Source organism: Zingiber officinale, chromosome 3B, assembly GCF_018446385.1.
Source record: "Zingiber officinale cultivar Zhangliang chromosome 3B, Zo_v1.1, whole genome shotgun sequence".
In the NCBI taxonomy this organism is placed as follows: Eukaryota; Viridiplantae; Streptophyta; class Magnoliopsida; order Zingiberales; family Zingiberaceae; genus Zingiber; species Zingiber officinale.
This window is the reverse complement of record NC_055991.1, coordinates 132,987,367-133,058,761: the sequence shown is the minus strand read 5'-3', so window position 1 is coordinate 133,058,761 and position 71,395 is coordinate 132,987,367. Positions and strand designations below refer to the sequence as shown.

General features: G+C 41.5%; 6 protein-coding genes and 1 long non-coding RNA gene across 7 annotated transcripts in view; 3 read left to right on the top strand and 4 right to left on the bottom strand.

The window, feature by feature from the left end:
• The first annotated feature begins 1,005 nt into the window (after positions 1–1,005).
• Positions 1,006–2,145, top strand: LOC122055265. Its single transcript, XM_042616632.1, has 2 exons — positions 1,006–1,247; positions 1,389–2,145. Exons 1-2 carry the CDS (start codon positions 1,006–1,008, stop codon positions 2,143–2,145), a joined length of 999 nt encoding a protein of 332 aa, XP_042472566.1.
• A 28,012-nt stretch (positions 2,146–30,157) lies between these two features.
• Positions 30,158–32,318, bottom strand: LOC122055264 (cationic amino acid transporter 1-like). Its single transcript, XM_042616631.1, has 2 exons — positions 31,580–32,318; positions 30,158–31,482 (listed from the first exon to the last, which is right to left on the bottom strand). Exons 1-2 carry the CDS (start codon positions 31,995–31,997, stop codon positions 30,158–30,160), a joined length of 1,743 nt encoding a protein of 580 aa, XP_042472565.1. The 5' UTR covers positions 31,998–32,318.
• An 11,707-nt stretch (positions 32,319–44,025) lies between these two features.
• On the bottom strand, positions 44,026–44,436 carry LOC122055263 (verprolin-like). Its single transcript, XM_042616630.1, has one exon. It carries the CDS (start codon positions 44,434–44,436, stop codon positions 44,026–44,028), a length of 411 nt encoding a protein of 136 aa, XP_042472564.1.
• An 18,211-nt stretch (positions 44,437–62,647) lies between these two features.
• On the bottom strand, positions 62,648–63,385 carry LOC121968647. The gene is made up of 2 exons (XR_006108253.1): positions 63,126–63,385; positions 62,648–62,999 (listed from the first exon to the last, which is right to left on the bottom strand). It is a non-coding gene; the product is annotated as an uncharacterized LOC121968647 (long non-coding RNA).
• A 395-nt stretch (positions 63,386–63,780) lies between these two features.
• On the top strand, positions 63,781–68,634 carry LOC121967865. The gene is made up of 5 exons (XM_042518357.1): positions 63,781–64,320; positions 65,141–65,849; positions 65,961–66,207; positions 67,088–67,150; positions 68,425–68,634. The coding sequence occupies exons 1-5, from the start codon at positions 63,888–63,890 to the stop codon at positions 68,485–68,487; spliced, it is 1,515 nt and encodes a 504-aa protein (XP_042374291.1). The 5' UTR covers positions 63,781–63,887; the 3' UTR covers positions 68,488–68,634.
• A 168-nt stretch (positions 68,635–68,802) lies between these two features.
• Positions 68,803–71,127, bottom strand: LOC121967866 (CRS2-associated factor 2, mitochondrial-like). Its single transcript, XM_042518358.1, has 5 exons — positions 70,585–71,127; positions 70,269–70,396; positions 69,958–70,183; positions 69,705–69,832; positions 68,803–69,249 (listed from the first exon to the last, which is right to left on the bottom strand). The coding sequence occupies exons 1-5, from the start codon at positions 71,084–71,086 to the stop codon at positions 69,160–69,162; spliced, it is 1,074 nt and encodes a 357-aa protein (XP_042374292.1). The 5' UTR covers positions 71,087–71,127; the 3' UTR covers positions 68,803–69,159.
• LOC121967867 (tobamovirus multiplication protein 1-like) overlaps positions 71,099–71,395 on the top strand; it is a 2,289-nt gene continuing 1,992 nt past the window's right edge. The window contains exon 1 of the mRNA XM_042518359.1: positions 71,099–71,395. This exon is cut by the window's right edge and continues 81 nt beyond it. Coding sequence (XP_042374293.1) covers positions 71,339–71,395 — 57 coding nt within the window. The 5' untranslated portion in view covers positions 71,099–71,338.

Below are 71,395 nucleotides of genomic sequence, written 5' to 3'. Positions count from 1 at the left end.
GGCCATCCGGTGTATATAGCCAGGACATGATCTACCGATTGAGAAAATAGATATGAGGCAGGGGACGCGGTCAGGATCAAACCCGTTCTGGATTTACCGAGCAGGAGTTGTCAGACTGACATACATGGCAGAGGACGCGGTCAGGACCAAAACCGACCTGGATTTATCTGTCAGGAGTTGTCAGGTTGACGTATATGGCAGAGGACGCGGTCAGGATCAACACCGACTTGGATTTACCGATCAGGAATTGTCAAGCTGACATACATGAGCAAACTTATCACTCTCGGTGGGATTGGAAGCATAAAGTCCGGCAAAAGTGGACAAACTAGTCTGTTCATCAACACTCAACAGGCTAACCAGGGTTATTTCCATCACACTCGAGCAGGATAAAAGGCACTACATGACAACAGGTCATGGAATCGTAACTACCTATCAGAGAATATCTACTGTATGCCAGGGAATATTCTAACGGTTGGGATCATATGTGAGGAAGAACCTTCCTCCAGTCTATAGAGGATTGCCACATGTCCTCCACCACTCGACAAACCCTGACACCCGACAACCTCTGACAAGGGTCAGTCTCCAGAAGGTATGTATTGCCATATAAAAAGGCGTGTTCTCTCCCTTACGTAGGTACGTTCACTCATCTTTTTGTACTTGACTTCTACTTTCTTTCCAGTTTTCTTTCATTTCCTCTGGGGAAAAAGTACCTAACTTGAGCGTCGGAGGGCCTGCTCCGGGGGCTTTTTCCCTAGTTCTGGGTCTCTAACGTACGTGTGCCTATCAGAGTGTGCGCAGGGAATTCCCGCTTCGGCATCCTCGTTATCACCCGCTTATTAGCAGCCCGTGTGAACCCTCCCCCGAAGTACTGTACTAGCCAAGGGTCTCAGTCACCTTCCGTCAACGCCCGTGATAGCACAGCCAATCTTCGTCTGACTCAGCTTCCGGATGGGATCAATTTGGCGTCGTCTGTGGGAACACACTTACCTGTTCCGGATCGTGAAGATGGAGGATACTGGCAAAATCAACGTCACCATGACAACCGGAGAGTACAAGCTCTTCAAGGAAGCTAAGAGGCGGGTAGCCTCATCAAAACAAACTACCGTTTCCCAACTGCACAAGTTGCCTGAAGTTTTCAATGACCCAACGAATATTTCTAACAAGGGATCGAAGAGGAAGCAGCCTGAGGAGTTTCCCCCGGCCTTTTATAGGGAGCCAGGCCTGGGTTATTATCCGCGGGACCCTAGGTGATATAACAATAAGAAGGAACAACCGCAGGCTTCTATGGCGGAGAGTTCCCCGCCCAGGGACTCTAAGAAAGGAAAAGCTATTGTCCTCAGGGAAGAGCCCAGGATAGAACCTGAAGAGTAAGTGCCCTTCTCCCTAAGGGTACTAGAAGAGAAGCTGTCTAAAGGGTGCAAGCCCCCTGCTATCGGGGAATATGACGGTAGCAAGGACCCGGAAGATCATCTTCGTAAATTTAGGAACGCGGCGTTGTTGCATCAATATAGTGATGTCGTCAAGTGCCGGGTATTCCTGAACACTTTATTTGGCTCAGTGCAGAAATGGTTTGATGGATTGCCACACGGGTCCATCACTTGTTTCCTAGACTTCGAGACTGCTTTTCTGCGCCACTTCGCTAGTAGCAGGAAATATCAAAAGACCGACTATTGTCTCTTCACCCTCAATCAGGGGCCCACCGAACCCTTAAGGAGTTATATTAAGTGCTTTAACCAAGTAGCTCAGGATGTTCCATCTGCCACTTCAGAGATATTGATGAGTGTCTTCTCCCATGGATTGGTAGAAGGGGAATTCTTCAGAGACCTCATCAAAAGTCCCGTGAAGAATTTTGATGAAATGTTAGAAAAAGTTGCCAGTTATATCAATATGGAGGAAGCGCAGGAGGCACGAAGGAAGGCTGATAAAACACCTTCTTCCGTCAACAAGCCGAAGAAAAGAACACCCCAGCCACCGACTCAACCTCTCCCGCACGCCCGAGAAATCCGACCTCCCTTTCCGCCTGGTCAGGATTCCCAGTCGACCCCACGAGTAGCCACGGTCCACGCTCCCAGACCTGGTCCATGGGGTCCACGTTATTGTACCTACCATCGGTCACATACGCATGCCACCAATGATTGTTTTTAATTCACTCGTGACTCTCGACGCGCTGCTGAGTTGGGTCTGCCACCACCCAAGTTGGCTCCCCAAGCGCAGAAGATGATGGATGACCAACGTATCGCGGCGGGTCAAGCAAGCAAGCCCAGATCAGATTAGGCGGGGCCAAATGTGCAGCAGCATGGACGTGCCCGAGAGCAAGGAGAAGTCCGAGAGGAGGAGAATAGAGGTAATGTGGTCATTCGAGAGATAGGCATGATCTCTGGAGGGCCTACAGACGGAGATTCTGGCAGGGCGAGGAAATCTCATGAACAACGTTTGGAAATTCATGCCATTGGATGCAACCAAGAGCAAGCTACTGGCCATGTCATCAGCTTCGGGCCACAAGATCTAGAAGGATTGGAGCTTCCCCATAATGATGCCCTCATTATCAAAGCTGTCATAGCCAACAGTCGTGTGGCTAGGGTTTTCGTCGACATTGGAAGCTCTGTCAACGTGCTGTTTAGAGTTGCTTTTCAAGGAATGCAGATAGACATCAACGAACTTCAACTAGTGGCTACTTCTTTGTACGGTTTCACAGGCAATGAAGTAAAGCCCATGGGCCAAATCAAGCTGGCCATATCCCTGGGCAGTGAGCCCCTGGTGCGAATAAGGAGGAGCACTTTCAGCTTGGTGGATTCGCCCTCGTCTTACAACGTCATCCTTGGGAGATCGGCATTACATGAGTTCCGGGCTGCGGTCTCCACCTTTCATCAGAAAATTAAATTCCCCGTGGAAGACTAGGTCGGGGAGGTCAAAGGGGAGCAGCGGGTCTCCCGTCGGTGCTATATCGATATGGTTAGAGTGGAGGTTCGTAAAGCATAGAAAACTCAGGATGGTGGCGTCCACGCCATCCAAGAAGAGCCTCTCTCTGTAGTAGAAGAGCTCATTCCTTGGGAGGAGGTTCAGCTTCATCCTGAGCATCCAGAAAACCTCACCCGCATAGCGAGTGACCTACCCGTCGAGCTTAAGGCGAATCTGATCCAGTGTTTGACGCGCAACAGAGATGTATTCGCTTGGTCCCCAGAGGAGCTGCCAGGAGTTAAACCTGAACTGCTACAAGTTACATCTCTTGCCTGATTCTCGGCCGGTCAAGCAGAAGAAGAGGAATTTTCGATCGAACAGAATAAAATCATCCGAGCTGAGGTGGATCAGCTCAAGAAAGCTGGGCATATTAGAGAAGTACAATTCCCGTCCTGGCTTTCTAACGTAGTTCTTGTGGCTAAACGCAACAATAAGTGGAGAGTTTGCATTGACTTTCGAGATCTCAATCGTGCCAGCCCCAAAGACTGTTACTCACTGCCGAGGATCGACCAGATGGTGGATTCAACGGCCGATTGTGAAAGGATCTGCATGCTGGATGCTTACCAAGGATATCACCAGATTCCCTTGGCCTTAGAAGATCAAGAAAAGGTTAGCTTCATCACGGCGGATGGTACGTTCTATTATATGGGCATGCCTTTTGGGCTAAGAAATGCGGGAGCTACATATCAAAGGATGATGAACAAGATCTTTCGAGAGCATATCGGGAGAAATGTGGAGGTCTACGTGGACGATATTCTCATCAAGTCCAGTTTGGCCATAAATTTGATTATTGATGTGGAAGAAACATGCCGCACTCTCAGACAATATGGATTGAAGTTAAATCCATTAAAATGCTTGTTCGGAGCTCGAGGAGGGAAATTCCTAGGGTACCTTGTGATCGAGCGGGGAATTGAAGCTAATCCTGAGAAAGTTCAAGCACTTCGAAACATGAAGGTTCCTCAAAATCTGAAAGAGGCTAAAAAATTAGTAGGCAGAATAACAGCTCTATCCAGGTTTATTTCTCGGTCTGCGGATTGAGCGACACCATTCTTTAAAGTGCTCATAAAAGCTGCCAAGTTTCAATGGGACGAGGAGTGCACTCAAGCCTTCGAAGAACTAATGAAGTATCTAGAGACCCTGCCTTCCTTGTTCAAGCCTGTGGCAGGGGAGACACTCTGGGTATACCTTTCAACCACCCTTGAGGTCGTGGGGGCGGTGTTAGTGAAAGAGCAAGACAATGTACAACGACCGGTGTACTTTTTCAGTCACTTATTGAAGGGGGCTGAGTCTCGGTACACAACCCTAGAAAAGTTAGTTTGCGGATTGGTGCTCATGGCTTGTCACTTGAGGCCTTATTTTCTAGCGCATCCCATCATAGTCTTAACTAACAGCACCATGGGTAAAGCCCTTGCTAATGTGGAGGTTGTTGGTCGTCTCATCAAATGGACGATCGAATTGGGAGAATATGACATACAATACCATCCTCGTATTGCAATTAAAGCGCAGGACCTGACCAATTTCTTGACAGAAGTTCATTAGGATGGCTCTGAGGAAACTTGGAAGATTTATGTGGATGGGTCAGCCACTCAACAAGGCAGCGGTGTAGGGATTCTTCTAATATCCCCTTAAGAGGATGTTTTACAGTTAGCAGTCCGATTGAAATTCCGAGCAACCAATAATGAAGCATAGTATGAGGCTTTGCTGGCAGGGCTACAGGTAGCTAGGCATATAAGAGCTACTCGGGTAATCATTTACTCAGATTCTCAATTGGTAGCTCAGCAAGTAGCAGGCAATTTCGAGGTTAATAGCGACAAGCTGCAAGTATACCGAGAGGCATATGAGAAAATGAAGAAAGAATTCAAAGAGGTTACGGTAGCTAAGATCCCCAGAGCAGAAAATAGTCGGGTTGATGAGTTAGCTAAGATGGCTTGTTCTCTGACCACTTAGGTGTTGGATAGGTCGATAGTGTTGGTGCAATCGGCCTCCAAGGTTTTAATGTCAGACAAATATATTTAAGTATGTTTAAGTATGGAGCTTGATTTAGGGAAGTCCTAGTTGTAGGCTAGGCAAGGGAAATCTCGGTATATCATGGAAGCCAGGTGGATAGGTCTGGAGGACCTGATCCCTACGTAGCCGAATACTGAGGCAAGGGAAATCTCGGTATATCGTGGAAGCCAGGTGGATAGGTTTGGAGGACCTGATCCCTGGGTAGCCGAATACTGAGTCTTGGTGAGTGAAGCTAGGTGGAGAAACCCCTAGGGGGTGGTAACCTTAGGTAACGAGAAGTCTTGGAGGAGTGAACTCTAAGCAAGGTTGATCTGATGATTTTCGGTCGACCGCGAATGGTCGACCGGACCAGCGAATCTCGGTAAATCTAGGATTAAGTTTACCATTATATTCTGTATTACTATTATTGTTGTTGGCTAATATAGTATTGCAGGAAAGGTCTTAGTGGATCAGGTGATCAGACACTGAGCAGGCAAAGTCCAAAACATGTCTGGAGAACCATGTTTGGCAGGTAGGTTGAGGTAAACAACTGGATAAGCGATAGTGAGGTCGGATTCCTGCAGGGAACAACCTTAGGTCGCTAGTCTAACTGAAGAAACCGGGAAGATTTCAAATTTGAGATCAAGAGAGACTACTATTTTTTATATTACTCATGTATTATAATATTATTACTGTGCTAACATCTATTTTGCAGGATTCTTTTCTGTCTAACACTGTGTTGTAGGTCCAGCTGGATCGGTCGACCGAACCGGAGGATCGGTCGATCGAACAAGAAGAGATCAAAGTAGTGTTCAGATCAGACCAGAACATACCGAGTCCGATCAAGCCATGATCGATCGACCGAATAGTAATATCGGTCGACCGAACCCTGATGACTCAGCACAGTTTCAGCACCGATCAGAAGCAGAAGGAAATTGAGCTGATCGTTCGACCGAACCGTAAGATCGGTAAATGCCGAAGATAGAATCTTCACCCATTAATTCACAGTAAATGCATATCTCAGCAAATCTTGACGAATAGGGAAAGAGTCTGTTCGGTTGATTGAAAAATGGGATCGGTCGACCGAACCCTTAATGGACAGTTAATGCCGAAGATCGAATCAGCAATTGGATATCATCCAGGAAAGAATGGAGCTAGTTCGGTTGACCGAACACAGGGATCGGTCGACCGAAGATCGACGATCTTATAAATTGAAGCTCGAGGTCTGAGGCTGGTTAAGCAATCTGTTGTGGTTCAATTCTGTGCTAGTGCTGCTCGTGCGACTGCTCTACAATTCTTCTACACGTAAACAAGTGTCGACCAAGCTTCAACTCCTACACATAGTCGGTATATTTTATTGTTTTTTTATTGCACTTAATCTTATATAAGATAGTAGGTTGTTACTATCTTATATCATTGTATTTTGTACGCATTACTTCTTTTCGAGGTTTTCGGGAAGAAGAATCTTAGTGGATTGTTCATCGGTACGGTCAAGGACCGCGAGCCTTCGAGTAGGAGTCGACCTAGACTCCGAACGAAGTAAACAAACGTGTCTATTTACTTTCCGCTGTGCACAACTCTAATTTTAAAGGAAAAGAAAAGTTTTTAAAAAAAAAGGCGCGATATTCACCCCCCCTCTATCGGACCCATTCGATCTATCAATTGGTATCAAATCCTCGTTAGCTCTGAAATTACTTAACCGTTTTTCAAAGCACTTTTAAAACTTTTCTTTCATTTATTTATTTTTTTAATTTTCTTTCATTCTCTTTTTTCCCGCGCTACTAATCCCAAGACAAAAGTCTTGGAAATATTTTTCTTTTAATTCTTTAATTGCAAGAATATCGATGTCATATCAAGAAGGGCGAAGTATCTACGACCCTCCACCGTACGATCAAGTCTACTTCAATTCCTGGAGGCAAATGATGAAATGCTTCGTTGGAAGTAACAATTTCGACAACTGAATCGCACTGAGACAACCTTCTCAAAACTTAGAAGCAAACACAAAGGTAATAGACATTTTAATTAGTAGTTTGCCTAATAAAGTTTTGTGTCAATTAGAAGATTACAAGAATTCATTCGAGATGTGGACCAAATTGATCAAGCTTCACGAGACTCCATCGAGGCTAGAAGATCAAGGCGAAAGTGAGTTCGAATCCGAGTTTGAATCCGGAGAGCTATCCTCAGAGCTAGATCTAGAAGAACAAGACCAAATCAACTTCATCGCACTAGTGGTTGAGGAAGAGGCTGATGGATCCGAACTCGAGTCAAAACATGTGTCCAAACCCGAACCTAAGTTCGACCAAATTCTCGAGCCTGAATCTGAAATTGCAATGGTCATGGGGGAGAATCCTAATGAGGATTCAGAAGGTAAAATTGTCAATTCTAAATTTAAGGTTCAAATAACATGTTTTAAATGCAGTGAAAAATGACACTATAAAAGTAAATGCCCAATGAATCGATCTGCACGATCGGAGGTAAAGGAGGAACTCATGCCTAAAGTCCGAAAAACGAAAGACCACATCGAATGTTTCAAGTGCAAAAAGATGAGATACTACAAATCTCAATGCCCAAAAACAAGATCCAGGGATTCGGGGGAGCAATTAAGGTAAAACAATTTATGTTACATGAAAAATTGTATGCTTTAGATCCTTCTTGTTTGAATTGTACTATAAAATTAAAAATGGATGAAAATCCCACATTAACATTACTTAACAAAAATAATATAATTAATAAAAACTTAATTAATACAAATAAAACTAAAATTGATCAAATCAACCTAAACCTTAATCAAGACCTAGATCTAGTTAATCAAAATTTATTTATTCAAGATAATTTGAATTTAAATCAAAATAATAATAATCTAAAATTAACTAACAATAAACAAAATTTAACTAAAAATTTAAAAAATAAAAAACTAAACTATAAATTAAATACAAAATCAAATTTTAGAAAACTAGAAAAACTAAATAATGTTTTAAAAAATAAAATTGATAAATTAGAACACATTATTAATAATTTTATCAACTCACAAAATCTAGATTTAAGTTATAAATCAAAACCAAATCTAAAACAAAATTTTCACAAAACTAATTATAATCATCTACCCTTTAATTATGAAACTAATTAATATTAATAATAATAATAATAATAACAATAACAATAAACAATAATAATAAACAATAATAATAACAACAATAACAATAAATAATAATAACAAAACAACAACAACTATAACAAAACAATAAGAATAACAACAATAACAAAACAATAATAAACAATAATAATAACAACAAAAACGATGATGATGATGATGATAATAAAAATAATAATAATAACAATAATAAATAAAAATAATAATGATAACAACAATAATAATATGACTTATTTGAATTGATTGACTTGTCATGATCATGCATATTTATCTGTTATATAACATGTCATGCATCTTCTCTTTATGTTGTTAATTTAGAACGATTAGTTAAAAAAGATTTACCAAACCCTACAACATAGCATCGGAATGGATTGGGATGATAGTACGTCAAGGAAGCTTTGTCGAAGGCATGTCTAGGCTGAATCTTGCGTATTCTACCTAGTGCACTAGACTTAGTGGATCTGACCGAAGCTACCCCAGTCAAACATGAGCTAGTTAGACTAAAATTTAGTATTAAGTTTTTTGGGCAGGAACAGTTTGGAAAGTCTTTAGCAAGTGGTCCACCGTTGATACACAAGAAGGTTATATGTCTCGTCACTGAACTGAAAACTTATCCTTAGGAAGCTTGCTTGATTAACTCAAAGCTAAGTTTGAATCTAACATGAGTTTAATAACCTTTTTCAAATTTAACTAAAAACTTCATTAAAATTATTTCAAAACGTTAAGTCAAATATTAAACCTAATTATGAAAACCAAATTTAATTTAAATGTAAAATAAAGTGTAAAAACTTTACTTAAAATCTAAAATTAATTACAACTTTAAATTAATCAAAATTTAATTCAAACTAAACTTAAACTTAAATTAACTCAAGTGTACTTTAAGCAAACTAAAACAACTTTAAAATAAAACTAAATTAATTAACCCTAATCAATAACTAATTTTCCTTAATAGATATAATCTTTAATGACTATAATCAATAAATAAATTAATTTAACTTTAACCAATGTTAAATCAATAATTAATAACTTTAACTTAATTAAATTAATCATTAACTTAACTTAATACACTTAATTAATTCTTAATGAATTTCAACTATAAATCTTTACCTTAATCATCAAATAAAGTACTTTAAACTTAAACAAAATTAAAATTTCAAAATTAATTAAAACTAATTCTAAAATCTTTACCTAAATAATTCCAAAGAAACTAATTAAATTAATAATAATTAATAATCAATTAATCCATAAATATTAATTATGAAACTTATAATCAACCTTAATTGAAATAAGCAATAATTAATCTAACAATTATAATCAAATTTTTAATCCTTAATTAATAATCATACTTAATTAAACTCAATTGAAACTAACTTTGAATTATTACAAATTAAGTTTAAATGGATCATTAATCTAAAAATTCAACCTATAACAATTACGATTAATTCTTAATCTAATTAATAATCATTAAATCAACTTAATTGACCCTAAATTAAATCTTTTATTAATTAGCTAATTATCTATAGCAAATAACTTTACAATTTATAAATTCAATTAATTCACAAAATAAAAATAAATGTTATCATTAATATCAAATTAATTAATAATTCATTTTAACCCAAAATTAATTTAACATAATCAAAGTTCAACTAAAACTCAATTTTAACTTAATTACAATTAAACTCACAATCAATAAAGTTATCTCATGGAACTATAGGATTACCATACTTGAAAATTTAGAATGAGTGAGATGCTAAGAAAATTAAAATTTAAAATATTTTTAAACATGTTTTGAAAACTTATATATCTATTTTCTTAAGAAATATTTTCAAATTTTGATTGATGATTGATTGGGTGTATTATAAATTATTGTAATTCACCACCTAAGTTTTTAGATCTTTAAGTCAACCATGACCCTTAGACACATCTAGGAATATCTTCCTTATGGGTAACAAGGATATCTAAAAAGAGTGTTTAGTTAAGGGGAAGCGACTTTATTGAAGGACATATTTTTAAATCTTTTTCATCGATTATTCAAAATCTTACTTTTGAAAACATATTTTAAAAAATGTTTCAAAACACTCTTTGAAAAATGCTTGATAAAACTTCTTTACAAATCTTTTTGAAAATTATCTTAAAGTCTCTTAATCAAATACTTTTTAAAAAAATTACTTTTACAAAATTATTTTTCAAGCATTATCTTTTCAAAATCATATTTTTCAAACTCATACTTTTTGAAAAATCATAGTTTAAAAAATACTTTGAAAATTCTTTTAAAACTTTATGTTTCATTCTTTGAAAAATTCTTTGCAAATATTTTTGAAAATTATTTTTATAACATTCTTATTCCTTAATAAATATTTTTTGAATGCATTCATATCTTGGTTTTGCAAAAAATATTTTAAGCCTTGAAATATTCTATCTTTATTTTGAAAATGATATTGAAAACTTCTTCAAAAGAATTTTTGACACTAAGAATCAATATTTTTCAAAATATAATTGATGCATGTTCATTTTGAAAATCCAATTACATCTTATTATCTTTCAAAAGAGTGAGGGAAAAACTTAGGGATATCTTGAGAATGTTTAAGGTACTACATCATTGTTGGTGCAAAACTTAGGAAATGCCTTAGACATAAGGGGTTCTTTCTGAAGGGTTCTTTTTGTTATATGACAAAAGAGGGAGAAGAAGGGTTTAAGTTAGAAATCTAAATATTTTGAATTAACCTAACTTAAATATATTTGCCAAAAATCAAAAAGGGGAAGATTGTTGGTGCAATCGACCTCCAAGGTTTTAATGCCAGACAAATATGTTTAAAGTATGGAGCTTGATCTAGGGAAGTCCTAGTTATAGGCTAGGCAAGGGAAATCTCGGTATATCGTGGAAGCCAGGTGGATAGGTCTGGAGGACCTGATCCCTGGGTAGCCAAATACGAGCGGTCGACCGGACCAGCGAATCTCGGTAAATCTAGGATTAAGTTTACCATTATATTCTGTATTACTATTATTGTTGTTGGCTAATATAGTATTGCAGGAAAGGTCTTAGTGGATCAGGTGATCAGACACTGAGCAGGTAAAGTCCAAACATGTCTGGAGAACCATGTTTGGCAGGTAGGTTGAGATAAACAACTGGAGGAGCGACAGTGAGGTCAGGTTCCTGTAGGGAACAACCTTAGGTCGTTGATCCAACTGAAGAAACCGGGAAGGTTTCAAAGTTGAGATCAAGATAGTCCTACTGTCTTTTATATTACTCATGCATTATAATATTATTACTGTACTAACATCTATTTTACAGGATTCTTTTCTGTCTAACACTGTGTTGTAGGTTCGGCTGGATCGGTCGACCAAACCGGAGGATCGGTCGACCGAACAAGAAGAGATCAAAGCAGTATTCAGATCAGACCAGAACAAACTAAGTCCGATCAAGCCATGATCAGTCGACCGAATAGTAAGATTGGTCGACCGAACCCTGATGACTCAGCACAGTATCAACACCGATCAGAAGCAGAAGAAAATTGAGTTGATCGGTCGACCGAACTGTAAGATCAGTCGACTGAACCAACCAACCATTAATGCACAGTAAATGCAGATCTCAACAAATCTTGACGAACAGGGAAGGAGCCTGTTCGGTCGACTGAAAAATGGGATCGGTCGACCGAACCCTTAATGGACAGTTAATGCCGAAGATCGAATCAGCAATCGGATCTCAGCCAGGAAGGAAGGGAGCTGGTTCGGCTAACCGAACACAGAGATCGGTCGACCAAACATCAACAATCTTATAAATTGAAGCTCGAGATCTGAGGTTGGTTAAGTAATCTGTTATGGTTTAATTCTGTGCTAGTACTGCTCGTGTGACTGCTCTACAATTCTTCTACACGCAAACAAGTGCCGACCAAGCTTCAACTCCTACACATAGTCGGTATATTTTATTGTTTCTGTATTGCACTTAATCTTATATAAGATAGTTGGTTGTTATTATCTTATATCTTTGTATTTTGTACGCATTACTTCTTTCCGAGGTTTTCGGGAAGAAGAATCTTAGTGGATTGCTCATCGGTGCGATCAAGGACCGCGAGCCTTCGAGCAGGAGTCGACCTAGACTCCGAACGAAGTAAACAAACTTGTCTATTTACTTTCCGCTGTGCACAACTCTGATTTCAAAGGAAAAGAAAAGTTTTTTTAAAAAAGACGTGATATTCCCCCCCCCCCCCCCCCCTCTATCGCACCCATTTGATCTATCAGATAGTGCAAACCTTCCTTGTAGCTCGAATAGATCTGCAAAATAACGCTGAGGAGCTCCTTGATTGGAGGACATCCATGATTAGTTATCTGCAGCGAGGCATCTTACCATCGGATCTTGAGGAAGCGTGATTGGTCAGGAAAAGAGTTTATGCCTATATTATGATCGGAGACCAATTATATAAGCAAGCCTTCTCTAGGCCTTTACTCAGATGCTTAGGGATGGAGGAGGCAGAGCACGCTTTACAAGAAATACATCTGTGCTGCTGTGGAAATCATGCTGGAGGTAGGACGCTGGCCCTAAAAGTATTGTTAGCCAAGTATTTTTGGCCCACCCTGCAGAAAGATGCTCAACGGTTGGTAAATACTTGTCTGTCTTGCCAGAAATATCAAAAGCTGACACACAGACCAACAACAGTGTTGAAAACATCCGTAGTCTCTTGTCCTTTTGACCAATGGGGTATGTATATAGTTGGACCATTCCCCATGACATTCAGCCAAAAGTGATTCTTACTTGTAGCTGTGGATTACTTTTCTAAGTGGGTGGAGGCAGAAGCCCTGGCCAGAATTACCGAAGGAGTTGTCATTCAGTTTTTATGGAGGAATATTCTTTGCAGATTTGGCATCCGCACAAATTAGTTTCTGACAATGGGAGGCAATTTCAAGACCGCAGAATCTAGGCTTGGTGTTAAGGGTTTGGCATAAGTCAAGCCTTTACATCTGTGGCACGCCCTCAAAGCAATGGCCAAACAGAAGTTATCAACCGGGAGATAGTGCAGGGATTGAAGGTTAAGCTGGATCATGTGGGGGGGGGGGTGATTGGGTGGGAGAGTTGCCTAGTATCCTCGGGCATACCGTACGACTCCTCGAAAAAGCACTAGGCTCACACCATTTCACTTGGTCTATGGCAATGAGGTAGTGGTGCCTATAGAGATCGGGATACCCTCCACTAGACGAATGTTATATGACAAGTGAAATAATGAGCGTCGACTAATAGAGTTGGATTTTATTAGTGAAATTCGCGAGCGGACGGTAGCCATATTAGAAGCTTACCGACAAAGGATGCGTTAAAATTATGATAGAAGGGTGATCCCTCGGTTTTTTGGGGAAGGAGACCTGGTATGGAAGAGAGCCAAGCCCGTAGGGAAAGTAACCAAGCTGGCACGTCAGTGGGAAGGATCTTACAAAATCATTAAAAAATTAACATCTGGAGCTTACTACTTGCAGGACGTCCGATGTAGGAAGCTAGACCGACCCTGGAGTGTTAACTACTTGCAGCCTTATCGTACTTAGTTAACTCACCTCTTTGTAAGAGTTGAAGATTAAGAGACAGGACCGGTCGAGCCTATCACGCCCGGTCAGGGGTATTTAATCTTAGCTACTCATGCACCGTAAGATTCGATTGGATTTTGAGCTCAAAGTAATTCATGTATGATATGTTAGGCTCAAATCTGCGACATAGACAACAATAACCATAACAAACACTAATGGGATACAGTTAGAAAATGTTCAAATACATAGGTCTGAATTACTTGAACTCCGCAAAAACCTCATCGGGTAACTTCCGCAGAATCCGGTGGTGGTCTAAAAAGTCCTCAAGAGGAGCAGCTGACAGGTATCCTTGTTCATATAATTGCCTGAGCGCTCTTGTTGCCCCGTAGGCTATGGATATAACAAAACAATCTCCTACTTGGACACCAAAGCCCGGGGAGCGCAAATATTCCTCTCGGCTCACCCTTAAACGTTCCTGCTCACCGGCCTTGTAAGTCTCTTAAGCGCCAACATTAGCCGATAGAGCAAATTGAGCTTTAGATAACTCGGCCTGCATATTTCGAAGTTCAGTGGCTTGGAATTCTAAATCCCTACTCTGGTCCATGAGAAGCAAGTCTTTATATTGCAATTCTTGGGTTCGTTGGTCCAGTTCTTACTTATAGAAAGCATCTAGCTTGCTCTTTTCATCACGGAGGCGGATGATTTATAGTTGAGCTTCCTTCAGGGCTCGATCTTGGACTGCGTTAGATCTCTTCAAACTTTGTATTACGGCCCTTAGCAGATACCCGACCGAGGCAGGGTCAGATTGTTGGGACTCCAGCTCCTCCACTCGGTCTTTTAGGTCTTTATTGAGTCGGTACAAAAGAAAGGTCGTTTGATTTAATACCATAGATTCAGCAAAAGCCTAGGCCAGAAAGTAAGTATTCAGGAAGAGTAATAGGAAAACTGTAGAAAATGATTAGGGCTCACCTTAACGTACACCTCAGAAAACCTATCTGCTTGAGCAAGCACAGGGAGATCTTGCATTTGTTGGATATTTTCTTCCCAACAGGTCGACAACTAACCTCTCATAGTAAGCTAACTAGTAGGAGCACTGGACTGATCCCTCAAGTCTAGCTCTGAGGGTTTTGTGGTTCGATAATAGTAATAGAAGGGGTGCTGAGACTGCAAGGGACCAGCAACCGTTGTGTTGGGGTTGGAGGGTTGTGAATGAGATGGCTCGGCCGGGGTTTCGTTCGTGGAAGGGTGAGTGGCTGGGTCCGTAGATACATCAGGGGGATTGGGGAGAGAGGAAGTAGACGGTTGTGATAGGGAAGGTTGGGACGGAGTTGCAGATGTGGTGGGGGTACATGCGCCGAAGGACCCACGGGAGTCAAGGAGGGGCCTGTGAGAATTTCTTCTCTAATAACCGGAGCTTTTCCTCCAGAGACCTGAATAGGACCGGCAGATCTGCGTTGAGGCCTGTGAGACAAGGGTTGGTCGTCCGAATCCGAATCCTTTTATGGGGTTCGGGGCTTGCGAGTAGGGAATGAGGGGGCGCTCTGGTTAGCAGGACCAGGAGCAAAACACACGCGTGGAGCTGATCGAGGAACTGAACGAGGAGCTGATCGAGGAGTTGTTGCAGTTGTTGGCCCCGAGCGAGAAGGAACAGAGTGGGGAAGGCTCCTTTTGGACAATATGATGCGGCCCCTGCGGTTTATTTCCTAGTCGCTCAAAGGAAGGGGCTGGATCTTAGACACATAATTCAAAGTATTGGCTGCGTAAGGAATGCCAGAATTAAAACCGCACAACAAAAAGTAAAGTAAAACAAGGTGAAGCCCAGTGAGACTTACCCAAGGAGTGGGGCATTTATGAGGAGATGCAGCTCAACCTGAATAGGAATAGCACGTCCTCTGCCAGTAGTCTAAGTAAGTCTAGTCGCCAACCTGCTAATTGCACAGAAACCTCCATGAAGAGGGGATCAGTCTGAAACTCCCCCAAGTAGGGGGTTGCGGAAAGGGATGCTTGCCACCTGGTTGGCCATTCCACGGTAGAGGGAAAACGCAAGAAGAAGTATTTATCCTTCCAGTCAGCATCGGAGGAGGGGAGATAAGAGAAGAAAGTGGTGCGAAGGCGGGCTTGCAGGCGGAAAATACCCTCACTGTGTCGATGAGGGGTAAAAAAGTAGTGAAATAAGCGAGGGGACCAAGTTATGTCACATACTTCACAGAGCACCACAAACTATCATAGGATCCGTACAGAATTGGGGGTTAATTGACCTTAGGGGATTCAGAAATAGCGGCTCACCGCTGAGAAAAGGGGATGGATTAGAAAGCGGAGGCCAACAACAAATTGCTCTTTATAGAAGGTAGCATAGCTCGCTGGAGGGGATGAGGCTCGGTGAATCTCGGAACGAATAACAATATGCATAGCTTCAGGGACTTCGTATGTATAGCGAAGATCGTCTAGGTCTACACCTGTGAAAGTAGAAACTCCTGGGGCATAGACGGGTGTTGGGGAGGTCATTGAGAGATCGAGGGAAGAATGCAAGGAATTAAGCAGGGTTGAAGGCGGAAACAAGAAGAAGGAGACGGTTGAAGGCTAGAAAAGTTTAGCGGCATGGAGAAAGGAGGGCATTTATAGCTGTTAGGATCGATGGACGCGGCTAGAGAGGGGGGGTGTGAATAGCCGACCTCAAATTCTTTTGTTTCTTCCTACGATTAGGGTTAGTGCAGCGGAAATAACAAATAGAAACGAAAAAGGAGAAGCAAACCTCAACACGAAGATGTAACGAGGTTCGGAGATGATACTCCTACTCCTCGGCGTGTCCGTAAGGTGGACGAAGCCTATCAATCCGTCGGTGGATGAGTCCCCGGAAAATCGGCTAATATAAACTCCTTATGGGTGGAGAAACCTCGCCACAAAAACTTAAACAACAAGAAGGAGTACAAGTACAGCAAGAAGCAAAGTACAATACAACTGTAAAACCTTCTCTTACTTGCCTTCTCTTCGACTGGATGAAGCAGCAGCTTCAAGCGACGCCAACAACAGCAGGAACCCAGCCGAAAGAAAGCTCACACGAAGCTTAGACGAGAGCTCAGCAAAGCTCGCAAAAGAACTTGCAGCAGCAAGAAGAAGAGGCAGGAACAAGAAGAAGCAGAAGCTTCGGAGAAGAAGAAGAAATAAGAGGGAGTCCACTGTAGAAGCTCTCAGCCCTTTTATAGCCTGCATCCACCTGCGAGAAGAACAGAGGCCAAAGACAGCAGAAGAATCTAGCCGTTGTCTCTCAACGGCTAGGGCCAGACCGATCAGGCATCACCCTGATCGGTCTGGGGCTGATCTGATTGGTCGTGGGGACCGATCAGGCTCTATGCTGATCGGTCCCCAGACCGATCAGAATGCTTTCACAGAGAGTTGCCCAACTCTCTGTGCGTACCCTGATCGGTCCCGGGGACCGATCAGGCTTCCTGCTAATCGGTCCCCAGACCGATCAGTAAGCTCACAGAGGCACACTGATCGCTTTCTGATCGGTCTCCAGACCGATCCAGGTCTTGGTTTTTGCCCAAACCAAGTCCAAACCAATATCCGGTCAACCTTGACCTCTTGGTACATCATGCTTAGCATCCGGTCACTCCCTTGACCTGCTAAGACTCCCCACCAAGTGTCCGGTCACTCCCTTTGACCCACTTGGACTTTTCTCTTCGTGTCAAGTATCCGGTCACTCCCTTTGACCCACTTGGACTTTTCTCTTCGTGTCAAGTATCCGGTCACTCCCTTGACCTACTTGACCTTCTCAACACCAGATGTCCGATCACCCTTGATCCATCTGGATTTTCTCTTGCCCGGCTTCACTCACCAGGACTTTCACCTAACTTCACTGACTAGGGTTTTCACCTGGCTTCACTCACCAGGATTTCCAATCTGCCCGGCTTCACTCACCAGGACTTTCCAACTGCCTGGCTTCACTCACCAGGACTTTCCCACTGCCTGGCTTCACTCACCAGGACTTTCACCTAGCTTCACTCACTAGGGTTTTCACAACTGCCTGGCTTCACTCACCAGGACTTTCCCACTGCCTGGCTTCACTCACCAGGACTTATCCGTCTGCTTGGCTTCACTCACCAGGACTTTCCACATCCGGTCCAGAGAACGAGCTACCGAGCCCTCTCTGACCACAGTTCGGAGAACGAGCTACCGAGCCCTCTCCGACTTCCATCCGGTCCAGAGAACGAGCTCCCGAGCCCTCTCTGACCACAGTCCGGAGAACGAGCTACCGAGCCCTCTCCGACTTCCCATGTGCCAAGCTTCCATACTTGGACTTCTCCGTGCCAAGTCTCCATACTTGGACTTTTCCCGTGCCAAGCTCCCTGCTTGGACTTTTCACCATGCCAAACTCCCTGCTTGGACTTTTCCCATGCCAAGCTTCCTTGCATCCCGTACGGAGCTCGTTTGGAGATCGGTCAACTCACCTCGGGTCAACCAGGTCAACCTTGACCACGGGTTGCACCCACAATCTCCCAAGCTTGTATCCTTGTAAAACATCAAGATACAACTTTTCTGTTCACGTCAAACATTGTCAAACATAACTCGTCAAATATCAAAACACAACTCGAGTCAAGTCAACTCGAGTCTGGTCAACCAGGTCAATCTTGACCTAAGGTTGCACCAACAATCTCCCCCTTTTTGATGTTTGACAAAGCCCATAATCAAACCCATAATCAAGTTAGGTTAACCCGATAACCTAACTTAGGTTTTCCAATGTTCTTCCCTGAACATTCTCTATTCTCCTCAAACCTACACTCTCCCCCTTTTTGACACACATCAAAAAGAGTGAATCAAAGTCAAGAGTTTCTTTCTAATGAAGGTCACATACCTTTCATTGAAACCCTTAATTTCCCCCTTGATACTAAGGTCAACAATTAACTTAGTGATAATCCCATATCACTCAAGTCTTTAGGAGTAAAAACTCCCCCTAAAAGTCAACTCCCCCTTGACTAATAGGTAAAACTCCCCCTAAAGGTCAACTCCCCCTTGACCATTGCACCAACAATGTTTTGGAGAGTTTCAAACCTTCAAAATACCAACTCCCGAGTTGAAATTTCAGACAACCAGTCGAATTTCAACAATTTGGCACGCCCTGATCGGTCACCAGACCGATCAGGCTCCCTCTGGATCGGTCCAGTGACCGATCCACACAGACCTGGACCGATCAGGGAACCTCCTGATCGGTCCACAACCTCTGATTTCTGATTTCTGATTTCTTCTCTCGAAATTCAGAAACCTCTAGAAAATCACAGAAAATTCTAAAAACTGTAAAATTTTGAGGATACACTCCTCATAACATATACTATCATGGAAAAATAGTTTTCTATGAAAATAAGTTCCATTTTCAAATCTTGATACAAAGTTCAAAAGTCTTTGAAATATCTCAAAGTTAACTCATCTTTGTATCGCTTTGCTCAATGATGAATGCTATCACTAGAAAAGCTTCATTAAGGTTTTTCAAATCAATTTTGAAATGATTTTAAACCATTTAATTTAGGACCACAATCTCTGGGCTAAATGTACATGACTTGTACATAAGCTTTCCCTATGATCCCCAATTTTGAATTAGGCTCATCTAGGTACAAGAACTATGCACCTTGTTCCTAACTCATCATCCTAATATCTCACACACATCTAAGGTGTATCAAACACATCCAAGTCAATTTTGATGTGAGATATGGGTTTAGGTTATCTTAGGCTAAGGTCTCATGCATTTTCTAAACATCAATTTGATCTCCATATCAAATTGTGTTTTTAACCTTAAATCAATTTCATTGATTATAAATGCAAGAAATGATGACATGGCATAAAATGATATCATACATAATAACATGTGCCAATGTCATGATGTCATGGCATAAAGTATGAAACTTAAATAAAGCATGACATATAAATAACCTAAGCATTATCATGATATTTCAAATGATCATAGATTAAATATGATGTCATGACATGGCATATGGCAAACAATATATGGCAAATAATATGTCAAGGTATAGAAAATACCTAATTCTAGCCTTAGTTGCCATTTTTGATAATTTTGATCATTTTGCCATAAATTCTATATTCCTAAGTGTAATAGACCTAAAATCATATCCTCAAGACTTTTAGATCACTATGTGCCAACTAGATTGACTCTAGAAAATTTCTCAAATGTGGTTGGCACATCCTAATTATCTTAGGAATAATTTTCACTTTCATTTTCAAGGCTTGATTAGACCTTGAAAAATCCTAAAGTGCCACCTTTTGCCATGATTAGGTTAACTACCTATTCAAGTAAGGTTGGCACACCCTAAACCATCTAGCGTGATGGAATCACGCTCCTAGGAACCCAATACCTATTTGAGCTCATTGGGTTCACTAAATATTCACTAGGGATGACTTCCCTAGCAACCCTCCTAATGACCCTCCTAGGCTTTAAAGCTTGGTCATTTGGGACTCATCAAGATCAACTCTAGGGGTGACTCCCCTTGTGACCTTGGTGATGGTCTTCCTAGCCCTAGGTCTTGTTCCATAATCGAATGGAACATTATGGTAAGTGGGCTTGACCATTTGAGACTTAGGTTTGTGACTCAAACCTCTCATGTCCTTGGGCTTTTGCTTTTGACCCTTAGACCCTAGAGTTGACTTCTCCAAATTCTTAAGGGTCTTTTCTAAGGTGTCAAGTCTTGACCTCAAGACTTGATTTTCCTTTTCTAATACCTCAAGTTTTAATTTGTCATTTTTCTTTGAGGTATTCCTAGGCATATGTCTAGTTGTTTTGGGATTTCTACCTAGGTTCTCCTTAGCCTTAGATGAGTTAGTCCTAGGGTTGGCATTTCTAGTATTGTCCTTACCTAGGCTAACATGTTTAGCACCTAAGTACATATATTGGTTCCTAAAGTTAACATGCTTATCATTATTAACAATTGCAACAAAACTACTAGCATGTGTCTTATTGCAAGAGTGAAACTTAAATGTTACCTTAGGGTTTGCCTTCGCTCCCCCTATTGACGTGCTCGGTCTCTTGTCCTTGTGAGGTTGCCTCCCCCTCGGACATTGACTCCTATAGTGTCCCCTTCGCTTGCATTGGAAGCACACCACGTGCTCCTTGCCCTTGCGTGTTGGGACTCCGGCTTCCTTGACCTTTGGCACCGGTGGAGTCTTTCTAACCCTCTTTGGACACTTACTCTTGTAATGTCCATACTCCCTACACTCAAAGCACATTATGTGTAATTTATTTGAAATTGAAATGCTTGAGTTACCTAGGGTTGAGGATGGATGAAGACTTTCTTCTTCATCCCTTCCGGAGGTAGAAGCTTCTTCCTCTTGCTCCATTCTTGAAGAAGAACTCTCCTCCTCTTCTTCCTTAGATGTTGAGTAGCCCTCAACTTCTAATTCCTCTCCTCCATGATGTGAGCTACTTGACTCACTTGACTCCTCTTCATGACTTGAAATGGAGCTTCCCTCATGGAGCTTGGCCAAGTTGTTCCACAACTCCTTGGCATTGTTATATCCACCTACCTTACACAAAATATCATTAGGTAATGAAAATTCAAGAATTTTCGTTACCTCATCGTTGATTGTGGATTGGTGGATTTGCTCCTTCGTCCACATTTTCTTCTCTAAGGTTTTTCCGTCTTTATCCACCGGATGGGTAAACCCTACTTGCACACAACTCCAATGAACTAGGTTAGTCATAAGAAAGTACATCATCCTTACCTTCCAATACGCGAAGTCGTCGCGATCGTAGAAGGGTGGAATCGTGATATCCTCTCCGAATTGATCCATCTCTAGCTTATGCTCCCTCGGATGTTAATCCGGCGAAGAGCGACCTTGCTCTGATACCACTTGTTAGGATCGATGGACGCGGCTAGAGAGGGGGGGTGTGAATAGCCGACCTCAAATTCTTTCGTTTCTTCCTACGATTAGGGTTAGTGCAGCGGAAATAACAAATAGAAACGAAAAAGGAGAAGCAAACCTCAACACGAAGATGTAACGAGGTTCGGAGATGATACTCCTACTCCTCGGCGTGTCCGTAAGGTGGACGAAGCCTATCAATCCGTCGGTGGATGAGTCCCCGGAAAACCGGCTAATATAAACTCCTTATAGGTGGAGAAACCTCGCCACAAAAACTTACAACAGCAAGAAGGAGTACAAGTACAACAAGAAGCAAAATACAATACAACTGTAAAACCTTCGCTTACTTGCCTTCTCTTCGACTGGATAAAGCAGCAGCTTCAAGCGACGCCTACAACAGCAGGAACCCGCTTCAGGAACGAAGAGCTCAGCAAAGCTCGCAGAAGAACTTGTAGCAGCAAGAAGAAGAAGCAGGAACAAGAAGAAGCAGAAGCTTCGGAGAAGAAGAAGAGTAAGAGAGAGACTCCACTGTAGAAGCCCTCAGCCCTTTTATAGCCTGCATCCACCTGCGAGAAGAACAGAGGCCAAAGACAGCAGAAGAATCTAGCCGTTGTCTCTCAACGGCTAGGGCCAGACCGATCAGGCATCACCCTGATCGGTCTGGGGCTGATCTGATCGGTCGTGGGGACCGATCAGGCTCTATGCTGATCGGTCCCCAGACCGATCAGAATGCTTTCACAGAGAGTTGCCCAACTCTCTGTGCGTACCCTGATCGGTCCCGGGGACCGATCAGGCTTCCTGCTGATCGGTCCCCAGACCGATCAGTAAGCTCACAGAGGCACACTGATCGCTTTCTGATCGGTCTCCAGACCGATCCAGGTCTTGGTTTTTGCCCAAACCAAGTCCAAACCAATATTCGGTCAACCTTGACCTCTTGGTACATCATGCTTAGCATCCGGTCACTCCCTTGACCTGCTAAGACTCCCCACCAAGTGTCCGGTCAATCCCTTTGACCCACTTGGACTTTTCTCTTCGTGTCAAGTATCCGGTCACTCCCTTGACCTACTTGACCTTCTCAACACCAGATGTCCGATCACCCTTGATCCATCTGGATTTTCTCTGCGGCTTCACTCACGGGACTTTCACCTAGCTTCACCGACTAGGGTTTCACCGCTTCACTCACCGGGATTTCCAATCTGCCTACTCACCGGGACTTTCCAACTGCCTCACCAGGACTTTCCCTTGGCTTCACTCACCGGGACTTTCACCTAGCTTCACTCACTAGGGTTTTCTGGCTTCACTCACGGGACTTTCCCTGGCTTCACTCACGGGACTTTTCGTCTGGCTTCACTCACCGGGACTTTCCACATCCGGTCCAGAGAGCTCCGAGCCTCTCGTCCGGTCGAGAGCACGAGCTACCGAGCCCTCTCGACTTCCATCCGGTCCGAGCGAGCTCCGAGCCCTCTCGACCACGGCCGGGAGGCGAGCTCACAGGCCCTCTCGACTTCCCATGTGCCAAGCTTCCATACTTGGACTTCTCCGTGCCAAGTCTCTATACTTGGACTTTTCCCGTGCCAAGCTCCCTGCTTGGACTTTTCACCATGCCAAACTCTCTGCTTGGACTTTTCCCATGCCAAGCTCCCTGCTTGGACTTTTCTCGTGCCAAGCTCCCTGCTTGGACTTTTCCGAGTCAGATCAACTCACCTCGGGTCAACCAGGTCAACCTTGACTACGGGTTGCACCCACAATCTCCCAAGCTTGTATCCTTGTAAAACATCAAGATACAACTTTTCTGTTCACGTCAAACATTGTCAAACATAACTCGTCAAACATCAAAACACAACTCGAGTCAAGTCAACTCGAGTCTGGTCAACCAGGTCAACCTTGACCTAAGGTTGCACCAACAATAGCCGCCGTCCCCAGGGGCATCGCTTTCAAGGATCATCCAATGACCCCCAACAAAAGTAGCTGGCGTCATTAAATCAAGAGTGGTCGTTGAATCGTCACAAAAAGCGGAGCATTGGGAATGTGCCAGAAAAAATAGCCGCGAGGAACACGAGGAGAGGAAGGAGTAATAGGGGTCTCGTGAACATAAATCGTCACAGTGATAGATTTCTCAAAATCTTCTAAAAGCAGGATAAAAGAACAGGCCAAGGGAAATGAGGAATCAGAAGCCTCAGGCTGAAATCTTGGTTGGAACTTCAGCAAAATCCTGGTCGGGGACTTCAGGAAAGTCAAGGCTGAGGCATGGCCAAGAAGCAAGCCAACTTTGCTTAAACGCTTTAGCAAGCGAGGGGGAGTTAAGGAAGGGGGGGGGGGAATACTCATCGTAGAGGTACCCTTTCAATAAACCTTTTTGAGCATACCAAGATGAAAACCAACACAAATACAAAAGAGCCAATAACAGGTATACGTTAAAGGTCAAATGTTTGCACCCAGGCCTAATTCAGTGTGAAGTTATGGAAGGAAGTACAGGTTCATCATCATCATCATCAAAAGTAGGGAAGACCTCAGCAGGAAGCTCTTCTAGGACGTGGGTCCTATTCAAGAAATTCTGACACAGCTGATCGAAGGAGACCTTGGTCGTATAGTTGACGCACAGCACCCACAGCATCATAACAGATCATCTCGTCGATCAGAGGACCTATTTTCTTCCCAAAGGCAGGAGAAGTGACAAAAGCGATTCTATACGCCTTCAAACGGCCAGTCTCCCCTGCCCGGTAGTCAGCTAGCTCTCCCTTAGCCTTATCCCCATCAGCCCGGGCCAGCATCATCTCTTGTGCAACGTTAGAAGCCTCCTCCTTAGCCTTGAGGAGATCTGATTGCAGGAACTGGATGGTATCCTTCCCGACCTCCCATTGACTTTTAAGGGTCGCCTCTCGGTCGCTGTTAGCGGCTAAGTTTGCCTTAGTGGTCGCCAGGTCTTTCTCCAAGGCGGCATAAGACTCTTGCAGAGTCTTCAGTTGCTCAGAAAGAGTGGGCACCTCTGATTCTTTCTCATCCAGGTCGGCCAGGATCTGGATACGGCGTTGCCCCTCCGATTTCAATTGGGATTTACTAGTTTTCAGGGCACTCTCCAGAGTTTTTATTTTTTCGGACGCTACATGAGCTAAGTTTCGAGCAGATTGAGTAGACTCCCCGACAGCATGGAGGTAGGATTACACAGGATCGTCAGGAGCTGCGGGATCAAGCACGTTCCGCGGGGTTACAGTAGCTCCAATTCCCGTATGCGAGCCTTCAGGAACTCGTTCTCTCGTTGCAGCCCGACCATTACGAGGGCAAGGCTCAGGCCCATAGAGAAGGCCTATACAAAATCAGGATGACTCATAATTAATCCCAGACCTCCTAATCGGAAAAGAGGAACTCACTGATAATATGCATTAGGAAAACAGATCGGTCCCTTCCGATAATGAGCCCTCCCAAAATTGCTCATTGGTCGTTTGCCACGAGGCAGTCAACGCGCCATGTAGTTGAATTTGACCTCGAAGCGAAGGGGGTGCCACTTGAAGGCAGGGAGCCCAACCCAGATATGGATGCCAGGTGAAAGGAGGAGGAAAAGACGTATTTGCTCTTGGAACACTCCTTAGTGCGAGAGGGAGCAGAGGCGGAAGTGGTGGCTGGGATCGGGATAGTGGGGTTTGGAGAACTCCTGAGTTGGTCTCCAGGCGGGGGGCTAGTCTGCTCAGGGGATGCAACTGGGAGGATAGCAGAAGGGGTGACCTTTATGGAAGGGGGAGGAGACATTCGGGTGGGAGTTTTGGTCCACACCTTTGAAGGGACTCGTCCTGTAGTAGGCAAGGAGGGGGATGCTTGTACTGAGGGAGTCACGCGTTTTCTCTTGCGTTGGAGGCATAGACGCTTGTCCGGGGGAGGAGAGGAGGCTGGTTCCTCTTCGACTAGCTCCACAGATAGAGAGCCAGCCTCGGAGGAAACAGGGTTTGCGGAGGAAGGAGCTGAAGTACCGGCTAGTTCAGGGACGGGAGTCGCTGAAGAAGTCGGTAAACCTCTAGTAATCTCCTCTCCCACCTTCTTCAAAATGCTACTGGGCAGCTGAGAGGAGTCAACAGAATAGGCGCGAAACATGGCGGCTTCTGCAAAACAGGAAGAAGATATCTCAGTTAGTGAAGACAAGGAAAAGCATGCAGAAAGCCCCTCCCTCATTATCACAGATAGTCGGAGATGCACTCCTTTTAGTTTTTCTGAAGTTGTAAAATAGTCCGACTGATGATGGTGTGTTCTCATAGCTCAGGAGTAGAGGGCAGGGAATGGCGCCACTGAGTGGGCCAAGATACAGATTCAAGCAACTGAACAAAAAAGAAACAGGACTTCCAACCTTTATTGGAAGAGGGCATATCATCAAAAAACTTATACCCGACCTGAGATTGTACCATAAACACACCAGGCTCGGCTCGTTTAAAGGAGTAAAAGTGAATAAAGAGTTGTGGCGTCAGAGAAATTTGGTATAAACGACAAAGGATTACCATTCCGCACATAGCACGAAAAACGTTGGGAGCAAATTACGAAAGAGAAATACCAAGGTACTGGCTTAGGGAGGAAAAGAAAGAATGAATAGGGAATCGAAGGCCGCTGAGGAGCTAATCCTTAAAGAAAGTCACGAATCCAGTTGGGGGAGAAGATGGAGGTTCATGGGGTTTTGGAGGTAGAAGCTTGTGATCAGAGGGTAGGTGCAAGCTATGTTGGATGACCTTAAGGTCACTTCTATCCAAGTCGGAGATGAAGAACAAATACCAGGACCTCTCCATCTCTTCAGCCATAAACGAAATGAAAAGGAAGAGGGAGAATTGGGAAGCACTTACAGAGGATGGACACAAGAGGGAAGGAGCAACGACAAGAGCAAAAGGACAGCAAAGGGTCGGAGGCAGGTAAGGCAGTAAGAAGGCGACGACGGACAACCTTTAGGGTTTATAAAGCAAAGCCCTTAGGAGGCATCAAAAGTGGGGTACGATAACTCAAGTGTTAAAATGCATGATCGTTGTCTGATCAAAAGGTGAAAGTTATCTTGGGTCGTGTGCAAAAAGTGCTTATCAAGCACGGCAATGGGAAATGTTCGTGGGACACGTGTCACTCCTCGATGAAAGGTATTAATGATAGACGTGACAAGAAAATCATGAAGGGATATTTGTGTACGGTAGAAGTTCGCCGCAGGAAGACCATAAGTCAAGTATCGGGACAGCCATGCGATTACCTTGGGAAATGGACAGGAAGACCATGCGTCAGGTATCAAGACGGTCATGCGGTTACCTTGGGAAATGGAAAGGAAGACGAAAGGAAGAATTAATTTGAATTTGGTGCCCTCACCTTGTTCTTCTACCTCTAGAGCAGAGTAAGACTTAAAAATATTGCTTATTTAATTAAAGCTTACGTAAGGTATTTTGAGATTGCAGAGGACATTGCGATTAAGCACAGTCGGCTCGATCTCTGATGCAACATCAAAGCAGAAGCTTCTGGACCAATTCCTGGGCAAGCCTCCATATCATGCACTAATCACGCCTCCAGACTCTCACCCCAGTGCGAGTTATAAGTGAGATTGCTCTCATGCCCAAACGACCTCTCGGTCAGGTCCCAGACTCTCGCCTCAGTGTGAGTTATAAGTGAGCATGCTCTCACGTCCAACAACCTCTCGGTTGGATCCCAGACTCTCGCCTCAGTACGAGTTATAAGTGAGCATGCTCTCACGCCCAACGACCTCTCGGTCAGGTCCCAAACTCTCGCCCTAGTGTGAATTATAAGTGAGCTTGCTCTCACACCTAACGACTTCTCGGTCGGGTCCCAAACTCTCGTCCTAGTGCCAGTTATAAGTGAACTTGCTCTCATGCCAAACAACCTCTCGGTCGGGTCCCAGAGCCTCGCCTCAGTGCGAGTCATAAGTGGGCTTACTCTCACGCCCAACGACTTCTCAGTCGGGTTCCAGACTCTCACCCCAATGCGAGTTATAAGTGAGTCTGCTCTCACGCCCAACGACCTCTCGGTGGGGTCCTAGACTCTCGCCCCAGTACGAGTTATAAGTGAACATGCTCTCATGCCCAATGACCTCTCGATTGGGTCCCAGACTCTCGTCCCAGTGTGAGTTATAAGTTAGCCTGCTCTTATGCCCAAACAACCTCTCGGTCGGGTGTCAAACTCTCGCCTCAGTGCGAGTTATAAGTGAGCATGCTCTCACGCCCAAACGACCTCTCGGTCGGGTCCCAGACTCTCGCCCAGTGTGAATTATAAGTGAGCACGCTCTCACACCCAAGGATCTCTCGGTCGAGTCCCAGACTCTCGTCCCAGTACAAGTTATAAGTGAGCATGCTCTCACGCCCAATGACCTCTCGGTCGGGTCCCAGACTCTCGCCCCAGTGCGAGTTATAAGTGAGCTTGCTCTCACGCCCAAATGACCTCTCGGTCGAGTCCCAGACTCTCGACTCAGTGCGAGTTATAAGTGAGCATGCTCTCACGCCCAACGACCTCTCGGTCGGGTCCCAGACTCTCGCCTTAGTGCGAGTTATAAGTGAGCATGCTCTCACGCCTAACGACCTCTCGGTCGAGTCTCAAACTCTCACCTCAGTACGAGTTATAAGTGAGCATACCCTCACGCCCAACGACTTCTCGGTCGGGTCCCAGACTCTCGTCCCAGTACAAGTTATAAGTGAGTCTGCTCTCACGCTCAACGACCTCTCGATCGGGTCCCAGACTCTCGTCCCAGTGTGAGCTATAAGTGAGCCTGCTCTCATGCCCAAACGACCTCTTTGTTAGGTCCCAGTCTCTCGCCTCAGTGCGAGTTATAAGTAAACATGCTCTCACGCCCAATGACCTCTCTGTCGGGTCCCAGACTTTTGTCCCAGTGCGAGTTATAAGTGAGTCTGCTCTCATGCCCAACGACCTCTCGGTTGGGTCCCAGACCCTCGCCCCAGTGCAAGTTATAAGTGAGTTTGCTCTCACGACCAACGACCTCTCGGTCTGGATTCCAGATCCTAGCCTCGGTGCAAGTTTTGACGATGCAAGAGGTCACGCAAAAGGAGAAGTGCTAGAGAAGGGAGGAAAACACAAGAGACATACATGAATGAAGGCCCATAGCGTAGCTTGATTAGCATTTATTTAATAAAGTTTAGGAGACATTCTTCAAAATGCACACCATCATACTGGAAGTGCAAGTCAAGCCAAATTCCCTCTCAGTTGGCAGGGTCAAGGGGGCACTGATAGTTGGAGTGACTCGCCTGATTTACCTGCTCCAGCTGAGCTCGTACCTGCATCAGTTCTTCATTAATATGCTGAATGGAGCGGTGTTGTTGGGCTATGGTTTCATCCTTTATCTGGTTTTCTTCTCGAAGAAGGGTCACTGAGTCCTCATGATTTATATTCAAATAGGCGATATGGTGAGTCTGGCTCTCCAGATCTGCATAAGCCTTGTGCTTCAAGACCGTCTCAGCTCGAGTACGGGACTTAGCGGCTAGCCAAAGTTCTTCCATCTCTCGACGAAGTGAAGACTGAAGGTCCCGGCTCTGTGTCATCTCCAACAAAGCCTCGTCCTTCTGGGCAAGTAATTGCGTCATATGAGTGAGTTGTTGATGTAAAGATGATAGTTCATCAGGCTCCTCTAGAGGTTCCATGGCGTAAAGGAGCACAAGGAAAGCATAAGAATGGGAGAGGGGTCAGCTCTTCTTAAAGAGATAGAAGTAAAGAGTCTTCCTTGGGACGTGCAACGGCATATGGGAAATGATGTCACATTCAAGGACGCGGTACATATTCCGAGATCCGAGGATTGATGTAGCAGCCCAAACATCCAGAAAATGGTGTAGCATCTGATAGCATGATAAATTTCCATGGACTAGGGAGAAGTAGTTAATGCCGCGGTAGCTAAGCCAAGGGAAACTAGATTCTGATCTAGTCAGTCGGACTAGAACCTCTTTCGACTAGACTTAAGGGGGAGGCTTGTGATATGATGCATAATGGTAGGGTCTGGTCAAGGAGACGTGACAGTCAGAAGTCAAAGGTACGTGACAGTTAGAAGTCAAGGGGACGTAGCGGTCAAAAGTCAAGGGTACGTGACAGTCAGAAGTTAAGGGGACGAGGCGGTCAGAACACCAGGAGATATGCAGAAAGAGGGGGGGTGGGGGGCATCCGGTGTATATAGCCAGGGCAGGATCTACCGATCGAGAAAATAGATCTGAGGCAGGGGACGCGGTCAGGATCAAACCCTTCCTGGATTTATCGAGCAAGAGTTGTCAGATTGAAATACATGGCAAAGGGCGCGGTCTGGACCAAAATCGACTTGGATTTATCGGTCAGGAGTTGTCAGGCTGACGTATATGGCAGAGGACGCGGTCGGGATCAATACCGACCTGGATTTTTCATCGTTTTCTTTGAATACCCTTTTTAATAATATAACTTTTAATAGCGGTTCTTTAGGTCTTACAATCACGGTAAAAAATTATTGTTAAATTCAAAATTTCTTATAGTTATCGTAAATTGATGAGTTAAAATCATGAAAAACGTCTGGCCAATCTTGAACTCAGTCATGCTTTCCTAATTATAAACACTTACAAGTTACAAATGAGATAAGTAACAATTTTACACTGCAATCGTTTGTTCTCGTAAGAAATGTTTATAAACGCTTAATAATCCCGCGGAAATATATTATTCAGCACCGAGTTTATACTCTTGGCTGAATACAATTATCCCAGTTAGTGGTTAAACGCCGGCGCCGGCGCCGGCGGCCTTTGCAGTGTCGTAGGACGCGTGAAGACCGAAGAAGAAGTAGTAGACGAGCAGCAGCAGAGACCATATGGCGAACCGCATGTACGACGGCCCATCGATCGACCCGAGTAGGAAGATGTTGATCGCGATCGACGCAGAGGGCAGCCATGGAACTAACGGAACACCCCACATCTCCGGTATCCTCGCCTGCGGCACCGCCCACCACAAGTACCCCGTCGCCACCAACCACACCACAAAGGCCAACAAATACCAGATCCACCCCTCGACTCCTATCGCCCAAAGCATTGCCGCAGCCACCGAAGCCGCCAGGATCACTGTGATGGCGGCCACGAGCTTTCTCCGGTTCGCCTCGGTTGTTTCGCCTGCGACGTAGTAGCGGCGGACGAGGAGGGCGACGGCTACGAGCATGAAGATGAATAGCGTGGAGATGGAGAGGAGGTTGGAGAGGACGTTGAGAGCGGTGAAGAAGGCGATGATGGCAGTGGCAATGAGCATGAAGATGGTGGCATTGATAGGGGTGCCGGTGGCGCTGTGCACCTGCGCGAACCATGGGGGCACCATGTGTGTGCGAGCTATGTGGGTGAGATAGCGCGCCTGGCCGACGGCGGACACCAGCAGCACCGTCGTCATTCCCTTGAGCGCGCCGAAGGCCACGATGTACTTGGCCCAATCCATACCAATGGCGGAGAACGCTACAGAAAATGGCGCGTCGGGGTCAATTTGGTAATAGGGCTGCATCAAGCAGAGGGTGATCGCCATCAGGCAATAGCACACCGTGGTGATGGTCATCGATCCCACGAGCCCCAGCGGGATGTCTTTCGCCGGGTTCTTCGTCTCCTCCGCCATGGTGGACACGGCGTCGAAGCCGATGTAGGCGAAGAAAAGCACGGAGGCGGCCGCGAAGATGCCGTGGGCACCGAAGGGGGCGAAGTTGGCGGTGAGGTTCTTGGTGTCGGCCTGGGTGAGCCCAGTGATGATGATGAAGATGATGATGGCGAGGTGGATGATGGAGGCCACATAGTTGAAGCGGGAGCTCCCCTTGGTGGAAATCACGGCCGCGAAGCAGATCAAAGTGATGACGACGACGGCGATAGGATCGAGCCGGTTGTAATCGGGTGCAAAGATGGGGGCGTAGATGCGGAAATCGTTGGGGTGGTGGTTGAGGAGCGTGGCGAAGTAGGATGTCCACGAACGGGCGACGGCCGCGCCACCAATTATGTACTCGAGGATGATGTTGCCGGCCGCCACGAAGGCCACGAAGTCACCGAGCTCAACTCGCAAGTACGCAAACGAACCGCCTGATCACAATTTAGTCCCACAACGTCAATCCGCGCTCAAGTTGAGTTACCAGATCGCTTATAAAACACATTGGGATCGGAGAGAGCAGCGTTATACCGGCGACAGGGATCTCGATGGCGAACTCGGTGTAGCAGAAGACGGAAAGCATTGCGGAGACGCCGGAGATGACGTAGGAGAGGATGACGGCGGGCCCAGCGGAATCGCGAGCTTCCTGGCCAGTGAGGACGAAGATGCCCGAGCCGATGACGGCGCCGATCCCGAACCAGATGAGATCCCACCAGGTGAGCGTTTTCTTCATTTCGTTTCCACTTCGAGCCTTGATCTCGTTGATCTCGAACTTGTCGACGGAGCGGGCCGTGAAGCGATCCTTGAGCCGGAGGCCCGTCTCACGGAGGGCCTTTGTGTAGTTGGCCCAGCTCTGGAACGACTCCTCCGGCAGGAAGTCCTCCTTGCTGCAAGAGCACAAGCGCCTCCTCATCTTCCCGCCAAAGTCGTTTTCTCCAACACTCGCCATTTTACTGCCTCAAACAAACAAACAAAAACTAGAAAAATATTTGTTCCCACTTAATCACAAGGGATTTGGGGGATGATGGGAAACGGAAGGGTCGAATGGCAATAAATACAGAAGGGAGTTAAGCTAAGAAAGGATTGAACAGCGGTTCACAGGGCAGAATTAGGACTTTAAAAGAGAGTATGAGGCTTTGAGTCAATTTGGGATGCCCAAATTCCGGTTCCAACAACGAGTTTCTGTTTTGGGAGGAATTCCAATTTGGATGGCAGGCCAGCGAAGCGCAGTCTGTTTATGCTTCTGCTGCTAGCTCTGCTAATTGTTTCAGTAAGGTTATTTTAGGTAATTCATATTTTCCTTTTATTTGGTAACCAAAAGATTCTTAAATAGTTATTTTTTTTAATAACTTCCAAAGTATAAATCGATTTATAAAATAATTTCCAGTTGTTTTTTTCATCAAAATAAAGTCATTAAATATGGCTAACAGCGCTCATGAAGATCAAAATATTTAATTTAAACTGTATTTATTAATCTACAATTCGAGTTGCATTTGAAATTTATCACTAAATTATTCAAACTGTTTTATAAATTAATTTATGAGCAGTGACAATACGATATTGTCTGTATTAGTTTGGACCTTATCTTTAAAAGGAATAAGATTTATGTAATATATTTGTTATGTTTACATCTCAATTTTTTTTATTAACATACTCTGATTTTAACACGTACTCTGATTTTATCACTCACACTCATATTTATTCTTATTTTATAATCAATAAATAAATAAAAATATTTTAAACTTTCACGGTAACGATAAATCTATCTGGCATATGGGATGTATTTATTTATTATTTATTTTTTTTATTAAAAAATATAAATTTTAAAATTAAAAATTAAATATAAATTTAGTGGTCCATGAACATTTATTTTATTTAATAAATATATTTAAAATTTTAATATTATTTTTTTAAAGTAAGATTATTATTAAACATAATAATAATAATTTAAATATTTTAAAATATATTTAAAATGTATTTATTTAATATAATATAATTTTAAAATAATTGAATGTATTATGAAATTCATAAATAATGAGTATTAATATTAAAAAGAATATAGACGAAAGAGATATATTATTATAATGATCAATATATGACAATACATCTCATATTTTTTTTTTGATGAGATGGTCAGTATTATAATAGTGATGTATTATGAATATTCTAATAAAATATGCTCATTATTTAACAAATTGATCATTGCTAAAGCATTTATATTGGTGTTAATATGTGAATATTATAATATCTAAATTGGGGTTACAATGGTAGTGGAAAAGTGGAATTCACTACTCCAACGATCTCACAATGTTGGTTTCATAATCATATGTAAGAGGTCCTCACATGGTCGATTCCTTAATTATCTATGAAGAAATAATTTGAAAAGTCGTAGTTTGCCACTACAAGATAGGAGTGTCCATATTAGCTAATTCTATATCACTCACATATTGATAACATTACATTCTTTGACATTATTAATCTTCGAATTTTATATAAAAAAATTTAATATAAAAAAAAATAAATTTTAGAAAAATGAATTAAAAATGAATAAATAGATTGTGAAACATATCAATAGTCGATGCTAATGTTAAAAATGATTGTGAGTGTGTTGTGTTAATATAAAAGTGATGTCAGTATAATATGTACGTGCATGCTATTTGAAAAGATAATATATATTAATGTTTAAATAAATATAGATGCCCTTAATATGTAGATGTTGTAGGATCATTATGTAATTATGTGTCGATAGAAGGGGGTGAATGTTGACCCGTTATTTTTTTTTTCAATTTTACTTTTCATTAGAGTTAGTGTGCAGCGGAATATAATAACTAAAATAATAAAAAATACATGCAGAATTTACTTGATTCCTAACATTCTAAGGTCAGTATGTCCAAGGGCTAATTACGAGAGACTTTTGTCCAATAGTGGTCTCCTTTCCATAGTTTTTTAGAGGCGGAAAAACTCGTCTTATAGTTTAGAGTACAAGTACAAATAAGATTTAGAATTAAGCACTCTTAGGATCCAGGAGAGTTAGAGGGGGTGAATAGCTTGCTTGCTTGTTTTAATGATGATGTTGTAACGGAAAACACTCGAAGCAAGACTCCCAATGCTAACATAAAGAATTTATTTGGTATCCATTTCAAACGAGGTGACTATTCTAAGGATCCGATTTTCTCGCACACATCCACTATGAAAAAACTCTTTTTTGGAAATACTCTAGAGGTGAAGAAACCTGGTACAACACCTCTCAACAAGAATATAATATAATACAAGAAGTAAATGCAAGATTACAAGTGAAAATCCTTTTTTGCTTAGTTTCTTATTGATGTTGAAGCCTTTTGTAAGTTTGGAAATGCAGTAGTACTTCAACCCTAAGCTCCCAAGAATCGATTCAACTTTTCCATAATTGATTATCACATCATCCGATCGTTTGCACACCTATAGAACGACTCTTTTTGAATGTTAATTGATCAGTGAGTCATCCCAATTGATTCAGATAGCCTTAATCAATTATCCAATCAATTTTGCGACTTTTTGTCCACTCAAGAAAAGATTTTATTCGATTAGCCCGATTAAGTCTTCTTAATCAATTAACTCAATCAATTCACTTTCTCGCGACAAAAACACATACCTAATCGATTGACTCAATCAATTAGCTTGGTTAGAATTGATTGACCAATTGATTTCGTCACCTTCTGTTCTCGTGACAACCTATCGTAATTGATTGGTCAAGCTTAATCGATTGAACCAATCGATTCAGGTCATTTTTGTGTTCTCACAAGAACCTCATAATTGATTACCTAATTGACTAGCTTAGGAACAATCGATTGCCCTACTCGATTGTTCCAATCCTAACTTACTTAATCCAAGTCTAGAGTTCTCTTGCTCAACATTCTGTTAATCGTGACATATTAGGACTACATTACCAAGTGTCCGGTCAATTCTTTACTCACTTGAACTTTTTTCCTTGTCTCAAGTGTTCTGTGAACCTTAACCCACTTGGACTTCCACACACTAGGTATCCGGTCAACCTTGATCTACTTGGATTTTCACACGCTTGGCTTCACTTACTAGAGTACCACTTAGCTTCACTCACTAGAATTTTTCCACCTGATTTCACTCACCATGATTTTCATATGCTTAGCTTCACTTACTATCTCTTTTCACCTGACTTCACTTATCAAGACTTTCCAACCGTCTGGCTTCACTCACCGAGACTTTTCAATTGCCCGGCTTCACTTATTTGGACTTTTCAAGTGTCTGTTTCACTCACTACAACTTTTCCTAATCAAGTGTCTGGTCAACACTGATCAAGGAGATCTTTTAGAGATTTTCATTGCCCTTGGATTGACAACCACCTAGATTGTAACCAAGTAAATAGTGTACCACATCTCTTTAGATATTAATTTAAGTTATTATTATTGTTGCTTTTAATTTGAGTTGAAAGAACAGGAAATGTATTGTTTTCTTTTTCAGGTTATTCACATCTCCCTCCTACCGATCTCCAAGGGTCCTAACAAGTGGTGTTAGGGCAATGACGCCTCAAAAGGATTAACCGCCGACTGAAACGAGATGATGGCCGGTGCAAGCATTTACCCACCAAAATTCGAGGGTGACTTCGCGCAATGGAAACGTCGGATGGAGGTATTCTTTAAAACGGATTTTGAAATTTTATTAAGCGTGAAATATGGTTTCGCAGTTCCAAAAGACAAAGAAGAATATCAATGGATGAAGAAGGAGCAAGCCGACTTCGTGACAAATGGTAAAGTAGAATTCCATCTGCTCAGCATCTTTCTGCCCCAGAAAGTAAATCGAATCGGCAGCTACGACTCTGCCAAAGAGCTCTGGGAGAAGTTCCTAGAACTCCACGAAGGTAATTCTAAAGCAAAATTGGCAAAGCGAGACATCCTCCAAACCCTGCTGACAAATCTGTGAATGAACAATGGAGAAAAGGTAGCACAACTTCAAGCTCGGATCAAAGAGCTCATCACTCAGCTCAACAATCTCGGAGAAACGATAACGAATCGAGATTCAATTCGGTATGCGCTCAACGCTTTCCTGAGAACTCTAGAGTGGTCATCTTTAGTAGATGCATACTACATCTCTAAGGACTTCGAGATAAATACACTAGAGAATTTGTTTTCTACAGTTAAACTTCGCAAAACTCAATGTGCATATTCTAAAAAAATCAAAAAGTCGAACAACGATCTTGCTTTGAAAGCCAAGATGGAAGATCCTGACTTTAAAGTGTCAATCGACGAAGATGAAGTGACACTACTGGTAAGAAAGTTTAATAAATTCATTAAAACTAATAAATTTAAATCACAATCAAGAAAGCATTATCGAAACAAAAGGAAGGTCCGATATTATAACTGCAACGAAGAAGGGCACATCAAGGATGACTGCTCAAAATTGAAGAACAGGGGCAAGGAGAAGGACAAGGGCAACAAACTAAAGTACAAGAACTTGAAGGTCATATGGGACGAATCATCATCCTCTGAGTCCGAGATCGAGGTCTTCCCCAAACTTGCCCTAATGGCAAGCCATCAAGAAGATGAAAGTAGCTCAGAAATGAGAATCAACGAAGGGGGAGGATCCTCAGAAGAAAGCTGCGATGAAGGGGGAGCGTCAGATCACGAGGTAAGTGAGGTACGTGCACTATCTCCCAAACAGTCTTTTAATTTTATCAAAATACTTTCTAAAAATTTGTGCAAATTAGAAAAAGAAAATGCTAAGTTAAAATTAAACTTAGCAAATTTTTGTCCATTAGAAATGAAAATGATAAATTGAAAATTCAAGTCAAAAGTTTGAAGATTGACCATACATACTTGAATTTGAATAATTGTTAGAAACTAAAATCTAGAAATTATGGTAGACTAAACTGGTATATTAGACATCACCGGGGGTAAATTAGAAATATTTCTAAAAATTATGTATCCCAAATTTTCAATTAACCTAGTAGGAAGAACTTATATTGGGTTCCAAAAACATACTAAGAGAAAATTTCTTTTTAAAAGGGTTGAATGCGAGAAAGAAAATTAAATATTAATTTTTTTAAAAGATTTTGTCTAAGAAAGTGGTTGTTGCTCCATTATCCAAGAAGACGTAGTGCCTCACCACAGCCTGAAAGTCTATTATTGAAACAAATATTTAATTGCCTAACTATTAAAACGATTTACCATTATAATTTGTTAACAAGTTAAAAAAAAAATTAACAATTTTTTTTTATTTTTCAAAATACATAGTATGACTTTATTGAAAATTTCAACCATTCTGTTTACTATTTTTTTAAGTACCACTCAAAATTAATTTCAAAATATTCTAACTTCTTATGTTATTTTTCCTATTTTATTGATGCGATCAAAGGGGAGGAATAGGTACAAGTTTAGGGGAGTAAGAGACATTTTAAAAAACAAATCACATTTTATTGCCTAATTTAGTAACTTATGTTATTGCAATTTGTTTGTTTTTTTTTCCTAACTTGAACTTGGGTTGTTGCACATCAAAAATGGGAAGATTGTTAGAACCCCGTGGTAGTTTTGATGTGATCAATCAGGTTAAGTTAGGTCATGTTGTGTTTGACCTTTGTGTCTAAGTGTGCAAGAGTTTAGGAACACAAGAAGTCAAGTGGAAAACACAGCTAGCAAGAAGGATGACACCGGAAGGGAGTCGACGGGGTCGGTGCATCCGAGGGATGAGGTGCTACGAAAAAGTACACCGGTGGACGAGAAGGACGTGCACAACGTTCCGAAGGATGAGAAGTCGGAGCGGAAGTCTGCTCGAGAAGAAGATCGAAAAATGGGTTCGGGTGAGCCCTATTTTGGATGGTCGCGATCACCCAGACGATCGAAGCAGCAGAAGAGTGAAAGAATGTTAAAAATGCTGCTGGAGACGCCTTCAAAGGGAGTTGAAGGTGCCTCCGAGGCGTCTCCATGGCGCCTCTGTGCCTCACTGTGGAAGGCTCCTTCGATGAACAGTACGAAGGCGCCTTCCAGCCCTATGGAAGGTGCCTTCGACCAAGCTGATATTTCCGTTGCCAAAAGATAAAATTTTATCCTTTGACGCCTCGCTGGAGGCGCCTTCTAGCCCTATAGAAGGTGCCTTCAAGCCACGAATAAGATTTTCTAGGGACTATAAAAAAAATCCCTGGATCTAGGAAATAATAAATCAACTCCTGTATTCTTTTCCTAGCAACTGTCTGAGCGTTTAACGATTGTAAGAGGCTTCTCCGCCTACACAAAAGAGATCTTTTAGAGCTTTTCATTGCCCTTGGATTAACAACCACATAGATTGTAACCAAGTAAATAGTGTGCCTCGTCTCTTTAGTTATTAATTTAAGTTATTATTATTATTTCTTTTAATTTGAGTTGAAAGAACGGGAAATGTATTGTTTTCTTTTTCAGGTTATTCACATCTCCCTCCTACCGGCCTCGAAGGGTCGTAACAGTTCACATACTTTTTATTATCTCCAAATGCTCATCCTTGAGCATACACTCGTCGCCCAATGCTCAACCTTGAACATTCACAACATGACAATGAAAATTTCTCATCTCCCATTGTTTTTCAATGCTCAACTTTGAGCATTCATAACATTGAAGATTTCTCATCTTCTATTGTTTTATTGTTTACAAATAAAATCTAAATCATGTCTTTAAAGAGTAGCTCTCCCTCAAAATATGCTTTAATTTTCTGTTATTGTACCAACAATGACTTGGAATTCCTAAGCATTTAGAAAATCCAAAATTTAAAGTTATGAGGTTAAAAATTTAATATTGAAACTAAAGCTCATCATAAACTTCAAGTTAGTCTTCTTTAACCATTCTGTTCTTATTTTCATCAATAAAACTATCCTTAAATACTTATAAATGCATTTCTTAGGTTAGGGATGGTTATCACGACTAAGCATGCCTTAATGGATTGAAATCCAACCATTTCAACCAAAATCAGACTCTCCAAATCTATTAGTTTCAGGTACCAATCGATTATAGTCTCGCTGAATCGATTAAAGTTGGGATTCAATCGATTACCAAGTGTTAATCGATTACTTTAATCAATTAGGACCGTTTAATCGATCCCTTGATAGATTCCTCAAGCTTCTGTGCTTGAGAAAATTCATCTCAGTTGATTGTCCTGAGAGATTGATGTGTGGTAGTCGATTAGCCCAGACGATTACCATAACTGAATTTCTAATTTCGATTTCTGACCGAATTTCATAAATGCATAAATAATTCTATAAAATTTCAAGATCATGAAACTATGGGTAGACATTATTTATGTCATATATTATCAGGGAAAAATAATTTTCTATGAAAATTAATAACTTTCAATTTCAAAGATTGATAAAAAATTAGAAATCATTGAAAAACTTTAATGTTTCACTCTATTTTGTATCTAACTAATCAATGGTGATTTCTATCAAAAGACAACCTTCACCAAGGTTTTTCAAAGTCATTTTGAAATAATTTTAAAAACATAATTTCCAATCATGTTCATTAGGCTAAATACACATGATTTGTATACTAAATTTTTTAATGATTGGATAACACATAATTTATGTATTTTGATAAAACTAAACTCAAACAAAATGCACTAAATCAGCATATTGAATTTTGTTCATCCTCCTAACATCTCACTTGTATCTAATATTTATCAAGACGCATATAAGTCAACTTATGATTTTTGTGAGATGCATATATTGGTTTTCCTAATATAAGGGTTCATGTATTTTTATCTAGGCATTTTAAATTGTGATCATCCACTACGATGTTATTTGATAACTAATGTTATTATCCTTAAATTTAAGAAATTTAAAACAATGTATGATGATTTATGATAAATCAAAATGAGTAATTTTTAAAAGAAAAAATACTATAGGTACATGATATATATATATATGACATGATATGGTATTTTTCATAGTAAGTATGAATTCAAATTATGATATCATGACATATGATGGGCAAGAAACATGATAATTTAGCATAAAGAATATACCTAGATTATCTATCTAAGTATCACTAATTATTTGCTAAATTTAAAGAGTAGACATATGTTTGTCCTTATTTCCTAAGAAAATGTAAAAAATCTCAACTTGACATTTCTTTGACTATATCCTAATCGTGCCAATTTAGTTAAGCTTAAATCTTTAAATTTTGGCATACTTTACTCTTCCAAAAAGTAAATATCAACTTTTCATTTTCAAAGAATAACAATTACCTTTAAAATGTCTTAAGAGTGTCAATTTCATCGAGGCTAGATTAACTACCATTCCAATTAGAGCTGACCATCTTTAAATCCATCTAGGGTATAGGGAACACACTTTTAGGAACCCAAAATCTATTGGTGCTCTATGTACTCATTAGGGATAACTTCCCTTAATACCTTCCTAATGACCTTTCTAGACTTCTTAGATACCTTGATCATACAATACTCATCATAGTCAACTCTAGGGATAACTTCCCTTGTGACCTTTTTAGCAATTTTCTTAGATTTCTTAAAAACCTTAGTCACGTTGATCTTTTCAAGGTAACTTCTAGAGATAACTTTCCTTGTCACCTTGATTTGACTCCTAGACTTAGGGATTGATTCTATAACTATATGAAATTTTATGGTATAAAGCCACATCTTTCTTGGCTTTAGTTTTGTATCTCAAACCTCTATGGTCATTGAGTGGTTCTTGCTTATCTCCTTTTAAACTATACTTATTTAACCTCTTAAAAATATTTTCTATTTTTTAGGATCTTTTCCAATTTATCAAGTCTTGATCTCAAGGCTTGGTTTTCCATCTTTAAATTCTTGGATTTTGATTTTTCGTAATTGCATTGGACACTTTATATTTAGGCATATATCTAAAGTCCTTAGAAATTTTTCTTAGATTGTTTTCTACTTTTCTATCCTTAGGTGAGGTAGTCCTAGCATGATATGATCATAGTTTTCATTAATTCTATCATGCTTTCTATTTTCATGATAAATAACATTAATGTGATGTAAATTATTTTTAGCATGCTTTTTTATCATTAATAAAAGAATTGCATCAATAACAGATACATGGATTTGCTCTTAAGAGCTCCCCTTTAAATTGATCTGTCTTCTTTAACCTTGGTCGATTCTCTTCTCTTTGGACATTGACTCCGATAATGTCCTTTTTAATTGTAAGTAAAGCACACAATGTGCTTCTTGCCTTTGCGTATCATGGGATCAACCTCTGTTAGCTTCTCCTTATCCTTAGGTGCCACTTGACCTTTTTTCTTAGTTAATTTCGGGTACTTACTCTTGTAGTGTTTATTTTTCCTACACTCAAATCAAATGATATCATCTTTATTTTTACAAATTGAAATCTTTATACCTTTGTTTGTAGGGGTGGCTCTTTCTTCATTTGATCCAGATGTAGAGATTTCTTTTTTATCTGAAATCAATGATGGACGCTCTCCCTCAATCCTTGATGTGGATACCTCTTTATCTTCATCCTCAGATGTTGAACATTTCTCAATCTTCGAATCCTCATCCACGTGAAACAAAGAGTATCCCCCTTTGCCTTTGTCTTTATACTCTTTTGAGGATAGATCTTCTTTAATTTCTTTTTCTTTCGATGTTGAATATCTCTTAACCTCTGAATCTTCTTCTACTTGATCCAATGAGTCTCCCTCTTTGAATTTGTCTTAATTTGGTACAGTGGAGAGATCTTTATGAACCTTTGCCAATTCCCTCCAAAGATTTTTGACATCTTTAAACTCTCCAATTTTGCTCAAGAAGGTGCTTGACAGTATATTAACCAATAATTTGGTCATTTTATCATTGACCTCATTTCTCTTGATTTGATCTTCGCTCTATTTGTTCTTCTTGATGAGCTTGCCTTTCTCATTTGTTGGAGCTTAAAAGTCTTCCATTAGAGCAAACTATTGCTCTATCTCCACCATCAATAAATTCTTAATCCTTGATTTCCAAAGATTGAATCTTGTCTATATGAACGGCGGAGGCACCTGTGTGTTAAATCCGAGTTCATTTTAGAAATTCATCTTGAAGTTGAGCTTTTTTCATGAAGTCTTTGACTTTATTGAAATTAGGGCTTCAACTTCTTCTTCTTCCTCAAGCATTTTAATTTGCCCTTTCTGGTGATGACTCTAGTGAAAAGCGATCTTGTTTTGATACTACTTGTTGGGACCAAGGGGAGCTAGGGGTGAATAGCTCGCTCGCTCGCTTTAATGATGTTGTTGCATCAAAAAACACTCGAAGCAAACCTCCCAATGCTAACACAAAGGATTTACTTAGTATCCATCTCAAATGAGGTGACTAATTAGGATCTAGCCCTCTCTCACACATCCAATATGAAAGAACTCATTCTTGGGAATACTCTAGAGGTGGAGAAATCTCGTACAATAGTCTCAACAAGAATACAATACAATGCAAGAAGTAAATACAAGATTACAAGTAAAAAACCTCTTCTTGTTTAGTGTCTTGTTGATGTTGAAGCCTCTTGTAAGATTGGAAATGCAGTAGCGCTTCAACCCTAAGCTCCCAAGAACCAGCGATGAGTATCAGAGCAGAAGGTGGAGAGTTCTCTTTTCTCAACTCTCAGCGAAAGTCCTTTTCTAGGGTTTTTCGACGCCTTCCAACCGATTCAACTTTTTCCTAATCGATTGTCACATCATCCGACTGTTTGTACACCAGAAGAATGACTCTTTTTGAACCCTAATCGTTGGTGAGCCATCTTAAACGATTCAGAGAGCCTTAAACGATTACCTAATCAATTCCACAAATCTTTGTTCACTCACAAAAAGGCCTTAATCGATTAACTCAATCTATTAAACCTTCTTAATCGATTGTCTCAATCGATTCACTTTTTCACGACAAAAACACATGCCTAATCGATTAACCCAATCGATTAGCATGGACGAAATCGATTGACCAATCGATTCTGCCACTTTCTGTTCCCTTGAAAACCTGCCCTAATGGATTAGTCAATCGATTAGGCCAAACCTAATCGATTGAACCCATCGATTCAGGCCCTTTATGTGTTCTCACAAGAACCTCATAATCGATTACCTAATCTACTAGTTTAGGAGCAATCGATTGCTCCAACTGTAAGGGTGTTAATTCAAGTGGGTCGGGTCGAGTTGGGTCGGGTTTATTTTTTTTAACCCAATCCGAACCTGACCCGAACTCGAATTCAACCTGAAACCCCTAAACTCGAACCCGACCAACCCGAACCTGACCCGAATAACCCGAAAATCCAATTCAAAACGACATTTTTTGACTAATTTTCCCATAATTCTTCACTTTTATCCTAATACTCCATCATTATTGATCCTATCGGGAAGTTGAGAAGATGAACCTGCCGGAATGACGTGTCTAGAATGTCGACCGCATCTCCATGACCCGGATGGTGAGCTGTCTCCTGTGTTGACCAAGTCGTCCGAAATCCTCTGGTCAACAACACCAGTAACCATCGGCCGGGTCGCCCCGGTCTCTGGTATCCCGATGCTCGAGGTGGATCCCAATAATGCATAAGCAGTTGAATAAATGAATAGTAGAATAATGACGTAAATGAGATATGAATACAGGGACGTACCCTGGCCCCGGGGGGGGCGCCCTCGGATGGATGGGTGAACTGATCACAGTGCTGATCGAGTCGTCGTGGCCATAGCGAGGAGATAAAGGTCCACCAGATGAGTAGTTGGCTCTGGCGACTCGAGCTCGAACGCGGTATGGATCCGCAAGACGATGCACGATCCAACTGAGCACTCGGACGACGGTCGGAATACAACAGTGGCATGAAGGTCGGACACTCTATTGGCTCACAAGCCAAAATACAATAGTGGCTCAAAGGCCGGACACCATATCGGCTCACAGGCCGGAATAGATAAATAGTATGATACCTGAGCACTCGAACGGCGGCTATCCGGAGGATGACAGTGGTTGTCGCCGGGGGGCGACACTCACTGAAGGCAGTGCTGGTGGCCGCTGGAAACAGTAGTCGCCTAAGGCAGTGGCGACAGTAATCGCCAGAGGCGGCGAAGCTGGACGCCTGAAGAGGTGGCGGCGCTGGACACCAAAAGAGGAGGCGGTGCTAGACGCCAGGAGAGTCTGTGGTGGTCGCTATACACAACGGCCGTGGCCGCCGGACTCGGCGGTGGTAAAGGCCGCTGGACGCTGCGGCTGTGACCACGAAAGGAGGCAGCGGTGGCTGCCGGCGGCAGTACCCACAACCGCTGGGGGCGGCGGGGGCGGCAGGAGGTACCGGCAACCGCTGGAAACGGCGGCAGCATTGTTGGAGGCGGAGGCGTAGTTGTTGGACGACGTCTCTGGCGGAGGAGGTTATGGGAAGAGAAGGAGACCGAAGGAGGGAGAGGGGGGTGGTAGCCTCCTCCCCTTAATGATGGCACGACCATCGGCGGCGAGGAGCTCGCCGGAAGGTGTTCTCTCCCGGGCGGCGACTGCAGCTCCCCACGGAGCAGAGTGTGGAGTGAGTAAGAGAGAGATAGAGGGAGGGGTGGCTTGTCGGTGAGGAAGGAGAAGGCGGCGTCAGCCGCGGCGGCGTGGAGGAGGGGTGCTGGTGTTGGCTTTCGCGTGATCCTGGCGGCGGGAAAACCCCCCCTCTTCTACACGAACCTCCTCCTCCCTCCTTAATGCCCTAACAGTCAAAGGACAAAAATGCCCCCTCCCCTCTCCTTAATTCCTCTCATGCCCTTAACATATCCGCATCAATTATCATACTAACATTGATATTAATATACATAAAAATATCTTAATTTTTAAAATAAAATCTAATTTAACCCTAAAAAATCGAATAACCCCTATATTTGGGTCAACCCTAGTCAACCCGAATCTGACCCGACCCAATCCGAAAATTTTCAACCCGAACCTGATTTTTTCGAGTCGACTTAAATTGGGTCATTGGTCGGGTTCATTTTTAACACCCCTACCCAACTGATTGCTCCAACCCTAACTTGCTTAATCCAAGTCTAGGGTTCCTTTGTCCAACATTCGGTCAATCATGACCTGCTGATACTTTGTCACTTAGTGTCCGATCAATCCTTTGATCTACTTAGACTTTTCTCCTCATGCCAGGTGTCCGATCAATCTTGACACACTTAGACTTCCACACACCAGGTGTCCGGTCAACCTTGACCCACCTAGATTTTCACATGCATGTCTTCACTCACTAAAATTTTTCACCACCAAGCTTTACTAACTAGGATTTTCCACACACCAGATGTCCGGTCAAAAACCTAATTGATCAGCTGATCGATTGGGGGTGTTCAATCTATCAGCTGATTAATTGAACTGGATTTTTTTCATGAGCATGAGCTCATAGAATCTATCAGTTGATCGATTGGACCCTGCTTGGATTGATTGGTTGATCGATTCAAGTATTTTTTTTTTGTGAACAGAGCTTTGCTAAATCGATCAGTTGATCGATTGAAAGACTTTGATCGATTGAATTCCAATTTCAATTTACTAGAAAAGCTGATTTTGGCTAAAATGGTTTGATTTCAGTCCATTAAGCTGTGTTTAGTCACTTTAACTATCTCTAACCTTAAGAAATTCGTTTATGAACATTTAAGGGTAGTTTTCTTGATAAAAACAAGAATGGAATGGTTAAGGAAGATTAAGTTGAAGTTTAAGTCGAGGTTTGTATTCAATATTGATTTTTGAACCTCAAAATTTTTAAATTTTAGGTTTTCTAATGGTTTAGGAACTCCAAGTCATTGTTGGTATAATGATAAAAGGTTAAAACATGTTTTGGGTGGAAGCTACTCCTTAAAGACATAAATTATTTTTATTTTCGAAACAAATGGAAGGTTGTAAATCTTCTTTATTGTGAATGCTCAAGGTTGAGCGTTTAGAGACAATGAAGGGTATGAGACCTTCATGATGATGTTGTGAACAACATGTGGATAACTCTTCAAGGGGAGAGTTTTAATATGTGTCAAGAGGGAAGGATGTAGGATTTAAGTTAGGAAACCTTCATTGAGATATTACCCTCTTGTTAAGGGGGAGAATGAAAGAAACCTTCATTCATTCTTTGGCATGGAAAGTTGAGACTATGAGATTAGCCTAACTTAAACGTATTATAAAATATCAAAAAAGAAAAAATTGTTAGTGTAATTTCTCCTGGGTCAAGTTTGACCAGGTTGACTAAACTTGAATTGGTTCAAGCTTGAGTCTTGATATTTGAGTTTCAATTTTTGATAATATATGGGGATTGCATGTGTAGTTGTATATATGGGAGATTGATGGTAAAAGGTTGACCATAAGAGTTAAGTAGGTCAAGGTTGACCGGATACTTGACTAGAAAATCCTAACTGGAGGTTAGGCAAGAGTAAATTCAACGGGAAGGTTGACAGAAGAAGAAAATTCAAGTGGGTCAGTGTTGACCAGACACTTGTTGTGGTAAGTACTGGTGAGTGAAACTAAGGCAAATTGAACAGTCCTAATGAGTGAAGGTAGGCAATGTGAAAGTCCTGATGAGTAAAGCCAGACAGTTGAGAAATCTTAGTGAGTGAAGCTAGGTAGAAAAAATCCTGGTGAGTGAAGCCAGGTGAGAAAGTCCTAATGAGTGGAGCTAGGCAGTGAGGAAGTCCTAGTGAGTGAAGCCAGGCAGAAAAAATCTAGGTGAGTCAAGGTTGACCGAACATTTGGTGAGTGGAAGTCTAAGTGGGTAATGTATGACTGGACACTCGGCATGAGACGATAAGTACAAGTGGGTCAAGGTTGATCGAACAATTGGGACGAGGAGAAAAGTCTAAGTGGGTCAAAGAATTGACCGAACACTTGGTGATGAAGTTCCAACAGGTCAAAGTTGACCATAAGTTAGGCATAAGTGTTAGGATCTTAGATGGCTAGAGGGGGGGTGAATAGCCTCTTTGAAAACTTAAACAAAATCTTTCTTAAAGAAAAACTTGTTAGCACAGCGGAAGTTGAAAACTAAAACGAAAACGAAAGAAGAAAAGCACACACAGCAGACACAAGGATATACGAGGTTCGGGGATAACTTGCCCCTACTCCTCGGCGTGTCCGTAAGGAGGACGACTCCTTGATCTTTCGGTAGATCACACCCCAGACAAAATCCAGCTAAAGATGTCTCCTTCTCGGTGGAGCAACCTCTCAACAGAGTCTCAGTTGATTATAGAATTAAGCACAAGACTTACAGTGGCTGAGAAGAATAATCAGATGAGCTTACAGCCACGCGGAGAAAAACAGAGCAGAGAGCGCACAACAACCTTATTAGCAAGGAGCTCACAGCTTCACCAACTTGCTTTCTCAAAGGATTGATCGCAAAGAAACAGAGAATCGATTCCTTTTCTGAACCTCTCTTCTTCCTTCTTATGTCTCTCTGCTTCACTGGCTCGAATCACCGCTGCCTGCAGAATCGCTGCTGCCAACTAGGCGTAGCCAATCACCTCTCCTCCTCATCTGGTTCTCTGAACCCATGCCAATGGAAATCACTGGCATCTCTGGATACGAACCAATGAGTAGAGGTCAAACTGAGCGCAGCCCAATCGCAATCAGAAACCCAGTGAACGTTGATGCCTCAAATGCATCTGTTGCAGCAAATCACAGTGTAAAGAGCACTTGTCTTCTTCTCTTAATGAAGCTTAATTTGAATTCAACCATGAGAGTGTGACCTGCAACCTGCAAGCTAAAAAGACTCACAGCAGATGGTTAAAAACAGATGGGTGAAAACAAATACGGCAATCAGAAAAAGTGCATGCAAAACAAACAATACCGTGGATCGGTCTGCAGACTGATCCACGCTTTCTGGATCATCGCTGATCGGTCTGGGGACCGATCAGGAACTAATCTGATCGGTCCCCAGACCGATCAGATGTCGCTCATTCCAAATGCGCACATGATCGGTCTGCGGACCGATCGGGCACTAATCTGATCGGTCCGACCGATCAAATGTCGCTCTTCCCAGCGCTTACGGCCTCGATCGGTCTCCGGCACCGATCGGTAAAATCACGATGAACTGCGATCGATTTCGATCGGTGCGACCGATCGTAAAATCACGATGAACTCGATCGATTCGATCGCGCAGACGATCGTCCTTCGAGCCATCGATCGATTCACGATCGGTCGCCGGACCGATCAGTGTCCAGTTTCCGGATCGGTCCGCAGACCGATCCAGCTTCTTGAGATCGAGCTCGAGCCCTCTCTGACCTAGTCCGGAGAAACGAGCTCCCTAGCCCTCTCCGACTTCATCTGGTCCTAGAGAACGAGCTACCGAGCCCTCTCTGACTTCGCATGCCAAGCTTCCTTCTTGGACTTTTCAACACCAGAAGTCCGATCACCCTTGATCCATCTGGATTTTCCCTTGCCTGGCTTCACTCACCAGGACTTGCACCTAGCTTCACTCACTAGGGTTTTCACCTGGCTTCACTCACCAAGATTTCCAATCTGCCTAGCTTCACTCACCAGGACTTTCCAACTGCCTAACATCCCAGTTAGGACTTTCTCAATCAGGTCAACCAAGTCAACCTAGATTGGTAATCAATCTGAGTTAAATATCTGATACAAACTTAAATCAGTGTCAACAGCAAAACAACATCCAGGTCAGACTGTATCAACAATCTCCCCCTTTTTGTTATTTGACAACATGATTTAAGTTTAGATCAGAAATGCTCATATACCCATAATTTTTAGGGAAATCAGGATCCTCCCCCTAAGACGGATATACCTTAGTTATCTTCCCCCCCTTTTTCATATCGACTCGATGAAGTCAATTCATCACTTAACTTAACTTAGTCGAATAAGTGCGAATTAGGTAAGAGGATTAAAAAAAAACTCAAAGTCATCCTCTCCCCTAAAATCAACCTTTCATTCATTTCTAAACTTAGTTATCTTCTCCCCCTTTGTCAAACACCGAAAAGGAGTGAACAAGGCAAGATAACTTAAAGAGCTCCCCCTTAATCCATACTGTCTTCTGCTTAATCCCCCTAGAATTCCTTCTAAGTGTATTTTAGGACAGTAAATGAATAAAGAAATAAAAGACATATGAAGAGTATAGTAACAACCAAGAAAAGAACAGCAAATATATAAGAAAGAATGAGTAGCATAACAGTAAGTAGCATACAACCAGGTCAGGCATAAGTATCTAGCAACCATCATCCAAAACATACAATCAATATGATCATCAAAAAGTATCAGTCATCGTCCTCAAGACGAGGAACATCTCTAGTGTCGGCTGGAGGAATATCTTCCGGAGGCGGGATGCTGCTGCTCGAAAGTGTATGGTCCGGGTGGTGCTGCGGAGGTGGGTATCTGGCCATCCACCCTCGAAGCAGTTGCTGAGTCACCAACTGCTGGCTGCGCAGATCGTCGTAGCGCTGGTCAATCCGTATGCGTAGTCCATCGAACTCAGCAGCCATCATCTCCTCGTGGCGATCAAAGCGACTCTCCATCTCGGCGATCTGCCAGCGCAGATCAGGATCGGCCTCTCCATCATCAGCAGCAGGAGGAGCAGCAACAGGAGCAACCTGTCGTCGAGGTAACTCACCTAGTGCCCTCCCATCCTTCCACCTAACTGCCCCAGCCTGTCCTAAGATTCCAGACTTGGAAAATGCACGTTTCCCAAGTCGACAATCCTGCCTAACCATCTTTACCATCCTCCCCCTAGAGACGTCAACACCCAGGGTCTCAAGCCAATCAGTAATTACATGCCCATAAGGCATATAGATGGTGTAACCGCTTGGCTCGCTATGGGATATGATAGAAGTATAGACACTCGACATGATATCAAAGTCAAGACGCCTACGCAACCCATAAAGCATCAGACAATGATACGGTCGAATCTCTGCCAATGGTTTAGAAGTAATAGGTAGTAGACAGTTTGTGACAATTTTGAAAAGAATGTAATCAGGAGCAGAAAGGCCAAGGGCTGCAAATGTAGGAAAGTCGACATCTAACTCATCTAATCCATCCGGTCTCGGATGTCCAAAGAAGTACTCATAAATCGAGTCAGATGAGACATCAAGAGGATGAGGCACGGGTTTAGGCAAAGCAGGATAGAATGAGAACACCGTCCCCGAACACAAACGACAGCCTAAATAATCAAAGAAGGCAATTAAGCTGAAATCAACGATTTGCTTAGCCACTCTTGATCTATAACTACCATCAATAGTCTGATGAAGGTTGTTATAGAATTCAGAAACTAGGTCAAGGTTGATATCCTTCTCTAAATATACCAAGGAATCAAGTTTATAGTAGGCTATGGTCTCCGTAATGGCTGGACAAAACCCATTCATGTATTTTTTATCGACTGATCTACATGGGAGCAAGTTGAAGGTCCTTTCCTTAAAGGATTGTTCAAACTGTTGGTTGGGAAATCTTCTCGAACTGGATGGTTGAGGTCGGGAAGGAGCAGGAGCTTTGGATTTGGATTTCTTGGTTGGTTCCTTAGAGGTTCCCTCACCACCAGTGGGTTTCTTCCTAACAATTAGGACAATGGGAACAAGGAAAGAGCACCGGTCATGGGCAAACCACCGAGCACAAACCACAGTGACAGTAAGAACATGATAACATGACCTGCCAAAGACAATAAACAGTAGAGATCGAGAGATTACCTCGGTGCCATTGTGACCTTCGGCTTTTAGAAGACGATGGGTCGAGAAGACGGGAGGAAGAGAGGGGCGTCGGCTAGGTTATGAGTCGGTCGGCTAGGGTTTTGAGAAGGAAGAAGATCGGGAAGAGAGGAGGTCGAGAGGATTTAATGAGGGGATAGTGCACAGTGTGATCTGATCGGACGGCTGTTCGATCAGGAGAAATCCTGATCGATCAGATCCACCCGAGTGAATCGGCGACACCTGATCGGTCAGTGGACCGATCAGGGATCATCCTGATCGGTGCCCGGACCGATCAGGGGGCTTTCTTCGTGCGCTGATCGGTCACTGGACCGATCACATACCAAACATAGAGTTTGGCTTCGTTCTGGATCGGTCCACAGACCGATCAAGAATATATTCGAAATATGATTTCTTATGGCCTGAACTTGTTCATAATCCAAAAGTTTCAGACTCTTATCAAACAAAACTTCACACTAACTCCAACCATATGGAGTTCTGTCTTCTTGGTCCTTAGAAGTTCAAAACATATTTTTGCTAAACTCATCTCTATGATCAGGTTCAAATTTGTCAAAATATAAACAACTTGTCCTAATTTTTCAATCAAGGCATGAAAGCTAAAATTTTTTATCCTTGTTATGTTTAGTTTCAAGTTTGTCAAAATATATCCAAGTTGCTATTATTTCCTTTAACAACCTATCGTTTTATCAATCAAAGTCATGAAATGAACCAAACAACAATACCAATCCACACATCAACCATCAACCATAATTAGATAATTTCTAGGCAAAAGTCCAACCAAGATTCCTTGGTTGGAATATATGAGTAAGATCTAGGAGCCAAATACACATGAATTATGTAATGACCTTCCCCATACTCAATTTATGTCTCTTCAACCTAATTATTCAAGGGATGCATGATACATTTTGAATAATTTGGTTGATCCTAGCATCTCACCCCATATTTAGCAAACAAAAATAATTTGTTAAACCTTATAGTTTGTGTGAGATGTCCCCAAGTTGCCCAAATTAATTTCCCAATTTTTCTTGTCATTTTAATGGTCCTTATTGATCATGATGTGGTCAACATGACTTATTGAGCCAAACACATTCCCAATTCCCTCCTTAAATGACTAAATTCATATTCCGGAAGGGGTTTTGTGAAAATGTCGGCTAAGTTTGACTTTGACTCAACATATGTGAGTGCAATGTCTCCCCTAGCTACGTGATCTCTAATGAAGTGATGACGCACTTCAATGTGTTTGGTCCTTGAATGATGGACTGGATTTTTCGTTAGGTTTATTGTGCTAATGTTGTCACACAACACTTGCACTCCCTTATACGAAAGTCCATAATCTTCTAGAGTGTGAATCATCCACAACAATTGTGATACACTCTCTCCCATGGTAATGTATTCAGCCTCGGTCGTGGAGAGAGCAACACAATGTTGCTTCCGACTTGACCAACTAACTAATGATGAACCTAAAAATTGGCAGCCCCCACTAGTACTTTTCTGATCCAATTTGCACCCAGCATAATCGGAATCGGTATAGCCTATCAAGTCAAAAGACTCTGTACGAGGGTACCATAGACATACTCGAATTGTGCCCTTAAGGTATCTCAATATTCTCTTAACTGCAATTAAATGAGATTCCTTGGCACAGACTTGATATCTAGTGCACATGCCCACAGCAAAAAGTATGTCTGGTTGACTAGCTGTGAGATATAGAAGACTACCAATCATGCTTCTATATTGCGTTAGATCAATTGGTTTTCCACTCTCATCATTGTCAAGGCGAGTGTTTGTCGCCATTGGAGTGGACACTTCCTTAGAGTCACTCATATTGAATTTTCTAAGCATCTCTTGAGTGTATTTTGTCTGATGGACATAAATTCCATCCGAGTTTGTTTGATTTCAAGTCCGAGGAAGAATGTCAACTCTCCTACTAGACTCATCTCAAACTCACTTTCCATGTGAGAAATGAATTCATTCAAATAGCCCTTGTTATTTGAGCCACAAATTATGTCGTCGACATATACTTGGGCTACAAAAATGTTTTCACCATCTCTACGTAGAAATAGTGTTGGGTCTATTTGACCTCTTACAAATCCCTTCTCTAGTAAATAAGTTGACAGCCTTTCGTACCATGCTCGAGGTGCTTGTTTAAGCCCATAAAGAGCTTTCTTGAGCTTGTACACGTGGTTTGGAACTTCGGTATTCACAAACCCCGGTGGTTGTTCAACATAGACCTCTTCTTTGATGAATCCGTTTAAGAAGGCTGATTTAACGTCCATTTGATAGAGCTTGAAACCTCTATGTGCAGCAAAAGCTAGCATCAAACGAATGGACTCTAATCGGGCCACGGGAGCATAAGTCTCATCATAATCGAGACATTCGACTTGACTATAGCCCTTGGCTACAAGTCTTGCCTTGTTTCTTACAACTTCTTCCTTTTGATTTAACTTATTTTTGAAGACCCATTTAGTTCCAATAATGGTGGTCTTCTTAGGTCTAGGAACTAAGTCCCACACTTGGCTCCTTTCAAATTGACCTAACTCATCTTGCATAGCTAAGATCCAATCAGGATCGTGCAATGCCTCATCAACTATTTTTGGTTCAATCTCTGAAATCAATGCGACTTCATTAGACTCATTTCTAAAGAATGACCTAGTCCTAACCCCTTGTTGGATGTCTCCCACAATTTGGTCTTGGGGATGACTAATGGCTAACCTAGACTGCCTTGGTGTTGGCGGTGCCTCATGAGTGGTCTCACTCGGCACAGGCAAGGACTCAATATCAGGCAAAGGATCAGATTGAGTTCTTTGTTGCCTTTGCTCATCAACATCAGAGTCAACTTCGACTCGTTCTTCATTTTGATCATTCAAACTTAGATTTCTAAGTTCAAATTGAATTTCTCCTACATCCCTTGGTTGATCATTTAAGTTAGGGATTTCTTCAAAAGCTACATCAGAGGACTCTTCAATCAATTTAGTCCTATTGTTGTAGACTCGATAGGCTTTGCTGGTAAGAGAGTACCCGACCAGTATCCCTTGATCAGCCTTAGCCGTGAACTTCCCAAGATGATCCTTGGTGTTCAAGATAAACACCTTACAACCAAACACCCTAAGATGTTTAATTGTAGGTGGTTTCCCAAACCAAAGTTCATGGGGAGTCTTTCCTAAAAACCTATGTATTAAAACTCGATTTTGCACATAGCAAGCTGTATGCACAGCCTCAGCCCATCAGTAGCTCGGTAGTGAGTACTCATTGAGCATGCTTCGTGCAACCTCTTGTAGGACTCGGTTCTTTCTCTCCACAACCCCATTTTGCTGTGGGGTCCTTGGAGTAGATAACTCATGCATATATCCCTTTTCCTGACAAAACTCTAAAAACCTATGATTTTGAAATTCCCCACCATGATCACTTCTAATGGTTTTAATTGTTGTCGATTTTTCATTTTCAGTTCTTCTACAAAAAGAAATAAAAATATCTATAGTTTGGTCCTTATGTTTCAAGAAGAAAGTCCATGTGTATCTAGTAAAATCATCAACGATTACCAAGCAATATCTACTTCCATTCAATGATATTACACTACTGCAATCAAATAGGTCCATGTGCAATAAATCTAAAGCAGTAGATGTACTTACAGTGCTTTTACCTTTATGAACAACTTTTGTTTGCTTACCCTTTTGACATGCATCACATAGTTTGGTCTTGTGGTACTTGATGCTGGGTAAGTCTCGCACTAATCCTTGGTTGGCCAACTTCCGAATGTTCTTCATGTTTACATGTGCCAACCTTCTATGCCATAGCCAAGACTCTTCTTCTTTCGACATGAAACACTTAATCAAAGCATTAGTAGCACTTTTAAACGATACTTGATAAATATTATCAACCCTTGTGCCTACTAGTACCGTGTCAAGTGTGTCAATGTGTTTAACCAAACATTGACTTGAATGAAATTCAATTGTGTAACCCGTATCACACAATTGACTGACACTTAGGAGATTAAAAGTCATCCCCTTGACTAGAAGGACATTCTTGATATGGAGACATTCGGATATATGAATGTCTCCAACTCCTACAACCTTAAGGCTACCATTATTACCAAAAGACACATTACCTCTACTTTTGTTTTGAATGATTGTAAACAGTGATTTGTCCCCGGTCATGTGCTTGGAGCATCCACTATCAACAAACCAAGTTGATAGATGCTCCCCCTCGACCAATGCCTCTTCATCATCCGACGATGATGAAGCCGCGGTTGTAGTGTCGCTCGAGTCTCCCTCACTTCCGGAGTCCGAAACCTCCCTTGCCATAAGTGCTAATTGTCGTGTGCTCTTTTCCATCTTCTCTTCTTCCTCCGATGAGCTTGATGAGGACTCATCCCAAGTGGCCTTGAGAGCCTTCTTCTTCTTGACTCTTTCCTCCTTCTTTTTGGCTCGTTCCTCCTTCCTCTTTAATTTCGGACACTCGCTCCGAATGTGTCCTTTCTTGCTACACTCATAACATATAACATTAGATTTATCAAAATTTTGATCATTAGTTTTACCTTTTCCTTTGTATCTTCGGCTTCTTCTCATAATTCTTCTTACGAAGTTCGCCATCTCACTTGATGATGATCCACTTTCATCATCGGATTCGGAGGAAGAGGTGGATGAGGAAATCTCCTTTTCCTTCTTCTTTTCCTTCTTCCTTCTTCCATCCTTGCTCTTTGGTCCTGCAAATAAAGCAATACCCTTCTCTTTTTTACCTTTGTTAGCAAGCTCATGAAGTTCCATCTCACAGAAAAATTCATCTATTTTAACAATGGAAAGATCCTTGGCTCCCTTGTAGGCATCTACCATAGATGACCACAAGGCATTCCTAGGAAAAGATTTAAGAGCGTACCTTATTAGATCGCGATTCTCCACTCGTTCGTCCACAGAGTGTAGACCGTTGATGATCTCCTTGAATCTCCCATGAAGTTCACTTACCATTTCATTGTCCTTCATGGTTAGATTTTGGAGCTGATTCAAGAATAGGTCCCTCTTGGCAATCCGAGAATCTCGAGTTCCCTCTTGGAGCTCGATGAGTTTGTTCCATAGGTCTCTTGCACTCGAGAACGGACCTACCTTGACGAGTTGGTCCTTGGCGATTCCACATTGCAAGGTGACCATAGCCTTGGCATCGGCTTGTGCTTTGCGGAGTTGTTCGGTAGACCACCTTGACGAATCGAGTTCCTTACCTTCTTCATCCTTTGGTGGTGTGAAACCTTCCTTGACTGAGAACCACATGGCAATGTCGGTCTTGAGGTAATACTCCATGCGGCCCTTCCAATATTGAAAATCTGCTCCTTCGAAGTAAGGTGGTCGATTTGTGCTAAAGCCTTCCTTCATAGCCATCCTTGTTTGCTCTTTTGGGTGTTAATCCAAATCAAAGAGCCCCTTGCTCTGATACCACTTGTTAGGATCTTAGATGGCTAGAGGGGGGTGAATAGCTTCTTTGAAAACTTAAACAAAATCTTTCTTAAAGAAAAACTTGTTAGCACAGCGGAAGTTGAAAACTAAAACGAAAACGAAAGAAGAAAAGCACACACAGCAGACACAAGGATATACGAGGTTCGGGGATAACTTGCCCCTACTCCTCGGCGTGTCCGTAAGGAGGACGACTCCTTGATCTTTCGGTAGATCACACCCCAGACAAAATCCGGCTAAAGATGTCTCCTTCTCGGTGGAGCAACCTCTCAACAGAGTCTCAGTTGATTATAGAATTAAGCACAAGACTTACAGTGGCTGAGAAGAATAATCAGATGAGCTTACAGCCACGCGAAGAAAAACAGAGCAGAGAGCGCACAACGACCTTCTTAGCAAGGAGCTCACAGCTTCACCAACTTGCTTTCTCAAAGGATTGATCGCAAAGAAACAGAGAATCGGGTTATTTTCTGAACCTCTCTTCTTCCTTCTTATGTCTCTCTGCTTCACTGGCTCGAATCACCGCTGCCTGCAGAATCGCTGCTGCCAACTAGGCGAACCCATGCCAATGGAAATCACTGGCATCTCTGGATACGAACCAATGAGTAGAGGTCAAACTGAGCGCAGCCCAATCGCAATCAGATTCGCCAGTGAACGTTGATGCCTCAAATGCATCTGTTGCAGCAAATCACAGTGTAAAGAGCACTTGTCTTCTTCTCTTAATGAAGCTTAATTTGAATTCAACCATGAGAGTGTGACCTGCAACCTGCAAGCTAAAAAGACTCACAGCAGATGGTTAAAAGCGGATGGGTGAAAACAAATACGGCAATCGAAAAAGTGCATGCAAAACAAACAATACCGTGGATCGGCCGCACCGATCCACGCTTCGATCATCGCTGATCGGTCCGGGACCGATCGGAACTAATCTGATCGGTCCCGGACCGATCAGATGTCGCTCATTCCAAATGCGCGCAATCGGTCTGCGGACCGATCAGGCACTAATCTGATCGGTCCCGAGACCGATCGGATGTCGCTCTTCCCAGCGCTTACGGCCTCGATCGGTCTCCGGCCGATCGGTAAAATCCTGATGAGACTGCGATCGATTTCTGATCGGTGCGACCGATCGGTAAAATCCTGATGAACTCGATCGATTCGATCGGTGCGCCGATCGATGTCGCTTCGCCATCGATCGATTCACGATCGGTCGCAGACCGATCAGGTGTCAGTTTCACCGGATCGGTGCGTAGACCGATCCGACTCTGACTTCGATCGGGTCGAGCCCTCTCGACCTAGTCCGAGAAACGAGCTCCCTAGCCCTCTCCGACTTCATCCGGTCCTAGAGAACGAGCTACCGAGCCCTCTCGCATGCCAAGCTTCCTTCTTGGACTTTTCAACACCAGAAGTCCGATCACCCTTGATCCATCTGGATTTTCCCTTGCCTGGCTTCACTCACCAGGACTTGCACCTAGCTTCACTCACTAGGGTTTTCACCTAGCTTCACTCACCAAGATTTCCAATCTGCCTGGCTTCACTCACCAGGACTTTCCAACTGCCTAACATCCCAGTTAGGACTTTCTCAATCAGGTCAACCAAGTCAACCTAGATTGGTAATCAATCTGAGTTAAATATCTGATACAAACTTAAATCAGTGTCAACAGCAAAACAACATCCAGGTCAGACTGTATCAACAATAATAAGGAGTCCCAACAGGCCACGATTGACCGGATATTAAGTTTGGGAATCCTAGACTTAAGCAAATTAGGGTTGGTCAATTGATCAAGTGATCGATTGAACCAGAGCCCAATCAATTTGAAGAATCATGTAAGCAATGGCAGCTTAATCGATCAATTGATCGATTGGTAGCCATTCTCGCGAGCACAGAAGGTTCTCAATCAATTAGTCGATCGATTGGACTACTCCGCAATTGATCAGTCGATCGATTAGACTACTCTCCAATCAATCAGTTGATCGATTAGGCTAGGATTTCTCGCGAGATAACGAGGTATCCAGAATCAATTGGTCAATTGATTCCGAGTCTTTTGTGAGAGCACAGAGGCGCTCTGAATCAATCAGTTGATCAATTGAAGCCTCCTCAATTGATTGGTCAAACAATTGGAATATGACCATTATGTAGGTTGCGAGCTTTGGACGGCTGTGATCACTGGGATTTGACTTGGAAATTCATTGGGAGCAGACCCAATCGATTAGGAACCCTAAAAGCGACAGAATAAAGCCATTAACGAGGTTCAAACGCATATCTCTCCTTCGCAACTACTCACCGAACTCTCAGATCTTTACTGCCAGTTCTTGAAAGCTTAGGGATGAAGTGTTGCTGCATTTCCAAGTTTATAAGTGGCACTCATAAGCAAAGAGAGATCAAGCAAGAAGAGGTTTTAAGTTGTATTCTTACATTTACTTCTTGTTTAGAGTTGTATTCTTGTACTTGTGTTGTACAAGGTTTCTCTACCTCCAGATTGTTCCGAGAATGAGTGTTTTTGATAGTAGAGAATGTGATCGTGTGTGGATCCTTGGATTAGTAACATCATCTTGAGGTGGATACCAAGTAAATCTTACTTGTTAGCATTGGGAGCTTGCTTTGAGTTTATCTGCTACAAAACCAACATCTACGAAGCAAGCGAGCAAATGAGAGAAGCTATTCACCCCTAGCTCCGGAATATCCCAACAACCTCCAATTAGGATTTCCCAACTAAGTATCCAGTCAAACTTGATCTACTTGATTCTTCTGGTCAACCTTTGACCGTCAATTTCTCATATGGAAAATTGCACTAGCAATCTCTATATATTGTCAAATAACCAATCAATTATGACCTATTTGACTCCTTCCTCTCATATTGTCAAACATTGGAACCCAAGCTCAGGCCAACTCAAGCTTAGCCAATCTGGTCAACTTTGACCTAGGGAAAATTATACCAACAAGCACAACTTGTAAACATAAAATATAAACAAACTGTTATGGTCGATTTGGAAGTCCTAAGTGCAGTACATCCTTGTTGGAGCTTCCCCAGTCATAGAGCATTGCAACATGTTCGTTTGAGGGCAGAGATGAAGAGTAGGATAGAAAAAGTTGTCTTGAACTTAGAGTCTTCGTCTTCTTTTATAGAATTCGATCAAATGCTTATCAGGATCAACTCATATTTAGGTAAAGCCATATTTGGATGACTTCATCCAAATCATTAAGATGAACCATATCTATTGTTATATCATCTTCAATATTAACGTTTCTGACAACTCAATAATCTAGACCGAATTGAATCGGTCTACTAAACTGATGGTTCGGTCTATTAAACTGGTTTGGTTTTTATCTGATTTATCCATTTATGCTTGTCTGCTCTCTATTTTGTTTCTAGCTCTAGGTTCCTGTAATAATTATATAAAACCCAAACAAGCAATCTAACATATATTTGTAAGTTTACTTGATCTACTAGGTTTATCTTTTGCTTGAAGGTCCCTCCTCCAAGTCTACTACTTAAAGATTAATTCCATAGGATCAAGCTGCACTCCTGTAAGCCTACCCGGTCTACTAGGCTTCATATTTGGATTGCATTCAAAACTTACCACCTAATACTTACTTCTTAGGATCTCCACTGTTTAGTTTCATTTTTTTGGACTTCCATCGTTTGCCTTCACTCACCAGCACTTTTAACGACTAACTTCACTTACTAGAACTTTTACCAGCTACCTTTACTTACTAGGGCCTAACTTCACTCACTAGGACTTTCACCTTCTGGCTTCACTCACCAAAGCCTAGCTTCACTCATTAAGGCTTTCACTTCCTGGTTTCACTCACCAAGGTCTAGCTTTACTCACTAGGATTTTATTTTACCTAACCTTCAGTTATGACTTCCTTTGCTAATCATCTGGTCCTCACTAAACTTCTCCTTACTAATTATCTGTTAACTTTGACTTGATTAGACTTCAGTCACTTTCAAACATCAAGTCATGTTTAGATCAATCCTTAGTCAATTTGATCATACCTTATTATATTCTCAAACATTAAACCCTAGATGTTGGTTATTATTATCTAGTACTCCATGCACCAACCGATGTTATAACACTTACTCACAATAGTTATAAATATCATTTGGATGTTATAATACCCATATATTAACACCAATGTGGATGCTCTAAAAAGATAATATTATGTTCAAGAATTGCATAAAAGGCGGACACAGAGTTGGGAATTGACCAAAAAAATACATCATACTTTGATAATTACCAAACAGTTCATTAATTTGTCTTGTCTTTTCATTCTACCCCTCCTGCCAAATCTAATTTTTTACTCTTTTTCCTTTCTCAGTTGTATACAACTTTCTTCTCCCTCTTATCTTTTCTTCGATTAAACTTTTCTTTTTTTCCTCCTTTACATTCTCCATAGAAGTTTAATCCAGGAGTACCTCTAGAGAGCTTGAAATAAGTAATGGAGGACATCTTTAGATTCTTTGCAATCTATAAAAATCACAGGACCTGAAATGAGTGAAATCTGAATTGTATATGTTGATTATTGGGTTTTAATTAAAATCCACTGATAAATCTAAGTTATTTGATTTTTTGTAAATTTGTATCCATCCGATAAGGTTGAGTGAGAGAAAGATAAATATGATATGAAACTTTGGTTCTGATTAAGAAACACTGTCGGCATAGTGTAGGGAAATCAGGACTGCATTGAGCTTGATCTTAGAGCAGATTAGGCCCAACGTGGTCCTGGTCTCTCTCCACCAGGCCCATGTTGGGCCTAGAGTATGTCAGACTCAACGTAGGTTTGATCTCTAAGAGACTAGGTTAAGCATTTTAGTTGAAAGTTAGTATAATACGTGAGTACCTTTGGTAAATCTGAAATAAGTAATGGAGGATACCTTTGGACTTCTTGCAACCTCAAAAATCTATGGAACTTGAAATCAATACAATCCAAACTCTCTAGATCGATCAGTGATTTTTAACTAAAATTCATTGATGGATCTAGACTATTTAGATTTCTGTAAACTTGCACCTATTCAGTAAAGTTGAGTGAGAGGAAGGTAGATATAATATCAAATTTTGATTCTGATCAAGAAACATTGTGTGCATAATATGGGAAGACTAGGACCCTGTTAGACCTGATTTGAAAACAAGCCTAACATGAGCATGATGTGGGGAGACCAGGCCGAATGTGGGTCTGGTGTGGAGAGACTAAGCCCAAGTGGTTCTAGTCTCCCCACACTATACACACAGTGAGGGGCGGAACCACCCTTAGACTAGGGTTAGCTCCATCCCCACCTAATTTTTGCACATATTTTGATATTTTTTATCATAAATTATTTCCATTAGCTCCTTTCCCCTTCTAATTTCCAACCGATTACCATAAAAAAAATATTGGAAAAGGCTTAAATTAGAATATTTAGCAACCAATGATGAAAAACAAATCTAATTCGTGTAGATCATGTGTGTGGTTCTCTTTCTTATCATTTCATCGATTATTTCCTAGAATTTGGGACATGGGATGTATGCATTCGAACCTTAGGAAAATTTTCGACCAAACCTGGTCATGATCATTGTCTCTCTTCGAGTTTTTGATAGTAATTTTAGCAAAGTCATTGCATGACCATCTTACTCTGATCCTAATCGATTTTTTTTCATTGTATGAGGAGTTTTCAACTCTATTCCAAATCCTTAGTTTGAGTTTTTTCAAGTGATCGATTGTTAAAAATTTTGTTCACTCAATTTAGTTATGATTTTGAGAGTTTTGAAGCTCGATTCTAACTTGTATTGATCGATTTGCATGTTGCCTTGAGTAAGAATTTGTGATTTTTTACTTATATATTGAGCTATTATTATTCATTTAGTTTATTATTATAGCTTCTGAAATTATATGATTTTGAGATAAAATTTGACAACTCAAAAATTATGTTGAATATTTAGTTATGATTATTTATGTTATTATAATATTGGGTGATGAGCTTTATGAATTTTTAAGTTAGATTTTTGACCTAAAAATTTATTGTTATAAATTTTGAAAAAAAATAATTTATTGATTATATAACTAATCACTTTATATATTGAATTTAATAAATATTTATTTAATTGATATATTGATTTATCTTTCTAATATTTTTAACTATGAAATTTATTAAAATAAATTTTTTAATAAGATGAGAAAATATTTTTAATAGATTTTATAGTTATTTATATTGAACAAGAGTTACTTGAAAAATGTAATACCGAGATAATAATTATTGATTCTATGAGAAATCAATTTCAATCGTATTTTTGTTTAATGATTTTAAATGTATTAAATATTAAATACTTTTATTATATATTTTTGAAAAATTATGAATTTCTGACATTATAAAGAATCATAAAAATATCCTTCATTGTATATTTTGAGTTATTAAATTTTGTGGGATTAAGGAGGGAAAAAAATTTTTATCAGAGGAATGAGGAGAGAGGGAGAGTTGCAGAGGCAAAAGAGGAAAGAGTTAACGGGAGGGGTAAAACGGGAAAGTCCAACCAAGTAGTACAATCTTTGACAATTAGTAAAGAACGGTACGTTTTCATTAAAATCATAGTTCAAAAAAAAAAAAAAGCACTGATTAAGAAATGATGTCGATTACACAAAACTTCAGTACACCACAGCACTAGAGCTTAAGAAACAAACAACCCACAATGGAATCTGTAACTAGCAAATTGGCTAGTTCTGCTGAATCTGCTCTCAACTCGACTCACTCTGTGTTAAAGCAAAGTTACATACAACTCGATTACAATTTGAAGCGTGATATTCAATTCATCTTCTTCAAACATTGAAGGATTTCTGATCCTCGTTCAGTCTGTTACAGAACGAGTAGGAGATCACTCGAAGCGGGCCTCTCCTTCAGAATTCGCAAGATGAAGAACAACAAGCTAATCCATCCACCAAACCAAGCCATCTAATCGACGGCCGATCTACGCCCCCAAAGAACAATTTTTTTTTTTAAGCCAACAATAAAGTCTCGCCTTCGAATCGAGAAATCGCGGAAACAGAGACGATGGGAAGCGAAATCGGGTAGTACGGGAAGAAAAGAGCCGCACCTGGCTTCAAAACGCGAGCTGAATCTCGTCGGGAACGGGCCTCTCCATGAGAACTCGGAGGAAGGAGATCAGGAACTGAATCCATCCACCGAATCGAGCCATCACAAATTGGGGATCGAAGCAGTGGAAAGGAGGATCAACGAAATTTGGACGGAATTGGCCGTCTAACGCCCTCCGGATTAATAGAGGAAGGGGGAGAGGAGGTTGCAGGGAGCTCTAAGCGAACCTAGACGTGTTACCGGCCGCATTCGAAGGGGAAAGTGGACCAACTGGTTTGAAGCAGAAGCCTGATGCCGCAACCTAGCAATCAGCGGCTGTCCCGCCATCAGATCCCGTGAGCTGCTACATTCACCAAACATCTTGCAAAGCCACTTCTATTGGGCTGATAAATGATTCATCGGGCCTACGGACCGAATTAAACCAATGGAAAACTCCCATTATATGATTGCTGGTTTGGTAGCTCAGATTCGTGGTAAGCACGTGACATATGCAAGTTGTAAATCGAGACAGTGGGAATCAAGATGGGCCGGCCCGGCCCGGAGATTTTGTAATTACCAATTATCTTTTTATCGGGTTGGATTACATTGGAGGACCTCCAGATGATTGTTGCCCGAATCCGGCATTGTAAGTTCGATTTGGCGGTTCTAAGACGAGGTTTTTTTTTGGCGCAAAAATTTCTAAATCTTTTCCAATTTTCCCTAGGTAAAAGCTTCTCTTTTTTTTTCCGCACTGCTCTGTTTCTCTCTCTCGATCGCTCGATCGATGAACGATCGATTCCGAATGGACGACTTCACAGCTCCTTCCTTCTCTCTCGGCCTCGATCTCGACATCGCCGATCTGTCCACCGAGGACGAGGAAGGGAATGATAACGGAGAGGAAGAGCGGCGCCCCCTTTTCCCCGTTCCGTCTCCCGCGGTGGAAGATCCATCCTTTGAGCGCTTCCCGGAGCATGGATTCGTAGAGGGAGAGCCGAGCGGTCACGAAGAGATCCCTGCTTCGGAGGCCGTTCAGGAAACCCCTCTTCCGGCCTTCAAGCGCTTACGGCGAGGCCCGCCGCCGCCGCCTTCTCGTCGTATCCCTTCGCCGATCGCTCATTCTCCTATATGTGATGACGGAGGCACGATGAATGGTGATATTTCTCCAGAAGATGATGACATTGAAGCTTTTTCGTCCCCAGAAGATAACCCTAGTCGAGGTGAGTGAGCTATGCCGTTAGGGTTTTTTGTGGCTATTTTTACCGTATTATTTTCAATGTTATTGGTTACAGGAGACAGTGCGCAAAACCAAATTCTTATCTTATGGATTTGGTTTTGAGTGAAAAAGCTCATTTTTCTTGACAAACAGCATAGACACACGCATATGCACGCACAATAAATAAAAAAAAAAACAAAATCTTAGTATGGTATTTTCAACCGATTGATGAATTTAGCTCATTTCCTGCTTAAATATATAGCATACTTAAGCGGGTAATATTCCTGATCACAAAATGTATGTGGCTTGTGGTTGTGGATAATGCATACGAGAGAAATTGTTTGCCAACATATATTGTTCTTGGATAAAGTTGGTTGATAAAAGAATAACATTCCAGGAATACCAGTTATGGATTTCTCCATTCCATCTTAGCTTTGCATGATGATATCGTCGTTCAATTAATTTCATAAAGTATGTTTGTGTTGATCAAATGCTCTTACTTGCTTATGTGCAATCTTAGGCTTTTTGGTTACACCGTAAAGACAAAGATGAGACTCTTCACACTTGGTCTAACTTCATTTTCATACTAAAATTATCCTTTAATTTTTTTCCCCAAGTTGGTCTAGCTATCCTTTAGCATTTATTTCTTTCCTGTATGTTCTTCTTGCAAATTAGTTAGCAAGTTCAAATATTTTATGCCTCAATTAAAAGTCAACTTCTGAAAACTATAGAGATATATAGTTTGAGTTCTGGTTTTAATTGTATCCAAGCAAAGTGTTGAAAAAAGGTTTAAATTATGAACCATCTAATGATTGATTTTCCAGACAAGTATTCTTCAGTGAGAAGTCACATCACTAGCAGATCTTCAAAGTTTTCACTTCAGAAAAATGGAATTCTTACAAATCAATCAACAATGAAGCTGAACAAGCCGAGAATAACAACAGCATCTGAAGACATTACTTCTACGGTTTCACATGAAAATTGCAATAAAATATTTTTTCAAAATTCGAACATTAGTCCTCTACGGAAAATCTATCTACTGAGTTCTGATTCTGATAACCCTCTTAGTGATGATGAATGCAAGTACAATAAAATTGTTGATGCTAACAGATTGATGGAGAAAAAATTGATAAGTAAAAATGAACAGCATAAAAGTCTCAGATATGAAAAATCCAAGAAGGACAGTTTCTGGGAAGATTTAAGCCCTAAGAAAAGCATAAGCTTAAGTACACCTGCTCTAGATCAGTTTTGTGAAGACTATTTCAAATCAACAAAGGATCTAGAATCAGGAAGGAACAGAGAAGAAGACATGGTTTTCTGCAGTTCAAGAGTAACTGATACAAAAAGGCAAAGAAATATCATTGGAAATGCAGAACAAAATTGTAATTTGCCTAATGCAGAACCACCTTCTTTTCAGTATTTCTACCACAATGACTTGAGGATTCAGATGCTAGTAAAGCAACGATTGCCCTACTTTATTCCTCTTGGTACAGAAGTTCAGAAGCAACTTGGGACAAGAAATATAAACTACATGTAAGGAATGATTAGATTTGAGTTCTGTTGATAAATATATGTATGTGAGTTATGTATGTGTGTGTGTGTGTGTTGGCACATGCCCTACTGACTGTTGCTCTGCTGTAGCAGGAATCAATTTGGTGCAAGAGATACCCCTAGTGATGCACGTAAAACCAGCAAGCAGGATGTTGCTGGAAGTTCTAAAAAGAGAAGAAAGGCAAAGGATGCTAATCTAAAGGAACCAAATGCTTCTGGCGGTTGGGCATGCCCCAAAAAGAGTGCCGTTAGTGTTATCCCAAAAGATGCTGGGAAAAGGCGAGTTCATGCTAGTGGCCATCAATCTGGTCACTGGTTTACTGATGAAAGTGGAAGAAAGGTAGGGGATACACGTTAGCACTTGTTGAATTTTCTCATAGGAATGGAAGATTTTCTTGATTATGATTATTACTAAAATCTAACAGGATTTTTCATGCATGTTTCCATATTTCCATTTTTCCTTTGTGTTTGCTCTTTTTTTTTTTCGACAGTGATGGTGGCCCACTCACTTTATTTCCCTACTTTGTTTTTAGTTAACTTGTGAATAATTTGTGATAAGTGTAGCACCAACAATTTGAAATCACCTAATTTTGATCATTAAATTGATGGAGAATTGCTTATTACTCGATTCTGAAGAATTCTGGTGACAAGAAATAACAGAACTATAATCTGAATGTCCCATCATTCTACTTTTTGTTCCTTGTTTCCTCTTTGCTAATCTTAAATAAACCTTTAGGACTGCAATGATCTTATTCTAGATGCTATCTTAAGTCTTAACTGAAAAAATTCATTGGTTTTCCATCGTTACACTTGTTTTTCAGTGTGAAGTCCTAGCTGTATCTCAATAGTTCGAATTTATTATTCTAAGATCAATATAATTTATTTTCATCCTTTGTTAATGCATGTGGTACTATCATTCTGATGAATGCCCAATATTTTGATATGTGGCATCAAGCTATTGGCTGTCCAATATTGAGTTTCTCTACAGTATACATCTTACAAATGTTTGGATTTGCACAAATTCTTCCCATGTTCTTGCATCATAGTCCTTAAGATTGGAGCAAAAATATTCAATTGGATAGACACTTAAATATAACTCTGAAGGCTTGGACCAATCTACATAACTTGAAATGGTTTCAGGATAACCATGTGTTCAATTTGGGATAGATCCTACTGATGGCTTCATGAGTTGTACTTTCCATTTTGATTATTAATTGCAGGTCTATGTAACCAAAGATGGTGTAGAGTTGTCAGGCCAACAAGCTTATAGACAATATAGGAAGGTAAGAGAATTGCTGTTTTCTTTAACATCTACAATTGCTTTTGTGTTTACAATGTTTTTCACTGCATGGCTGGCTTCTATTTTTAATAACACATACATCATGATGATAGGCTCTATAATTATTAGATATCTTCTTAACTGTTATGTGAAACCTTGATATTTGCCTACTTGTAGTGCCAGGCAATGAATGTAATCTAGGTTTTTCTTTTTTGGATGCTTTAGATGCATAAATAAGATGGTTAATCTGATTTCTAGAGCCATGTGATATCCTGAGGTTTTTCTGGAAGGGAACCTTTGGGCAAATCTATGTGACATGGATCATATTTTAATAAATTGAATCCAGCTGACTCTTAAAGTTTTTTGGATATTGGGTCATTTCATCAATAACACTATGGAAAGATTATCTTTCTCATATGGTGAAAATGAATTTTTGTTGATGCTGGTGGCATACTAAATGATATAAGTGGCCCTTCTTTGGCCTTCTTTTTGGTTTTAAAGCATAATTGATTATTCCAAGAGTTGGTTGTCGTCCTTGTTATAAGGTTCTATCAAAATATTAAGAGTACTAATGATGGAAATTCTTGGGAAGTAGGAAACCATAGTTTGAAAATTTAGGTGATGGAAACTTAAAAGAATTTTGTACAATTAATATAATAAGGCAACATTTATTTCATTTGAATATTATTTGAATCAATACCACAGCGCTGGAATGACCTCCAGTCACAAGCCTTTGAGAACATTAGATTGATATCAATACTTGAAAGAGATCTCACAGCTCTGGCTCTGAGCAATAATATGGAATGAGTGTTGTTTCAATGCTTGTAAAAGGGGATTGTCAGTATTCTCATCTGGTTAAGCATTGCCAACTGGACCACTAAAGTTTCCCTATTTTCTGACTCATTTCTGTTGGGCCCCCATGCATGCAAGGTGCTTGTACACTCCAACTAATTTTCTTCCCCAACGCAAGATGTCAAACCTTAGGCATGACTATACTAGGATTGGTGCCAGCTGAATATTCTAGTCTTCCTGTGAACATCAGCATGCTTTTCCGCATTTTCTATCCTGACATGTGTCGGTTTCTTTTCGAAATGAGTTTGTATAACTAGATGTTCATCTTTATGCTTATTTGCCGCTGCTTGTCTATGTTAATTACAGTACATGGTTTATTCTGACAGTTGATTGCCTTGTGGCTATTGTCCAAATCAAATACGTTGCAGTTTAAATATTCTTTCATGGATGTGAGCTAAACGTGCGTCGTTGTAAACATTCTTTCAGGAGAGTGGTGCTGGATTCAGGAAGTCGAAGAAAAAAGCTGCTACCAAGAGAAAAATGAAATAACAAGCATTTTTTGGCCTGAGTCCCTTTTTTATCTGTTTCTCTTCACATTTAGTAAGAGCTGTCCGTTTTTCCTTCCATATAACCATTCTTATTCCCTCTGTTCTCTTTGGATATTAATTGTCTATTATAAGAAGAAACATTTTACCATGTCTTAGAGGCCAAGAGCAATTGTGATCATTTGAGACAATGATACTATATGGTGAATCTAGACTGGGTCTAATGAACTCTTGATTGCTAGATTCTTTCTACCTGATATAGCAGTGATCCTTTTGGGTGCAAGTATATACCAGAGTAAAGTCTCTACTCAAGCGTAACTGAAGAGCAAAATATAAGCTGTTAACATCATGTTATAAAATGAACAGATTAGCATAAATAAGAAAATGAATCATCCTGGTAAATTAATACAGCAATATCATAAACGGTTCAATTTTTGTTCAACATTCTGCTAGTCCCATGCTGTTTCAATTTCATACCACATCTTGCACTTGATCTCCTTGATGCCATCAGTTCTTTATAATTTTCTTTGATGAAAATCTTGCAACCGGCCGCAGGCCTCTCATGCTACGCCGGCAAGATGTGGAACCTTCAACAAGTTTACCTTTGCATATGTGAATCACTGGCAAGCATACACAGTATGCATAGTGCAAGAGGGGGCTAGAAAAAGCCTAGTCATCATGATGAATTAGAGTCCTCATTGGCATTCCCCCTCCAAAGTATGATTTGTCCATCCTTGAATAGGATAGGAATGCAAGGAACCAAATCCTACAAAAAATGAGAGTTAAAATCCACAACATGATTCGGTGCATAAGCTTTCCAAAATCATTGAAGTTTGTAATTGTGTATCGCAATCATAAACTACTTCAGTGCACAGATGCATTAAACCGTTAATATCTAAGGTAATAGGCAATGTATCCTAGTAACTTTTTTCTAGAAGGTATTCTACTCGAAAGATGTTTGGAAGGGGGTCAATTCTCTTGTTGAGGCTCACATTGATTGAACCATGAGGGCCAGGAATCAGCATTGTCCAATTGAAAAGCATTTCAAAGGAGCAAAACTTCAAGAGTTGATAAAAGGTAACATTCCGTAATCGCGATGTCCATAAAATCTCAATGAGTCCATGAGGATTCGATATCATCAATAAATCTAATGGTTTATTGAAGATCAATAACTCAAAATACATACATATAAAATACTACTTTTAAAGAACATAGCCATACCCTTAGTTTCACCCCAATCTTCTTGCAATCACTGGTATAAACATGAGAACAGTCCAACCTGATGACATCCATAGATCCGAAGGCCTCTCTGACTCTTTCCACCACATTCACATAAACGCCATTCCTAGCTGCAGAATAAGCAATACTACACTTTAGTAATCACAATCAGAAACCGAACTAGGGAACAATCTATATGCTGAATTGATTCTGAAAAGTAGCTAAATGGCAATTGAATGTTTTTTTCCAAGCATACTGAGTTTCATTAGAGCAGGTGCATTTAATCCTCTATTTCTCAACTCTTTTGTTTCCTCAAAAGTCAAACCCTGAGCAACATTTTGAACAAGCTTTGGATATATGGGTGCCAATGGCTTCCATAACATTACGGGTATTACCGGCCTTTTCTTAGGATCATAGTTGCGACCGCGGTAGAGTAGGAGGATGTTTATATTTCTGAATATGATCTTTCCACCGGTTTTATCCTGAACACAAACTAGGCAATTTTAGTTCTTGTGACATGATCATGTTCAACAATTCGATGTTAGTAATCAGAAAATGGATTTCAACCTCAAGGTGGAAACAAACATTATCCATGTCAAGGGTTGGAACTCCAAGGCACTTCAATCTTACAGCTTCAGCTCTCTTCCAATGATTGTGGATGTCCTCCAGCATATTGTGAGTTACACCACCTTTCCCTGTGGAGGCAGCATTTTATGCTTATCAGTATCATGCAATCATCGAGGAGGCAACACGAGGAACACGCAGAATCCAAAAATTATACTGAAAAGAAAAAAAAAAAAAAAATCCAATTTTGCATCAGGAGAAACGTTTGATTCCCAAAATATAATTTCAAATTCGAAGATGTGCTAGAGAATCAACTAACCCAGATTGATCTGACTAGAGCAATCGCTATGCCGGTAGCGCTCTACGAGCTCCGCAACCTCTTCCTCGGTGAGTGGATCCCCGAGCACCAAATTCGTCTCCTCCGCTACCTCGGCATTCGCCAGCGCCGACACCCCGTTCCACTTTCGGTCAAGGCGTCCAGGGCCGAACGGGGAGAAGCGAGGGGGCTCCCGGAACCCAATGGGCTTGACGGAAGGGTCGGTCTCGGAGTACGAGTATCGGAAGTCGAAGGGGAGGTCGGAGTGGAAAGGCGACGGCTTTTTCTTCTCCTCGGCGCAAGGCGGGGTTTTGGACTTAGGTTTCGGGGGTTTAGCCCTAGGTTTCGGGGTTTTAGCGATCGGGGAGAACGGAGGGTCGTCGGGTTCGTCGTGGAGAGAGGGAGAGTTCTTCTTAGTGCGAGAGAAGAGCAGAGGGGACGGGGGAAAGGGGGGGAAAGAAGCGCCTAGGGTTGGCAGAGCGCCGGCGAGCAGCCTTCGTTGCATCGAGTGCTAAACGACCTAGCCACGGTTCGATTTGTGCTGGGCCAATCTTGCAAATCTACCCCTTTTTAAACTTTTTATCTCTTTTTAAAGTCGTTGACGTGCAACCGCCAGCCGCCATTTTTTTTACTCCAAGTAACAAGAACAAAGAAGCGTTGGTGAGGGGAGCTTCTTCTTCTCGACCGGTTGGTTGCTCGCAACTTCTTCCTTTCCTCCACCAAATCTCTCTCTCTCTCTCTCTCTCTCTAGATTCGCATGGACATCTCAGAGATGAGTTGGCTCCCTGCGACCGCTCGAAGCTGGTGGGCGAAC

Coding starts and splice junctions, on each gene's coding strand:
- LOC122055265 (XM_042616632.1), top strand. CDS start 1,006: ATGGAGGATACTGGCAAAATCAACGTCACCATGACAACCGGAGAGTAC. Junction 1,248..1,388: donor TATTATCCGCGGGACCCTAG/GTGATATAACAA, acceptor CTTCTCCCTAAG/GGTACTAGAAGAGAAGCTGT.
- LOC122055264 (XM_042616631.1), bottom strand. CDS start 31,997: ATGGCGAGTGTTGGAGAAAACGACTTTGGCGGGAAGATGAGGAGGCGC. Junction 31,483..31,579: donor CATCGAGATCCCTGTCGCCG/GTATAACGCTGC, acceptor AATTGTGATCAG/GCGGTTCGTTTGCGTACTTG.
- LOC122055263 (XM_042616630.1), bottom strand. CDS start 44,436: ATGGTCGTGCCATCATTAAGGGGAGGAGGCTACCACCCCCCTCTCCCT.
- LOC121967865 (XM_042518357.1), top strand. CDS start 63,888: ATGAACGATCGATTCCGAATGGACGACTTCACAGCTCCTTCCTTCTCT. Junction 66,208..67,087: donor CTGATGAAAGTGGAAGAAAG/GTAGGGGATACA, acceptor TATTAATTGCAG/GTCTATGTAACCAAAGATGG. Junction 67,151..68,424: donor CTTATAGACAATATAGGAAG/GTAAGAGAATTG, acceptor ACATTCTTTCAG/GAGAGTGGTGCTGGATTCAG.
- LOC121967866 (XM_042518358.1), bottom strand. CDS start 71,086: ATGCAACGAAGGCTGCTCGCCGGCGCTCTGCCAACCCTAGGCGCTTCT. Junction 70,397..70,584: donor CTCTAGTCAGATCAATCTGG/GTTAGTTGATTC, acceptor CTGCCTCCACAG/GGAAAGGTGGTGTAACTCAC. Junction 70,184..70,268: donor ATGTTTGTTTCCACCTTGAG/GTTGAAATCCAT, acceptor GTTTGTGTTCAG/GATAAAACCGGTGGAAAGAT.